At 35.8% G+C, this 72,089-nt stretch overlaps 3 protein-coding genes across 3 annotated transcripts; 1 reads left to right on the top strand and 2 right to left on the bottom strand.

Moving 5' to 3' along the window:
* The first annotated feature begins 34,388 nt into the window (after positions 1 to 34,388).
* On the top strand, positions 34,389 to 36,367 carry LOC123543289 (uncharacterized). Its single transcript, XM_053532313.1, has 2 exons — positions 34,389 to 34,569; positions 34,760 to 36,367. Exons 1-2 carry the CDS (start codon positions 34,474 to 34,476, stop codon positions 36,119 to 36,121), a joined length of 1,458 nt encoding a protein of 485 aa, XP_053388288.1. The 5' UTR covers positions 34,389 to 34,473; the 3' UTR covers positions 36,122 to 36,367.
* LOC123543288 (uncharacterized) lies at positions 36,131 to 37,716 on the bottom strand. The gene is made up of 2 exons (XM_045329365.2): positions 37,596 to 37,716; positions 36,131 to 37,418 (listed from the first exon to the last, which is right to left on the bottom strand). The coding sequence occupies exon 2, from the start codon at positions 37,349 to 37,351 to the stop codon at positions 36,131 to 36,133; it is 1,221 nt and encodes a 406-aa protein (XP_045185300.2). The 5' UTR covers positions 37,352 to 37,418; positions 37,596 to 37,716.
* Positions 37,717 to 38,283: 567 nt separating this feature from the next.
* LOC128551455 (tRNA pseudouridine synthase Pus10-like) lies at positions 38,284 to 67,986 on the bottom strand. Its single transcript, XM_053532314.1, has 13 exons — positions 67,961 to 67,986; positions 66,469 to 66,642; positions 65,759 to 65,899; positions 65,181 to 65,263; positions 63,723 to 63,848; positions 62,891 to 62,947; positions 62,158 to 62,234; positions 59,260 to 59,315; positions 54,066 to 54,183; positions 50,177 to 50,220; positions 49,511 to 49,609; positions 47,753 to 47,852; positions 38,284 to 38,449 (listed from the first exon to the last, which is right to left on the bottom strand). The coding sequence occupies exons 1-13, from the start codon at positions 67,984 to 67,986 to the stop codon at positions 38,393 to 38,395; spliced, it is 1,158 nt and encodes a 385-aa protein (XP_053388289.1). The 3' UTR covers positions 38,284 to 38,392.
* Between the last annotated feature and the right edge of the window lie 4,103 nt (positions 67,987 to 72,089).

The raw sequence follows: 72,089 nt of genomic DNA, 5'->3' as shown, positions 1-72,089 counted from the left end.
CACTTAACGAAATGTCTGGTAAGGCAACTTCAATGTCATAAGCGTTTAGGGTCTTAATGATCACTTGCAGGCTAAAATATTATTTCTTGTTGGAGTTATCACCCATTATATCAAAACTGCAAAATAGTCTGTGAACTTTCATGACTGTTGCATAAAGTCACTGTTTCTTTTTAAATAAATAGAAAACTAGTCACTCTATTTCAAAAAATAACATTTCTTTAAAACATTACAAGGATATTTTACTGATGTATTTTCAAAGTAAAATTTTCAAATTACCTCCCTTTTACATGAAATAAGCAGTGAAACTTCAGTTGATGTACATAAAAACTTGTCTGATTTTTTTTTCTTTCGACACTTAATCTGTGCTAAAAGAACTTAATTTATCTAAATAGTTCTGCATGTTTGAAACAGATATTGTTTTACAATGTAGAATGTTAAAAAGACTGTACATTTTCAGCTCAGCACATCACATGATCAGCATGAATTAGGACCAAAAATACCACATTGTTATAGTGAATTAGGTTATACCACCTTGTTATAGTGAAAAAGGACATCGTTTTAGTTTATTTACAATACATCACTTATCATGAATTAAGTCATCTCTGTGCTGTAGTGAACAAGGACTGAACATATATAACCTTAATGTTAGAGTGGATGAGTATCAGAATCACCTTATTATAGTGAAAAAGGACTGGACATAGTGAACAAGGACATATCACCTTGTTATGGTGAATAAGGACATATCACCTTGTTACTATAAATTAAAGTGAATAAGGACCAGACATATCACCTTATTACAGTGAAAAAGAACAGGACATATTACCTTGTTATAGTGAACAAGGACATATCACCTTGTTACTGTGAATTAGGGCATATCAATTTGTTATGGTGAATAAGGACAAATCACCTTGTTACTATCAATTAGAGTGAATTAGGACCAGACATATCACCTTATTACAGTGAAAAAGAACAGGACATATCACCTTGTTATAGTGAACAAGGACATATCACTTTGTTACTGTGAATTAGGACATATCACCTTGTTATGGTGAATAAGGACATATCACCTTGTTACTATTAATTAGAGTGAATAAGGACCAGACATATCACCTTATTACAGTGAAAAAGAACAGGACATATCACATTGTTATAGTGAACAAGGACATATCACCTTGTTACTGTGAATTAGGACATATCACCTTGTTATGGCGAATAAGGACATATCACCTTGTTAGTATAAATTAGAGTGAATTAGGACCAGACATATCACCTTATTACAGTGAAAAAGAACAGAACATATCACATTGTTATAGTGAACAAGGACATATAACCTTGTTACTGTGAATTAGGGCATATCAATTTGTTATGGTGAATAAGGGCATATCACCTTGTTACATATAAATTAGAGTGAATTAGGACCAGACATATCACCTATTACAGTGAAAAAGAACGGACATATCACCTTGTTATAGTGAACAAGGACATATCACCTTGTTACTGTGAATTAGGACATATCACTTGTTTTCTATAAATTAGAGTGAATTAGAACCAGACATATCACCTTATTACAGTGAAAAAGAACAGGACATATCACCTTGTTGTAGTGAACAAGGACATATCACCTTGTTATTGTGAATTAGGACATATCACCTTATTACAGTGAAAAAGAACAGGACATATCACCTTGTTATAGTGAACAAGGACATATCACCTTGTTACTGTGAATTAGGGCATATCAATTTGTTATGGTGAATAAGGACATATCACCTTGTTACTATAAATTAGAGTGAATTAGGACCAGACATATCACCTTATTACAGTGAAAAAGAACTGGACATATCACCTTGCAATAGTGAACAATGACATATCACCTTGTTACTGTGAATTAGGGCATAGCAATTTGTTATGGGGAATAAGGACAAATCACCTTGTTACTATAAATTAGAGTGAATTAGGACCAGACATATCACCTTATTACAGTGAAAAAGAACAGGACATATCACCTTGTTATAGTGAACAAGGACATATCACTTTGTTACTGTGAATTAGGACATATCACCTTGTTATGGTGAATAAGGACATATCACCTTGTTAGTATAAATTAGAGTGAATAAGGACCAGACATATCACCTTATTACAGTGAAAAAGAACAGGACATATCACATTGTTATAGTGAACAAGGACATATCACCTTGTTACTGTGAATTAGGACATATCACCTTGTTATGGCGAATAAGGACATATCACCTTGTTAGTATAAATTAGAGTGAATTAGGACCAGACATATAACCTTATTACAGTGAAAAAGAACAGAACGTATCACCTTGTTATAGTGAACAAGGACATATCACCTTGTTATTGTGAGTTAGGACATATCAATTTGTTACTATAAATTAGAATGATTTAGGACCAGACATATCACCTTATTACAGCGAAAAAGAACTGGACATATCACCTTGTTATAGTGAATAAAGACACATCACCTTGTTATTGTGAGTTAGGACATATCACCTTGTTATGGTGAATAAGGACATATCACCTTGTTACTATAAATTAGAGTGAATAAGGACCAGACATATCACCTTATTACAGTGAAAAAGAACAGGACATATCACATTGTTATAGTGAACAAGGACATATCACCTTGTTACTGTGAATTAGGACATATCACCTTGTTATGGCGAATAAGGACATATCACCTTGTTAGTATAAATTAGAGTGAATTAGGACCAGACATATCACCTTATTACAGTGAAAAAGAACAGAACGTATCACCTTGTTATAGTGAACAAGGACATATAACCTTGTTACTGTGAATTAGGGCATATCAATTTGTTATGGTGAATAAGGACATATCACCTTGTTACTAAAAATTAGAGTGAATTAGGACCAGACATATCACCTTATTACATGAAAAAGAACAGGACATATCACCTTGTTATAGTGAACAAGGACATATCACCTTATTACAGTGAAAAAGAACAGGACATATTACCTTGTTATAGTGGACAAGGACATATCACCTTGTTACTGTGAATTAGGGCATATCAATTTGTTATGGTGAATAAGGACAAATCACCTTGTTACTATCAATTAGAGTGAATTAGGACCAGACATATCACCTTATTACAGTGAAAAAGAACAGGACATATCACCTTGTTATAGTGAACAAGGACATATCACTTTGTTACTGTGAATTAGGACATATCACCTTGTTATGGTGAATAAGGACATATCACCTTGTTACTATAAATTAGAGTGAATAAGGACCAGACATATCACCTTATTACAGTGAAAAAGAACAGGACATATCACATAGTTATAGTGAACAAGGACATATCACCTTGTTACTGTGAATTAGGACATATCACCTTGTTATGGCGAATAAGGACATATCACCTTGTTAGTATAAATTAGAGTGAATTAGGACCAGACATATCACCTTATTACAGTGAAAAAGAACAGAACGTATCACCTTGTTATAGTGAACAAGGACATATAACCTTGTTACTGTGAATTAGGGCATATCAATTTGTTATGGCGAATAAGGACATATCACCTTGTTACTATAAATTAGAGTGAATTAGGACCAGACATATCACCTTATTACAGTGAAAAAGAACAGGACATATCACCTTGTTATAGTGAACAAGGACATATCACCTTGTTACTGTGAATTAGGACATATCACCTTGTTACTATAAATTAGAGTGAATTAGGACCAGACATATCACCTTATTACAGTGAAAAAGAACAGGACATATCACCTTGTTGTAGTGAACAAGGACATACCACCTTGTTACTGTGAATTAGGACATATCACCTTATTACAGTGAAAAAGAACAGGACATATCACCTTGTTATAGCGAACAAGGACATATCACATTGTTACTGTGAATTAGGGCATATCAATTTGTTATGGTGAATAAGGACGTATCACCTTGTTACTATAAATTAGAGTGAATTAGGACCAGACATATCACCTTATTACAGTGAAAAAGAACTGGACATATCACCTTGCTATAGTGAACAATGACATATCACCTTGTTACTGTGAATTAGGGCATAGCAATTTGTTATGGGGAATAAGGACAATCAAACCTTTTACTATAAATTAGAGTGAATTAGGACCAGACATATCACCTTATTACAGTGAAAAAGAACAGGACATATCACCTTGTTATAGTGAACAAGGACATATCACTTTGTTACTGTGAATTAGGACATATCACCTTGTTATGGTGAATAAGGACATATCACCTTGTTACTATAAATTAGAGTGAATAAGGACCAGACATATCACCTTATTACAGTGAAAAAGAACAGGACATATCACATTGTTATAGTGAACAAGGACATATCACCTTGTTACTGTGAATTAGGACATATCACCTTGTTATGGCGAATAAGGACATATCACCTTGTTAGTATAAATTAGAGTGAATTAGGACCAGACATATCACCTTATTACAGTGAAAAAGAACAGAACGTATCACCTTGTTATAGTGAACAAGGACATATAACCTTGTTACTGTGAATTAGGGCATAGCAATTTGTTATGGTGAATAAGGACATATCACCTTGTTACTATAAATTAGAGTGAATTAGGACCAGACATATCACCTTATTACAGTGAAAAAGAACAGGACATATCACCTTGTTATAGTGAACAAGGACATATCACCTTGTTACTGTGAATTAGGACATATCACCTTGTTACTATAAATTAGAGTGAATTAGGACCAGACATATCACCTTATTACAGTGAAAAAGAACAGGACATATCACCTTGTTGTAGTGAACAAGGACATATCACCTTGTTACTGTGAATAAGGACATATCACCTTATTACAGTGAAAAAGAACAGGACATATCACCTTGTTATAGTGAACAAGGACATATCACTTTGTTACTGTGAATTAGGGCATATCAATTTGTTATGGTGAATAAGGACGTATCACCTTGTAACTATAAATTAGAGTGAATTAGGACCAGACATATCACCTTATTACAGTGAAAAAGAACTGGACATATCACCTTGCTATAGTGAACAATGACATATCACCTTGTTACTGTGAATTAGGGCATAGCAATTTGTTATGGTGAATAAGGACATATCACCTTGTTACTATAAATTAGAGTGAATTAGGACCAGATATATCACCTTATTACAGTGAAAAAGAACTGAATGTATCACCTTGTTATAGTGAACAAGGATATATCACCTTGTTACTCTGAATTAGGACATATCAATTTGTTATGGTGAATAAGGACATATCACCTTTTTATAGTGAACAAGGACATATCACCTTGTTACTGCGAATAAGGGCATAGCAATTTGTTATGGTGAATAAGGGCATATCACCTTGTTACTATAAATTAGAGTGAATAAGGACTAGACATATCACCTTATTACAGTGAAAAAGAACTGGACGTATCACCTTGTTATAGTGAACAAGGACATATCACCTTGTTACTGCGAATTCGGGCATAGCAATTTGTTATGGCGAATAAGGACATATCACCTTGTTACTATAAATTAGAGTGAATAAGGACCAGACATATCACCTTATTACAGCGAATAAGAACTGGACATATCACCTTGTTATAGTGAACAAGGACGTATCACCTTGTTATTATGAGTAAGGACATATCAATTTGTTACTATAAATTAGAGTGAATTAGGACCAGACACATCACCTTATTACAGCAAATAAGAACTGGACATATCACCTTATTATAGTGAATAAGGACATATCACCTTGTTACTATAAATTAGTGTGAATTAGGACTAGACATATCACCGTATTACAGTGAAAAAGAACTGGACATATCACCTTGTCATATAAAACAAGGATATATCACCTTGTTACTGTGAAATAGGGCATATCAATTTGTTATAGTGAATAAGGATATATCACCTTGTTACTATAATTTAGAGTGAATTAGAACCAGACATACACCTTATTACAGTGAAAAAGAACTGGACATATCACCTTGTTATAGTGAACAAGGTCATATCACCTTGTTATTGTGAGTTAGGACATATCAATTTGTTACTATAAATTAGAGTGAATTAGGATCAGACATATCACCTTATTACAGCGAATAAGAACTGGACATATCACCTTGTTATAGTGAATAAGGACATATCACCTTGTTACTATAAATTAGAGTGAATTAGGACCAGATATATCACCTTATTACAGCAAATAAGAACTGGACATATCACCTTATTATAGTGAATAAGGACATATCACCTTGTTACTATAAATTAGTGTGAATTAGGACTAGACATATCACCGTATTACAGTGAAAAAGAACTGGACATATCACCTTGTCATATAAAACAAGGATATATCACCTTGTTACTGTGAATTAGGGCATATCAATTTGTTATAGTGAATAAGGACATATCACCTTGTTACTATAATTTAGAGTGAATTAGAACCAGACATACACCTTATTACAGTGAAAAAGAACTGGACATATCACCTTGTTATAGTGAACAAGGTCATATCACCTTGTTATTGTGAGTTAGGACATATCAATTTGTTACTATAAATTAGAGTGAATTAGGATCAGACATATCACCTTATTACAGCGAATAAGAACTGAACATATCACCTTGTTATAGTGAACAAGGTCACATCACCTTGTTATTGTGAGTTAGGACATATCAATTTGTTACTATAATTTGGAGTGAATTAGGACCAGACATATCACCTTATAAAGTTATTACAGCGAATAAGAACTGGACATATCACCTTGTTATAGTGAACAAGGACATATTACCTTGTTATTGTGAGTTAGGACATATCAATTTGTTACTATAAATTAGAGTGAATTAGGACCAGACATATCACCTTATTACAGCAAATAAGAACTGGACATATAACCTTGTTATAGTGAATAAGGACATATCGCCTTGTTACTATAAATTAGAGTGAATTAGGACTAGACATATCACCTTATTACAGTGAAAAAAACTGGACATATCACCTTGTTATAGTGAACAAGGACATATCACCTTGTTACTGTGAATTAGGGCATATCAATTTGTTATAGTGAATAAGGACATATCACCTTGCTACTATAAATTAGAGTGAACTAGGACTAGACATATCACCTTATTACAGTAAAAAGAACTGGACATATCACCTTGTTATAGTGAACAAGGACATATCACCTTGTTACTGGGAATTAGGGCATATCAATTTGTTATAGTGAATAAGGACATATCACCTTGTTACTATAAATTAGAGTGAATTAGGACCAGACATATCACCTTATTACAGTGAAAAAGAACTGAACATATCACTTTCTTATAGTGAACAAGGACATATCACCTTGTTACTGTGAATTAGGGCATATCAATTTGTTATGGTGAATAAGGACATATCACCTTGTTACTACAAATTAGAGTGAATTAGAACCAGACATATCACCTTATTACAGCAAATAAGAACTGGACATATCACCTTGTTATAGTGAACAAGGACATATCACCTTGTTACAATATTATGAGTTAGGACATACCAATTTGTTACTATAAATTAGAGTAAATTAGGACCAGACATATCACCTTTTTACAGCAAATAAGAACTGGGCATTAAATTATCACCTTGTTATAGTGAACAAGGACATATCACCTTGTTACAATATTGTGAGTTAGGACATACCAATTTGTTACTATAAATTAGAGTGAATTAGGACCAGACATATCACCTTATTACAGCGAATAAGAACTGGACATATCACCTTGTTATAGTGAATAAGGACATATCACCTTGTTATTGTGAGTTAGGACATATCACCTTGTTACTATAAATTAGAATGAATTAGGACCGGACATATCACCTTATTACAGCAAATAAGAACTGGACATATCACCTTGTTATAGTGAACAAGGACATATCACCTTGTTACAATATTGTGAGTTAGGACATACCAATTTGTTACTATAAATTAGAGTGAATTAGGACTAGACATATTACCTTATTACAGCAAATAATAATTATTAGGATCAGCCATATTACCTTATTATAGCAAATAAGAACTGGACATTGTTGTAGTGAATAAGGACATATCACCTTGCTACTATAAATTAGAGTGAATAAGGACTAGACATATCACCTTATTACAGTGAAAAAGAACTGGACATATCACCTTGTTATAGTGAACAAGGACATATCACCTTGTTACTGTGAATTAGGGCATATCAATTTGTTATGGTGAATAAGGACATATCACCTTGTTACTATAAATTAGACTGAATTAGAACCAGACATATCACCTTATTACAGCAAATAAGAACTGGACATATCACCTTGTTATAGTGAACAAGGACATATCACCATGTTACAATATTGTGAGTTAGGACATACCAATTTGTTACTATAAATCAGAGTGAATTAGGACCAGACATATCACCTTTTTACAGCAAATAAGAACTGGACATATCACCTTATTATAGTGAACAAGGACATATCACCTTGTTACAATATTCTGAGTTAGGACATACCAATTTGTTACTATAAATTGGAGTGAATTAGGACCAGACATATCACCTTATTACAGCAGATAAGAACTGGACATATCACCTTGTTATAGTGAATAAGGACATATCACCTTGTTATTGTGAGTTAGGACATATTACTTGTTACTATAAATTAGAATGAATTAGGACCAGACATATCACCTTATTACAGTGAAAAAGGACTAGACATAGTGAACAAGGGCATATCACCTTGTTATAATGAATAAGGACATATCACCTTGTTACTATAAATTAGAGTGAATTAGGACCAGACATATCACCTTATTACAGTGAAAAAGAACTGGACATATCTTGCTATAGTGAACAAGGATATATCACCTTGTTATGGTAAATTAGGACATATTACCCTATTATAGCGAATTAGGACATATCATCTTATTTTAGTGAATCAAGGAATATCACCTTTTGATAGTGAATTATACAGGCAGTAGTTTAGAAGATAAAGTGAAATTGAACTAATCATTAAACTTTACCGACACTATTACAGCATTACATCTGACTCCAGTGACCTTGACCTTTGGAGAACCTGACCAATAACCACAAAAAGTCTGCCCTATACCAAGACCATTCCATATATAAAGTTCGAAGACAACCCGGGCAGTAGTTAAGAAGATATAATGATATTGATAGAGTTGTACTGCATCACTTAATTGTAATTTTAAATTATCGTTTTTCTGTATTAAATGCAGGCCAAGTGTAAGTTGTATTGAAACATTAAGGGTGGGTGTCTGGGTACAAAAATAAGTTAGCACACCTACACTGAGAAAAATAACATAGTATCAATATCTCCGAGAGAAGTTTCAAAATGCCACTGGTGGATTTACTGTTTTAACAGCCCTCTTGTTAATTCTTTATACATGATTTTACCTTTGTTTCACAACTTTAACAGATAAAACATTAATGAGATATATCAAACTCTTTTAAGGAGACACTTAAATTGTTAATATTTAATAACTGCCTTGTTTGAACACTTGTCTTTGCTACTTAGTCTGCCTATTACCTAGATAATGTTTTCTTTTTTCTAAAAAATAATTTCTGTTATATATTCTGACCAATCTGACTTGGCTCTGATTATTGTTTTGAGAAGAAAAGGGACATAATTATACAAAATTTGAACAGCCTGAGGTGTTACCTTTTGTGAACAAAACACAGGGTCTGAACACAGACTATTTACTACTGTACATCTCTGTTGCTAACAGTATGTCATATATGAAGTAATAAATTTAAGCCAATAATATAGTTGTAATGGAAATCGGGGGAATATTTCCTGTCCCACAGTAGTACTACACCAATCATCTTAAAAAATTGTGCATGCGTTTACTAAAGAAACAAAGCAATATAAACAAGAGGACCATGATGGTCCTGAATCGCTCACCTCTTCCCACATGACCCAGTTTTGAGTATGAAGTCGTTTTTTCTATTATTTGACATAGTGACCTAGTTTTTGAGCTCATGTGACCCAGTTTTGAACTTGACCTAGATATTATCAAGATAAAAATTCTGACCAATTTTCAAGAAGATCCATTGAAAAATATGGTTTCTAGAGAGGTCATAAGGTTTTTCTATTATTTGACCTATTGACCTAGTTTTCGAAGGTACGTGACCCTGTTTTGAATTTTACCTAGATATCATCAAAGTGAACATTCTCACTAATTTTCATGAAGATCTCATGAAAAATATGGCCTCTAGAGAGGTCACAAGGTTTTTCTATTTTTATACCTACTGGCCTAGTTTTTGACCGCACGTGACCCAGTTTCGAAACTGACCTACATATCATCAAGGTGAACATTCAGATCAATTTTCATGAAGATCCATTGAAAAATATGGCCTCTAGAGAGGTCAAAAGATTTTTCTAATTTTAGACCTACTGACCTAGTTTTTGACCGCAGTTGACCCAGTTTCAAAGTTGACCTAGATATCATCAAGGTGAACACTCAGACCAACTATCATACAGATCCCATGAAAAGTATGGCCTCTAGAGAGGTCACAAGGTTTTTTTATTATTTGACCTACTGACCTAGTTTTTTAAGGCATGTGACCCAGTTTCAAACCTGACCTAGATATCATCAAGGTGAACATTCTGACCAATTTTTATGGAGATCCATTCACAAGTATGGCCTCTAGAGAGGTCACAAGGTTTTTCTATTTTTAGACCTACTGACCTAGTTTTTGACCGCACGTGACCCAGTTTCGAACTAGACCTAGATATCATCAAGATGAACATTCAGACCAACTTTCATACAGATCCCATGAAAAATGTGGCCTTTAGAGAGGTCACAAGGTTTTTCTATTATTTGACCTACTGACCTAGTTTTTGATGGCACGTGACCCAGTTTCGAACTTGACCTAGATATCATCAAGATGAATGTTCTGACCAATTTTCATGAAGATCTTTGAAATATATGGCCTCTAGAGAGGTCACAAGGTTTTTCTATTTTTAGACCTACTGACCTAGTTTTTGACGGCACGTGACCCAGTTTCGAACTTGACCTAGATATCATCAAGGTGAACATTCTGACAAATTTTCATGAAGATCTTTTGAAATATATGGCCTCTAGAGAGGTCACAAGGTTTTTCTATTTTTAGACCTACTGACCTAGTTTTTGAAGGCACGTGACCCAGTTTCGAACTTGACCTAGATATCATCAAGATGAACATTCTGACCAACTTTCATAAAGATCCCATGAAAAATGTGACCTCTAGAGTGGTCACAAGCAAAAGTTTACGGACGCACGCACGCACGCACGGACGGGCGACGGACGACGGACACCGCGCGATCACAAAACCTCACCTTGTCACTTTGTGACAGGTGAGCTAAAAACTGTAAACACCCATAAAAATGTAATTTTTAATTTTGGAAAACTGCGTGTTTCTTTTTCTGTCCATTCAAATTCCTCCTTTTACTAAAGTAAATGCAGAAATCAGTGAGTTTTTATTGAACATCCCTCTTTGTAAACTTTTTTCCCCATCAGTAAGAACAGTACACATTTTCCTTACAGTTGGTGGTAGGTAGAAATACCTAACGGCAATATATACCAAAGTGATTTCATTTATTGAACATGCAGGATTCTGAAAATAACATTTGCTTGAACATGTCTATTTTGTTAAAGATACGAAACTAACTTCAGTGTTTTTGTTTTTTTTCATTTGCAAGGAAACTTATCTTAAGAAGAAAAATACATATGAAATGAAAAATGTGGATAATTCACTCTCTTAATTAAACAGAAACTTTACAAGTATGCTGATGTTATCACTGTATGTGACAGAAAACATGAGAATGCATGTGCATGTCTACCGGTATTTGTTGTTTTGTGCAGTTTTATTTGCAAGTCAGTTAGAAGGTAAGATTTAAATGCATCCATTTTTGGTTCATTTTTCAGAAACACTAGATGCTATTTTTTTTAAACCCTTATGCAGTGTGACGGGCAAATTTCTCAAAGTTTAAGAAGTTGCAGAATAACAATGTGAAGTCTATGTATTAATTAATATCAGGGGTCAAATTTACCAATATTTTCTCCATTTGTGCTAAAATTAGCTAGTGCCTTTTTGTTCACTAGCAAAAAGGAAAAGGTACTAGCTAAAATAAGACAGCAACATTTAATCATTTTATTACTGGTAATATTCTACTGGCCAAATCTTACTAAATGTTTTATATCTTAAGCAACTAGTCATGAAAAGAAAATTTTCTACTAGCTAAAAATAGCTAGCACCATTTTTATCCACTTACCAGCTAAAGTGAAAGCTTACTTTTTTAAAATTATACTTGTTTTCATTCATGATTTTTGTTAATGTGGAATGCATTATCTTTGTATACGTATTTGTTTGTATTTTTGCAATATATTCTGTAAAGCACTTTTGAACGTGTACAAGTGCATGAAAAGAGTGCTAAATAAATGTGGTATAATAATAATAATAATTACCAAGTTTACCTTGAGTTGTTGCATTAATGCAAGCTGTTCTAATTCTGCATTATTGTTACTTGAAATCATTTATATTTCTACATCATGCATGAGTTTGGTTGAACAATAGTCATTTATAGACATAAACAGTAACGTTCTTTTCATGGTGAAAAATGTGCATTTGTAGAACAAACTTTATTAACAAATTTTGAAGACATTTCCTTAGTATATTATTGACCATCTAAAGTTAACCAGTACATTCCGAGACAACTAGCTGTTCTAAAATTCCATTAGCATTTAGCTTGTACACGTGGCTAAATTTTAAAGCTGTAATATGTTATAAATACCACTGTATATTACTTTAGTAAGCAAGTTTTAAATAAGTAAAAGGAATGTATGAAATCATTAAAAAAATCAAGTTTTGTTATAACAGCTTTTTTTTTCAAGGATATCACTAAATCTATGTGGATTTAAATTTCATTGATTGATCCACCATACTGTATCTGTCACCAATATGTTATCAAATTACTGAGAAGTTATCAATATTCGCGGGGGACTTATTTTCATGGATTTCATGGATGCTTCTCATCAAATAAAATCCCAACAAACTGATAACATTTCGATTCATTTTATCCCCGTAAGATAAAATCAATGAATTTTTATCCCCACGTAATGACTACCAGTAATCAGAACACCTACAAATTAAACGATTTTACAGTAATCTGAAAATGCTTTTCCTTGACTTGCAGTTCTTTTTCAACCAAACATGTTAGTAATGGTATGAGTTTTTATATGCCTGTGAAACAGGAAGAATTTTGTGATCACCTGCTGTGGCAGGCATTGTGATCACCTGCAGCGTCAGGCCTTGTGATCACCTGCAGTGGCAGGCCTTGTGATCACCTGCAGCATCAGGCCTAGTGATCACCTGCAGCATCAGGCCTTGTGATCACCTGCAGCGTCAGGCCTTGTGATCACCTGCAGCATCAGGCATTGCCATCACCTGTAGCGGCAGGCATTGCGATCACCTGCAGCAGCAGGCAGTGGGTGGGTGTTGTCCATTAAAGTTGTCAGCCTTCTGACTTAAGCAGTTCTTATCTTGCGTTCATCAAACTTAGTCATAAGGTTTATGGACATAATATTTCAGACAAGTTGGACAAGCAGTTGGGCTGGCCCAGTAGATATGGAGTTTGATAACTAGCTGGATTCTCCAAGTGTTTCTGGAATTACTGCCCTTGAATTAATCAAATTTATGATAGTGTCCTCCATCTAACTTGAGCAGTATTGATCAAATCAATAACTAGCCAGACTATCCCAGTGGATGTATCGTTGAATTACCAAACATTGCAAAAATGGAGTATTCACTCTCTAACTTGAGCAGTTCTTGCCCAATGTTCACTAAACTTGGTCACTTCGTTTATGGACATACTATCTTGGGCAAGTCTGATAATCAGTCAGATACTCCCAGTCACTCTTGAGCTATGAACCTTGAATTTCTTAAGAACTGCAAAAAACTGAGTGTCCACTTTCTCACATTTTTAAAGAGTTTCTTTCCAATGTTCAACAAATTTTGCCAAAATGTTTATGCGCATATAATCTTGGCCAAGTCCAATAACCATACAGATAGTCCTAACCACTCTGGAGTTACGGCCCTTGAATTAATCGAAACTGAGAAAACTGACAACTCTATAAGTGGAATATTTTAAACACAAGTTGCTGTGATGGGTGTCATTTGTGACAGTTTGGGACTCTTGTTAAAGATTTACAATGGAAATATTAAGATACTTTTTGCAAAGCAATCTGGCAGCAACTTTTGATACCGTTAAAGTTTTAGTAAGTAAGTACTAATTAAGTAACGACTTTAATTAGGGAAGCTACACATTTGAGTAGGCTCAGTCTACCATATAGGCCTCACTATACATCATATGCATTATATACAAGGTAACAATATATAAAATATATACATGAAAATGTTAACAAATCAAAATTAGTGAGGGCCTCCGTGGCCGAGTGGTTAAGGTCGCTGACTTCAAATCACTTGCCCCTCATCGATGTTGGTTTGAGCCTCACTCGGGGCGTTGAATTCTTCATGTCAGGAAGCCATCCAGCTGGCTTACGGAAGGTCGGTGGTTCTACCCAGGTGCCCACTCGTGATGAAATAATGCACGGAGGGGCACCTGGGGTCTTCCTCCACCATTAAAGCTGGAAAGTCGCCATATGACCTATCATGTGTCGGTGCGATGTTAAATCCAACAAACAAAATTAGTGATAGAACATTGTTTTTCAGCAAAGAAAGAAAATGTAACACAGAGCTGATTCAATTATAGCTGAGAAGTCAAAATATGAAATTGTAGACAAAAGTTGTGAGATATCGAAGACATATTATAACAGAACTATTTCAACAATACAAGTCTAAGCATTTTACTGTGTAATTTCAAGACCAATCTGAGAACTTCCAAGATAGATATAAATTTTTGAATCAGTTTGTTCTAAATTTGTGGTCCTGATTAGGAAAGACTTTTCCTGAAGTATTCCAGGTTTGGTTCTGGTACTTGCAAGTGTTTGTCAAATGACCTTAGTGATCATGAGAAAGTTGGAATTTATCTCAAAGATATACAGGACTCAGAAAAAAATTAGTGATATATGAGAATTGCTTTTTTATAAATACTCCATTCTATAATGAATTTCATACAGTTTAGTTGCTGAAAGAGTTCCTCAGATGGTGCACCATACAGTTGGTCCAGTATAGTATGTGCAGCATGCGTTTTTAAATCTAAGCACATTGTCTAGTAAATTTTGTCTGCATGAAACCCATATTATGCAACAGTAATCAATATGATACAGTACATAAGCTTTAAAAAATAACGTTCTTGAGACTAAATTATGGAATTGTTTTTTTACGGCAGTTTGAAACGACACGTCTCAATATGAATACCAAGACTTCACTTTCTTAAAATTAGCTGACAACTGATTTTGAACAAAGACTAGATGCCCATGGGCAACATGTCGAGCCCGCAAGCTGTCAAAAGGACTAGGAGTTGACCATGACACCCTGTCTCATTGAGGCAAACATTTATGCTAAATAAAAATGATTGCAAAAAGTTACAATATAAATTATTTATAGTAACAACAAAGGGAAGTAAATCTTAAAAAAAATCTAAGTCCACACAAAAATCCTTACCAGCAGAGATAGGTCAAAATACACCTCAAAATTGGATGCAACATGCCTATTGTACTACAGAAAAGTGGTCTTGATTTTTCCCTACGACCAGTAATAAAAAAGTTACAATATAAACTATATATAGTAACAACAAAGGGAAGTAGTTCTAGGTTCTTGCACATGACACTCCGTCTCATGATGGTGAACAATTGTGCCAAGTTACATCAAAATCCCTCCATGCATGAAAAAGAAATGCTCCGGACAGTCATTCTTGTATCTGACCTTTGACCTCTAAGTGTGACCTTGACCTTAGATCTAGGGTCCTGGTTCTTGCGCATGACACTCCGTCACATGGTTGTGAACATTTGTGCCAAGTTACATCAAAATCCCTCCATGCATGAAGAAGAAATGCTCCGGACAGTCATTATTGAATTTAACCTTTGACCTCCAAGTGTGACCTTGACCTTTGAGATAGTAACCTGAGGTTTGTGCAGGACACTCCGTCTCACTGAGGTTAACATTCATGCCAAATATAAACGAGATTGCTCCATGCATGTCAAAGTTATGGTCCGGACAAAGAAATCCGGACTGGCGCACGGATGCACAAACACCAAACAGCCATTTCGACAACTATGTCTTTGCTTCGCAAGCGGGCCCGACAATAAACCAATATTGTTAAATGTGTAGGATAAAAAATACAGCTATATTCCTTCTGTTTTAAACTGAATTTCAATATGGTGACTTTGAGAATTCTTTACATGTTTTAATGACTGTAAGGGTGTTTTTATAGATAAAATTTTATTAAAAAGTACAGAATCCCTTCAGAATTTCTTTCTGTTGTTTCAACATTTTAAAGAATTCAAATAAATCTAGAGGCAAGCAGCTGTGTGTGATTCATATAAAGCAAATGTTTCACTTCCAAATGATGTGCATTGTTTCTGATGGCAAAGATATTATAATGCACTGATTCACGATTTATCTAAGAAATAATATACCGGGTATCCCAAACAGAGATTTGTCATTGAATACCATCATTGTTTGGATTTCAGTTGCAAAACATTTAGTTAGTCACAAGGGCCTAAGCGGCGTTAATGATAAAACACCTATGAATGACAATGATTTTATTCAAAAGTAAATCACTGTTTGAGATATATCATTTTGATTCTAACATGTTATCTAGTAATATCTTCTACACTTTGAAGACTTTCACCCAATATTTTCCAGTTCTGTTTGGTTTTCCTTTCCATTGCAACCACTATGATGTCTGACATAATAATTGTAATGTATAAACAGAGCATACCTCACATAATAACACAGTTTTAACAATAATTTATGATTTGCTTGAGTGATTTTGTTTTAGTCTTAAATTAAGGTTAAAGAACCCATTTTGGCAACCAGCAACTTCCCTTCTATTACCTATTCTCGTAATGTTATTTCAGTATGCTTCAGTCATTAATGAAGCTCATACCAGTACATGGCTTTTCATAACAATGTTGGAATGCTGGAATTTCACACAGAATACTGAATCAAACAGAAATCTGCAGCAGTCATTAGGGGTTCTCTACCTTATATACAGGACTATTGAATAACAAAGGAGAATGCATAACAAAGATATTTACAAAGAATTTACATCATTATTATTATCATTACTGTTTCAACATTTTAGTATTTAATAATTTGTTTATCCGATCTTTTTTTAAGGCATATTCCTATTATTTATTTCATAAAAAATCATTACATTCAGCACTCTATGAGGTTCAGGTTAACAAACTAAATTAGGGCTTTTCCACTAGAAAAAAAAACTGGAATTTTTTTTAAAGAACTTCATCCTCGTGTTGCATTAAAGATTATACTGCCTTTTGACTTACTGGTATATTGTAATGATGTGCTCATTAATCATGGAACTAACCAGTCAACTAAATCATGAATATATAATCCATATACCACACCAATTTTCATTGTTGATACATTCTCAAGTCCGAAAGAAGTCAAATCTAGTTGTGCAACTGTCTGATCCACAAAATTGCCACTTATTACTTTTAATAAGTATATAATATGATTAATTTCATATAACAAAATTTAATTAATGTATATAGAACTATAAAAACAGACCAGTCCTAGGCATTTTGTTCAAAATCAGCCCCTTGTATGTTTCACCTGCCAAAATGTTGTTGCAGTTGCATTCCTCCATGATATTAAATCTTGATGGAAGAATAATTATTCATCTTTTAATCATTAAAATGTTGAATACACAAATTTGTGTCTCTGAAACTACGGAACTTTTTTCAATTTCTCAAAAATTGTATTTCAGGATTAGCTGATACTTCAACTACACTGAACAACAACAAAGATGGAAATGAAATAGAAGACGGCAATCCACATGTCACAAAGAAATCAGACACTGTAAAATTTGAGGGACATCAGGAGAACAAAGTAGAAAAGCAAAATAGGTGAGGACATTTTACACATGTGTGCATACTTACTGCACAATATACACATATGTAAACTGTTTGGATTTTGAATCCATTAATTACTCTGTATACTGTGAAATCATTAATTTTCCTTGGGAATTAATTTACACGAGTTTGAACCTGAATCAATTCATTAAAATTAATTACCAACTTCACTTTCTCATAAAATCTATCTCTTTTGAAAGTTGAAATCCACCAGTAATAAACATTTTGTCCCATTTAACCACAAAAATTCATTCTAAGAAAATCGATTGACTTTACAGTGTTTAATAAACCTACTATAAATCGAAGGACGGACGTTCTGGCCTAGGATCTTTTGGCCTAGGATGTTTTGGCCAAGAAATTTTTTGAGGTAGGATGTTTTGGCCAAAAAAAATTTATTTTCATAACATGCAAAAAATGTTCTGAGTATTAATATGTTATCATATGTTACAGTATAATTGATCATTTTTTAAGAAAAATAATTGTGAATAAAATTTGTTTTCATAACTCTTCCGATTTGTTGTAAATGGCAAATATTTTCATATACACACACACATACACAGTGTGTATATATATATATATATATATATATATATATATATATATATATATATATATATATATATATATATATATATGTATACATATAAAAAGATTATAAAGAAGTAAAAATAAAATACCATGAGTATGTTTTGTTATCAGTTTAATTTATTCACTTACACTATAACAAAGAGCTATAAAAGTAAATGTTTTTTCATACTTCTTTGACTATAACATTCTTTATAATAATCTCCAGACCATATTTTGCATGATATGAAACCACAATTTATTTTTGGCCAAAACGTCCTACCCCCAAAAAATGCCTGGCCAAAACATCCTAGGCCGAAAGATCCTAGGCCGAAACGTCCGGGCCAAAACGTCAGCTGGCCAAAACGTCCTACATTCCTATAAATCAGAGTGTCTTGAAATTTTATAGCAATATTAAAACTGCAAGTTGAATTAAGTATCAGTTGACTCTGTTACAAAAACGTCATGACAAAGTTACTTTTTCTAGTTATCTGCTGAAATAAATAAAACACAAGATGTGGATATACCTCGAAAACTAAGTTCTTCAAACATTTTTAGTTTTAGTTGCACCAAAGTAGGTATGCAGCATAATTAAGTTCAGCCAACCTTGAAGTTGACCCCATATACATCCAAACTTTGGTTATTTCTCTTAGCTATCTATATGCTGTGTCAAATTTCAGATTATCAATTCAAACTAAAACAAGAGCTCGTTGAACACGAAATGCCCCCCTTGATGCATTCAGTAATTGCACAAGGAACAGAAATTATATGCTCACTGTAAACAAAAGTTCATTCTGGTTTAATCTGACCTTGACCTTTAACCTATTAACCTAACAAGAGATTACAGAGTGATCTTGGCGCCATCCACTGAGCCATTTTTTAATGTTCCAAATTTCAAGACTTGTTCAAGGTCAAAATCAAGGTCAAATTTCATTTCGGTACAAAACAATGTGTATGTGGTCCAAATTTGAAAGCTGTAGCTTGAGAAATGTGAAAGTAGGTCACAAGGTCAAAATCAAGGTCAAATTTTATTTCGGAACACAAAACTATGCAAGTGGTCCAAATTTGAAGCCTGTACCTTCAGAAATGTGAAAGTAGGTCACTAGGTCAAAATCAAGATCAAAGTTCATTTCAGTACACAAAACTATGCACGTGGTTCAAATTTGAAGGCTGTAGCTTGAGAAATGTGAAAGTAGGTCACTAGGTCAAAATCAAGGTCAAATTTTATTTTGGAACAAAAAACTATGCATGTGGTCCAAATTTGAAGCCTGTACCTTCAAAAATGTGAAAGTAGGTCACTAGGTCAATAACAAGGTCAAAGTTTTTTTCGGTACACAAACCTATGCATGTGGTCCAAATTTGAAGGCTGTAGCTACAGAAATGTGAAAGTAGGTCACTAGGTCAAGATCAAGGTCAACTCATGTCAAGGTTCATCTTGCCACTCAAAACTATACATGTGGTCCAAATTTGAATGATGTAAGTTATTGACATGAAGATTCTAAGTTTTTCCCTATATAAGTCTATATGAACTATATGACCCCTGGGGCTGGGCCATATTTGACCCTAGAGGGATAATTTGAACAAACTTGGTAGAGAACCACTAAATGATGCTACATAACAAAATATCAAAGCCATAGTCTTTGTGGTTTGGACAAGAAGATTTTCAAAGTTTTTCCCTATATAAGTCTATGTAAACCATGTGACCCCCAGGGCGGAGCCATATTTGACCCTAGGGGAATAATTTGAATAATCTTAGTAGAGGACCACTCGATGATGTCATATACAAAATATCAAAGCCCTAGGCCCTGTGGTTTTGGACAAGAGGTTTTTCAAAGTTTTTTCCTATATAAGTCTATATAAACCATGTGACCCCCAGGGTGGGGCCATATTTGACCCCAGGGAAATAATCTGAATACTCTTGGTAGAGGACCACTAGATTATGCTACATACCAAATATCAAAGCCCTAGGCCCTATGGTTTTGGACAAGAAGATCAGAAACCGTTTAACTGTTCCTGGCCAATGTGACCTTGACCTTTGACCTAATGACCTCAAAATCAATAGGGGTCATCTGCTGGTCATGGCCAACCTAACTATTAATTTTCCTGACATTAGGCCCAAGCGTTCTTGAGTTATTGCCTGGAAACCATTTTACTGTTCCTGGTCACTGTGACCTTGACCTTTGACGTACTGACCTCAAAATCAATAGGGGTCATCTGCTGGTCATGACCAACCTCCCTATTAATTTTCGTGACCCTAGGCCTAAGCGTTCTTGAGTTATCATCCGGAAACCGTTTTACTGTTAAGGGTCACTGTGACCTTGACCTTTAACATACTGACCTCAAAATCAATAGGGGTCATCTGCTGGCCATTACCAACCCCACTGTCAACTTTCATGATCCTAGGCCCAAGTGTCTTTAGTTATCATCCGGAAACCGTTTTACTATTCAGAGTCACTGTGACCTTGACCTTTGACATACAGACCTCAAAATCAATACGGGTCATCTGATGGTGATGACCAACCTCCCTATCAACTTTCATGATCCTAGGCCCAAGCGTTCTTGAGTTATCATCCGGAAACGGATTGGTCTTCATTCCGACCGACCGACAGACCTACCGACCGACATCTGCAAAACAATATACCCCTCCTTCTTCGAAGGGGGGCATAATTAATGAGCATAAACTGTCTTCTTTTTACTATTTTCAGAAACAGTTACCTTGACCTTGATTCACATATTCCAATTTAAGCCTTTGTCTTTCTTTGGGCTATCTATATGGTCAATTTCAATATCTCGACCCAAAAATAAATAATTGAATGGGAACGAAAACTCAATGCTACCCATCTATCCGCCTGTCTGCCCAACGACATTGTCAATCTACGGTAATAACCAGGTTTTTAGTAAAAGTATAAATGAGCCATGCCATGAGAAAACCAACATAGTGGGTTTGCGACCAGCATGGATCCAGACCAGCCTGCGCATCCGCGCAGTCTGGTCAGGATCCATGCTGTTCGCTTTCAAAGCATATAGTAATTAGAGAAACTGTAAGTGAACAGCATGGATCCTGACCAGACTGCGCGGATGCACAGGCTGGTCTGGATCCATGCTGGTCGCAAACCCACTATGTTGGTTTTCTCGTGGCGCAGCTCAGATAATGTATGCTCTGTTCCCTCTTCTTAACCCTAAACTTCAGTTATAAAAGACAGATATACATAATAAAACACTGCAAATACTGTAGTTTTTATTCATACAGGACTTATTTCAACTTAAGATACCCACTTGACATTATTTTTCATTTTTACAGCACCATTTGGTTCAACATGACTGGACTGATAAACATGGCTAGATCAATTTCTTTATCATCAGTGGACAACATGCAAAAAATTGCTTACAAAATTCTTCTAACCTATAACAACCTGTTTAATATTTATACAAAACGAGCTAGAGCGATTTCTGGACAAATGCAAATAAATAAACAAAGGTTAAACAAACTAGAACAGGATTTAGACAGTTTGGTGGAGGAATTGTATCAAAAATATGAGACATCAGACCCGGATATGAAACCAGTAGTGAAAATATTACTTGAAAAAGCTTTAGATGAGAGGGAAAAACTCAGTCGGAAGAAAGCTACAGAGTACAGTATTCTGGAATGTAGTGCACTGATGGGAACAAACTGTGACACTGATGACGACTGTTATGGAAAAGGCTGTTTGTTACAGTGCAAGACGTCTGGATATCTCTGGTGGCAGGAAAGTGTGTGCAGATGAAATGAAAAGCATGAAGAGTATAAGGAAATATCTGGCTGAAATATTGTTAAACTTCATCGATCTATTCAACATTGTTGACAAACACAATGTTTTTCACTAGTTGAACGAATACTCCACACTAAAGAATGTTTTTATAACTTGTTGTTAATAAATATGTCCATTTAAAAGTACTGTTATTTTAAAATAAAAAAAGAACAACATAATTTTCAAAAAAGATCTTGTTTCTACTTTATGTAAGTAGTTCTGCACGATCGGATCGAAATTTTTTCTACAATGCAGAATTTGATAAAACTCTTTATTTTTCAAAACTTCAGAATATACTTAGAAAACACAGCAGATAAAAAAATAAGGTAATGTACTCAATTTTTTGCTAGACTGATTTGGACCTCAGGCAATTTTTCATAATGGGAAAATCATAACTTTCATAACATTTTCCCAAATAGAAATTTTTTCTACAATGTAGATTGTAATGAAACTTCTCACAGTTGTAAATAAACATATGGCCTCCAATGTGGTGAAATAAAATGTATAGGTCTTTGTGCTTATTTTTGATATATTTGACCATGACTGTCAGATATTTTAATATCATATTTTAACTTTAGATAGTAGCAGTGCCATTGTATAAACAAGAGGGCCATCATGGCCCTATATCGCTCACCTGTTATCATTGCATTTGAGGACAAGAAGGTCCTCAGTAAAATATCAAAGTCCAAAGGACAGGAACAACAAAGAGAAGAAATTTAACCAAAAAGAAAAAAAATTCTTACAAGGTATAGATATGTCAAAATACACCTAAAAATTGGAGGTACCATCCATGTTTTACCACAGAAAAGTGGTCTCGGTTTTTCCCTAAGGCCAATAATAAAAAAGTTACTAAAAATAAGCTATTTATAGTAACGTAAAAGGGAAGTAATTAAAAAAATAAATATTGTAAGTGAACAAAAGAAGGATCTGCCAAATAAATCTGTTGACATAAATGAAATTTCAGATCAGTATCTTCATTAGTTATGGAGATATACCAATTTTAATTTGAAATAAAGGGAGGTAATTTGACATAAAACCAGTCCATAGTTATCTACCCTGATTGTCTCTGTCCAACTAATAACAATAATGAAATTTCAAATAAGTCCTATAAGTACTTACTGATATAAATCCATTTTGATTACAATCAGGGGAGGTAATCAGATATAAAATAACTCTGGAACCTACGATTGGATCTGATTTGTCATGGAATCCAAGATTTCTTGTTGTTGAAGATATTTTGGAAGTTTGTATCAAATAAAACCATAAATGAAGTCTCTATATGGCTGCAAAAGCCAAAATAGCCAATTTTGGACCTTTAAGGGACCATAACTCTGGAACCCATGATGGAATCTGGCCAGTTGAAGAAAGGAAGCAAGATCTCAAGGTGATACAAGTTGTGTGCAAGTTTGGTTAAAATCAAATCATAAATGAAGCTGCTATTGTGCAGACAAGGTCAAAATAGCTAATTTTGGCCCTTTAAGGGGCCATAACTCTGGAACCCATAATGGAATCTCGCCAGTTCAAAAAAGGAACCGAGATTTTATGGTGATACAAGTTGTGTGCAAGTTTGGTAAAAATCAAATCATAAATAAAGCTGCTATTGTGCAGACAAGGTCAAAATAGCTAATTTTGGCCCTTTCAGGGGCCATAACTCTGGAACCCATAATGGGATCTGGCCAGTTCAAGAAAGGAACTGTGACCTTATGGTGATACAAGTTGTGTGCAAGTTTGGTTAAAATAAAATCATAAATGAAACCACTATCGTGCAGACAAGAAATTGTTGACGCACGGACGCACGCACGGACGACGGACGAAGGGTGATCACAAAAGCTCACCTTGTCACTATGTGACAGGTGAGCTAAAAATAATTACTCACAGGTTGCCTTTAATTCATAAAATGATTTTCATTTCCGTATGCCGAATCCAGGCTTTATTCTACGTTTTCCGTATAAATGATGTTACACTAGAACTTCTGGTTTATCCAATGTGCAGAACTACCTTAAGAAACCTTTGAGCTTGCCCATGACAACCTGACTTGGAAAAGTAATTTTGCCTCCATGCCATTTTCCTATACACTGCAATATCCCTTCCTAATTGAAGTCAGTGAGCTGAAAACTCAAAGAAAGCCAAGTATGTACCAAGTTTAGTTGCAACATCAAACTAGAAGATGCTTTTGTAAAAATGTGCATGTCTCCCCCAATGCAAAGTTGTATAGGCAAGAAGTCAATAGGAGTCAGGAGCGAAAGTCAAAGAGACACTGATGGTTGGCTGCAATAGGGATCACCTACTTGGCATGTCCAGTCATCCTGCTAAGTTTCAACATTCTCGGCCTAGTGGTTCTCAAGTTACTGTTCAGGCTCCTGTGACCTTGACCTTTGATCAAGTGACCCAAAAATAAATAGGGGTCATCTACTCTGCATGTCCAATCATCCTATTAAGTTTCAACATTCTAGGTCAAGTGGTTCTCAAGTTACTGTCCGGAAATGATTTTACATGACCTGGCCCCTGTGACCTTTACCTTTAATAGACTGACCCAAAAATCAATAGGGGTCATCTACTCAGCATGTTCAATCATCCTATGAAGTTTCAACATTCTGGGTCAAGTGGTTCTCAAGTTATTGATCGTAATGGTTTTCCATGTTCAGGCCCCTGTGACCTTGACCTTTAACAGAGTGACCCCAAAAGGGATAGGGGTCATCTACTCTGTATGTTCAATCATCCTATGAAGTTTCAACATTATGGATCAAATGGTTCTAAAGTTATTGATTGGAAATGGTTTTCAATGTTCAGGCCCTTGTGACCTTGACCTTTAACAGAGTGGCCCCAAAAACAAAGGGGGTCATTTACTCCACGTGACTAATCATCCTATGAAGTTTCAACATTCTGGGTCAAGTGGTTCTCAAGTTATTGATCTGAAATGGTTTTCAATGTTCAGGCCCCCATGACCTTGACCTTTAACAGAGTGACTCCAAAATCAATAGGGATCATCTACTCTGCATGACCAATCATCCTATGAAGTTCAACATTCTGGGTCAAGTGGTACTCAAGTTATTGATCGGAAATGGTTTTCAATGTTCAGGCTCCTGTGACCTTGACCTTTAATGGAGTGACCCCAAAAACAATAAGGGTCATCTACTCTGCATGACCAATCATCCTATGAAGTTTCAACATTCTCGATCAAGTGGTTCTAAAGTTATTGATCGGAAATGGTTTTCAATGTTCAGGCCCCTGTGACCTTGACCTTTAACAGAGTGGCCCCAAAAAGAAAAGGGGTCATTTACTCCGCGTGACTAATCATGCTATGAAGTTTCAACATTCTGGGTCAAGTGGTTCTCAAGTTATTGATCTGAAATGGTTTTCAATGTTCAGGCCCCCATGACCTTGACCTTTAACAGAGTGACCCCAAAATCAATAGGGATCATCTACTCTGCATGACCAATCATCCTATGAAGTTCAACATTCTGGGTCAAGTGGTACTCAAGTTACTGATCAGAAATGGTTTTCAATGTTCGGCTCCTGTGACCTTGACCTTTAACGGAGTGACCCCAAAAACAATAGGTGTCATCTACTCTGCATGACCAATCATCCTATGAAGTTTCAACATTCTGGGTCAGGTGGTTCTGAAGTTAGTGACTGGAAATGGTTTTCAATGTTCAGACCCCTGTGACCTTGACAGGTCAGTAGGTCACATTCATGGTCACTGAAAGTCAGTTTAAAGATTGGTGTGCAAAACTGTATATGTCATCCAAATTTCAAGGCTGTATCTTAAACAAGAGGGTCATGATGACCTTGGATCGCTCACCTGAGTAATATGAGCTACATGTTTCAAATGTCAAACTGATGCTAAAATATTAAGAAAGTCAGTAGGTCACATTCACGGTCAATGAAATTCAGTTTTACAATCGGTGTGCAAAACTGTGTATGTCATCCAAATTTAAAGGCTGTATCTTAAAAAACAAGAAAGTAGGTCAGCAGGTCAAGGTCACAGTCAAGTGACATCATATTACTTGGGGTCATCAAGTAATTATAATTAAACAGTCTTGGAAATAGGATCAGATAAGTTTTTTAAGTATTTTTCCTACACAACTCACATAATAACTAAGTGACCCCGGGGCGGGGCCTCTTTTAACCCCAGGGGCATAATTTGAACAATTTTGGTAGAGGACTACTAGGCAATGCATCATACCAAATATCAAAAGCCTAGGTCGTACGGTTTTAGACAAGAAGATTTTTAAAGTTTTCCCTATACAAGTCTATATAAACCATGTGACCCCTAGAGCGGGGCCATATTTGACCCTAGGGGGATAATTTGAATTATCTTGGTAGAGGACCACTAGATGATGCTACACAACAGATATCAAAGCCCTAGGCCCTGTGGTTTTTGACAAGAAGATTTTTAAAGATTTTCCTTTCGGTTGCCATGGCAACCACAGTTCTGCTTGGAATTCAATTCTTTGAATAATTTTGGAAGGGGGCCAACCAAGGATCATTCCTGTGAAGTTTGGTGTAATTCTGCCAAGTGGTTTTCAAGAAGATTTTTTTAGAAAGTGTTGACGGACACACGACGGACACTGAGCGGTCACAAAAGCTTACCATGAGCCTTTGGCTCAGGTGAGCTAAAAACAAGAATGTAGGTGGTCAAGGTCACAATCAAGTGACCCCTAATCACTTGGGGTCATCAGGTAATTATAACAAGAGGACCATGATGGCCCTATATCGCTCACCTGAGTTAAGTTGCTTGCTTGAACAAATTTCTTTGCTAAAGCTTCAAAAACAAGAAAGTAGGTCAGTAGGTCATATTCATGGTCACTGAAAGTCAATTCTAAGATTAGTGTGCAAAACTGTACATGTCATCCAAATTTCAAGGCTGTATCTTAAACAAGAGGGTCATGATGACCCTGGGTCGCTCACCTGAGTAACAGGAGCTACATGTTTTAAATGTCAAACTGATAATAAAATATTAAGAAAGTCAGTAGGCCACATTCATGGTCAATGAAATTCAGTTTTACGATTGGTGTGCAAAACTGTGTATGTCGCTGTACCTTAAAAAACAGGAAAGTAGGTCATTGGTCAAGGTCACAGTCAAGTGACATCATATTACTTGGGATCATCAGGTAATTATAATTAAACAGTCTTGGAAATAGGATCAGATGATTTTTTAAGTATTTTTTCCTATACAACCCCAGGGCAGGGCCTCTTTTAATCCTAGGGGCATAATTTGAACAATATTGGTAGAGGACTGCTAGACAATGCATCATACCAAATATCAAAAGCCTAGGTCATATGGTTTCAGACAAGAAGATTTTTAAAGTTTTTTCCTATATGTCTATATAAAACTTGGGACCCCCCAGGGTAGGGCCTCTTTTCATCCTAGGGGTACAATTTGAACAATTTTGGTTAAGGACCATAAGACAATGCTACAAACCAAATATCAAAGTTCTAAGTGTTGTGGTTTCAGAGAAGAATATTTTTAAACTTTTTTTTCTATATTTCCTATAAAAGTCTATGTAAAGCTTGGGACCCCCGGAGCAGGGCCATATTTGAACCTAGGGGGATAATTTGAACAATCTTGGTAGAGGACCACTAGATGATGCTACATACTAAACATCAAAGCCCAAGTTGAGCAGTCGTATGGTTTTGTACAAGATTTTCAAAATTTTCCCTATATAAGTCTATATAAACCATGCGACCCCCAGGGCAGGGCCACATTTGACCCTAGGGGGATACTTTGAACAATCTTGGTAGAGGACCACTGGATGATGCTACATACCAAATATCAAAGCCCTAGGCTGTGTGGTTTCGTACAAGAAGATTTTCAAAGTTTTCCCTATATAAGTCTATATAAACGATGTGACTGCCGGTGCAGGGCCATATTTGACCCTAGGGGGATAATTTGAACAATTTTGGTAGAGACCCACTAGATGATGCTACATACCAAATATCAAAGCCCTAGGCCGTGTGGTTTTGGACAAGAAGATTTTTAAAGTTTTTCCTTTTGGTTGCCACTACAACCAGAGTTCTGCATGGAATTAAATTCTTTGAACAATTTTGAAAGAGTGAGCGAGTGAGTTGGGTTTTACGGCGAATCTACACAAAATGGTCATATATCCCCGAGAGGACCACCCAAGGATTATTCCTGTAAAGTTTGGTGTAATTCTGCCCAGTGGTTTTCTAGAAGAAGATTTTTTTGGAAAATGTTGACGGACAGACAATGGACAACCCTTATCATTTTGGGTCATCAGGTAATTAAACAGTCTAGGAAATATGATCTGATAATTTTTGAAGTATTTTTTCCTATACAGTCGACATTGTATTAAGAGACCACCCAAGGGACTACTAAGAAGTGGTCTTTTAATGGAATGGTCTCTTAATGAATTTCAGTCAGATGAAAAGGAAAGTTATTTTTTAACTGTTAATGTGACTGTACATTGTCGACTGTATAACTAATGTATCAAGTGACCCCTGTGGTGGGACCTCTTTTCACCCCAGGGGCATAATTGGAACAAAGTTGTTAGAGATCCACTAGATGATGCTACATACCAAATATCAAAGCCCTAGGTCTTGTAGTTTTGGACAAGAAGATTTTTAATTTTTTCCTTTTGGTTGCCATGGCAACCAGAGTTCTGCATGGAATTAAATTCTTTGAACACTTTTCAAAGAGGACCACCCAAGGATTATTCCTGTGAAGTTTGGTGTAATTCTGCCCAGTGGTTTTCAAGAAGATTTTTTTAGAAAATGTTGACGGACGCACAACGGACATTGAGCGGTATATAACAAGTGACCCCCAAGGTGGGGCCACTTTTTACCCAAAGAGCATAATTTGCTCAATTTTGTTAGAGATCCACTAGGCAATGCTACACACCATATATCAAAAGTCTAGGCCTTGAACTTTCAGCCAAGAAGGTTTTTCTCCCTATATAAGTCTACGTTAAACTTGGGACCTCCAGGGCAGGGCCTCTTTTCACTCAATGGGCATAATTTGAAAATTTTGGTAGAGGAACACTAGGCCAGGCAACATACCAAATATTTAAAGCCTATGTATTGCAGTTTCAGGCAAACATTTTTTTAAAGTTTTTTCCTGTATATTAAGCCTATGCAAAACTTGAGACCCCCAGTGCAGGGCCTCTTTTCACCCCAGGGTTATAATTTGAACAATTTTGGTACAGGACCACAAAGCAATGGTACATACACGATATCAAAGGCCTAGGTCTTATGGTTTTAGACAAGAAGATTTTCAAGTTTTTTCCTATACAAGTCTATGTAAAACTTGTGACCCCCGGGGTGGGCCCTCTTTTCACCCAAGGGGCACAATTTGAACAATCTTCATGGAGGACCATTAGATGATGACACATGCCAAATGTCAAGGCTCAAAACCTTACTGTTTTGGACAAGAAGACTTTTAAAGATTTTCCTTTCGGTTGCCATGGCAACCAGAGTTCTGCATGGAATTAAATTCTTTTAACAACTTTGAAAGGGGGCCAACCAAAGATCATTCCTGTGAAGTTTGGTGCTGCCATGTGGTTTTCAAGATTTAAAAAAAAAAAAAATGTTGACAGACGGACAACACAGTCATGATGCACGACTGACGGTGGACATTGAGCGGTAGCAAAAGCTCACCATGAGCCTCTGGCTCAGGTGTGGTAAAAACTGTACTTCCCTAAGGTAGTACACATTTCTACCAAATTTTACATATTTCTACCAAATTTTTTAAACTTTAAAACAGAGCTATGGAAGGACAACACCAAACCTAGTTTCCTCACCTTCTGTATAGGTTTAAAGGTTTTGAACTGATGTCATGCTATACTTTAATCTGCAGAACAACAAACTGAACAACAAGACATGTGTGACTGGTGCAAACTGAGGTCAACTCATGCAAATCAAGAATGACGGTATGCACAAACTGGATCTGATCTGCTTCTTTACAAAATACTGAGAAATCATTAATATTCGCGGGGGACTAATTTTCGTGGATTTTGTGGTTGTGTCAATCCACAAAATTTAATCCCAACAAACAAGTAAAATTCCCATTCATTTAATGTTAAAAAGTTGAAATCCACGAATTATCCCCAAGAAATTGCCGTTTTGACCAAAACCACAAAATTTCAAGTCTAAAAAGTTAAATGATTTTACAGTACTATGTGAGTAATTAACAGTGTAGATCCTGGATACATGGGGATTTCAACACAATTTCATGTTTTGAATTTTGGCATGTATTCATTTTCTCATACAACTGGACCCTAGATATTCTCTTTTTTTTTTTTGGAAATGGGATTATCAATGTTATTGATAAATACGAAAACAGACGTTTATCTGCCTTTAATCAACATGTATTTCATGTATTCAATATTGCTGCTTTTGTGATTTTAGACAAAAGACTTTCATATCTCCAATGGAACACATGTGCCAGACATTCAGTCCATAAAAGGTAACAAGAGTGCCAGAATGTCACAATATACGCCCGTCACAGCAAATTTCTTTACACTAGCACCTGTATTTGCAAATGGAATTTTAATTTTCTAGTTGTTTACAATGTTTTTTTTTTAGAAATTATTGTAATTCTTTTATTTTTCTAAGTCCACAAAAAAAATCCTTACCAGGTAGAGATACCTTAAAATACACCCAAAATTTGAAAGTAACATCAATGTTGTACCACAGAAAAGTGGTCTTGGTTTTTCAGTAGGGTCAATTATAAAAAAGTTACAATGTAAGTTATTTATAGACACAACTAAGGGAAGTTAATCTTTAAAGAGAGAGAGAGAAAAAAAAAAATAAAAAAAAAAAATAAAAAAAAATTACAAGTCCATACAAAAATCCTTACCAGGTAGAGATAGCTCAAAATACACCTCAGAATTGGATGTAACATGCATGTTGTACTACAGAAAAGTGGTCTCGATTTTTCCCTACGACTTGTAATGAAAAAGTTACAATATAAGCTATTTATAGTAACAGCAAAGGGAAGTAATTCAAAAGAAGGGACCAGTGCATGACACTCCGTCTCATGATGGTGTACAATTGTGCCAAGTTACATCAAAATCCCTCCATGCATGAAGAAGAAATGCTCCGGACAAAGTCATTCTTGTATCTGACCTTTGACCTTTAAGTGTGACCTTGACCTTAGACCGAGGGACCTGGTTCTTGCGCATGACACTCCGTCTCATGCTTGTGAACATTTGTGCCAAGTTGTATCAAAATCCCTCAATGCATGAAGAAGAAATGCTCCGGACAAAGATTTCATTCTTGTATCCTTGACCTCTAAGTGTGACCTTGACCTTACCCCTAGGGACCTGGTTCTTGTGCAAGACACTCCGTCTCATGATGGTGAACAATTTTGCCAAGCTACATCAAAGTCCTTTCATGCATGAAGAAGATATGCTCCGGACAAAGTTTTCATTCTTGTATCCTTTGACCTCTAAGTGTGACCTTGACCTTAGACCTAGGGACCTGGTTCTTGCGCATGACACTCCCTCTCATTAGGGTGAACAACTGTGCCAAGCTACATCAAAATCATTCCATGCATGAAGAAGATATGCTCCGGACAAAGTCATTCTTGAATTTTTCATTCTTGTATCCTTTGACCTCTAAGTGTGACCTTGACCTTAGACCTAGGGACCTGGTTTTTGTGCATGACACTCCGTCTCATGATGATGAACAATTGTGCCAACTTTCATCAAAATCCCTCCATGCATGAAGAAGATATGCTCCGGACAAAGTCATTCTTGAATTTGACCTTTGACCTCTAAGTGTGACCTTGACCTTAGACCTAGGGACCTGGTTCTTGCGCATGACACTCCGTCTCATGATGGTGAACAATTGTGCCAAGTTTCTTCAAAATCCCTCCATGCATGTAGAAGATATGCTCCGGACAAGGTCTGTGGATGCCGCCCGCCCGCCCATCCGCCCGCCAGGGGCGTTCCCATAATACGTCCCGTTTTTCAAACGGGCGTATAAAAAGGAAACTGTGCTTCCTAACATTGTACAATTAAAGAAGTTCATATATAAATCAAACTGCTACTTCTACCATATCATTGTTCAGTATGAAACCTTCAGATGATTAAAAGCAGCTGTTTCACAACTGTTAACATGATTTGACAGTGAGTTTCCTGGTGCCCTTAACAACAGTTGCTTACATTTCTGGTAACATTTCTGTACCATAACATTATCTGTTAATGATAACACTATCTGTTGATGACAGACTGTGCTATAACATAATCTGTTTACAACAGACTGTACTATAACACTATCTGTTGATGACAGACTGTACTATAACATTATCTGTTGATGAAAGACTGTACTATAACATTATCTGTTGATGATAGACTGTACTATAACACTATTTGTTGATGATAGACTGTACTATAACATCTGTTGATGACAGACTGTACTATAACATCTGTTGATGACAGACTGTACTATAACACTATCTGTTGATGACAGACTGTGCTATAACATTATCTGTTGATGAAAGACTGTACTATAACACTATCTGTTAATGATAGACTGTGCTATAACATTGTCTGTTGATGATAAACTGTGCTATAACACTATCTGTTGATGACAGACTGTACTATAACATTGTCTGTTGATGATAAACTGTGCTATAACATTATCTGTTGATGAAAGACTGTACTATAACACTATCTGTTGATGATAGACTGTGCTATAACACTATCTGTTGATGACAGACTGTACTATAACACTATCTGTTGATGACAGACTGTACTATAACTGTTGATGACAGACTGTACTATAACATTGTCTGTTGATGATAAACTGTGCTATAACACTATCTGTTGATGAAAGACTGTACTATAACACTATCTGTTGATGATAGACTGTGCTATAACATTGTCTGTTAATGATAAACTGTGCTATAACACTATCTGTTGATGACAGACTGTACTATAACATTGTCTGTTAATGATAAACTGTGCTATAACACTATCTGTTGATGAAAGACTGTACTATAACACTATCTGTTGATGACAGACTGTGCTATAACATTGTCTGTTAATGATAAACTGTGCTATAACACTATCTGTTGATGACAGACTGTACTATAACATTGTCTGTTAATGATAGACTGTGCTATAACATTGTCTGTTAATGATAAACTGTGCTATAACACTATCTGTTGATGACAGACTGTACTATAACACTATCTGTTGATGAAAGACTGTGCTATAACACTATCTGCTGATGACAGACTGTACTATAACATTGTCTGTTAATGATAGACTGTGCTATAACACTATCTGTTGATGACAGACTGTACTATAACACTATCTGTTGATGATAAACTGTGCTATAACACTATCTGTTGATGATAGACTGTACTATAACATTGTCTGTTGATGAAAGACTGTACTATAACACTATCTGTTGATGATAGACTGTACTATAACATTGTCTGTTGATGACAGACTGTACTATAACATTGTCTGTTGATGACAGACTGTACTATAACATTATCTGTTGATGACAGACTGTCCTATAACATTATCTGTTGATGACAGACTGTACTATAACATTGTCTGTTGATGACAGACTGTTCTATAACATTGTCTGTTGATGAAAGACTGTCCTATAACATTATCTGTTGATGACAGACTGTGCTATAACACTGTCTGTTGATGACAGACTGTACTATAACATTATCTGTTGATGACAGACTGTTCTATAACATTGTCTGTTGATGAAAGACTGTCCTTTAACATTATCTGTTGATGACAGACTGTGCTATAACATTGTCTGTTGATGATAGACTGTCCTATAACATTATCTGTTGATGAAAGACTGTGCTATAACATTATCTGTTGATGATAGACTGTACTATAACATTATCTGTTGATGATAGACTGTACTATAACATTTTGGTTGATGATAGACTGTACTATAACATTATCTGTTGATGATAGACTGTACTATACTCCGTATCGACAAATTTTATCACGTGACCTGAAACAGGTAAACAGAGAGTTTCCCAGCCAGTGTGTTTATATACATACCGCATGTACACATTGCAAAGATTATCTAGTATTATCTTGAAATCATGGTGTTTTACTGCTGTGTTCCCAATTGTAAATCTTCAGGATTTGATGAAAATGTATCAATGCATAAATTTCCAAATGATGAAAGGCAAATTAAGGTAAGAAAGCTATTTCATATTTTTTATTTATAAAAATAGTTCAGTGTTCAAAATATTAAGATAGAAATGTTGCTTGTTTAAAGAACATACAGAATTCATCAAAAAAAAAAATCCCAGCTGCTGTTACAAGGAAAAGTGAAGTATTGTTAAGAGTACCTTCTGATAAATAGTGTTTTCTTTTTAATTTTAGGTGTGGAAAGACAGGATACGTAGGTCAGGGTCATCGGCTACAAAGGATGACTTTAGAGTAACAGCCAGCACCAGAGTCTGTTCAAAACATTTCCAATCTGTAGACTATGTTTGCCCAGATGCAGCAAAGAAACGTTTAAAGTGTGATGCAGTTCCATCTGTTTTCACATGGATTCACACACCAAAGCGGAAGTCACCGAGAAAGAGAAAGTTTGAGGACAGCGATGAGACAGACACTGCATCAGAAGGCGAGGAGAGAGTGCATCAGGAAGTACAGGCTAATATAGTCATGCCGTGTACTCATAGATTCTCAATGAATAACATCGTACATTCCAATCCTAAGCTGAATTTGTTACGTTTTTATACAGGCTTTGCAACTATTGCAGTTTTCAATACCGTTTTAGAACTGATTGTGCCAAAGAAGGACCGAAGTTCAATAACATACTGGGATCGACGCAAAAGTAGTTCATACACATCTGGAGCTGAATATTTTGAAAGTGACTATGAAATGTCAGAAAGTGAAAGCAGTGATGAAGAAGATTTTGATGCATCTCAAGCATCCAGGACTTACAAACTTTCTTTGGAGGATGAATTCTTACTGACTGTAATGAAACTTAGACTGGGGTTATTTAACAAGGACTTGGCAAACCGTTTTCAAATTTCGTTATCAATGGTGTCAAGAATTTTCAATACATGGATAAATTTAATCTACATAAGACTAGGTTCTATGAAAGTTTTTCCTCATCGTGATATAATATCAAAACATATGACACATGATTTTAAAAAGCAGTATCCAAATGTAATGCTAATTATTGATTGCACTGAGTTAAAAATACAAATGCCTTCTTCGTTAGTACGAAAGTCACAAACGTATTCTGACTACAAGTCGGCAAACACATATAAAGGCCTCGTTGGAGTAGACAGTCGTGGAGGAATAATGTTTGTGTCACATTTATACACTGGTGGAATTTCAGACAAAGTAATTTGTCAACGCAGTGGTCTCTTTGATTTGTTAAAACAAAAAATAGAGACTGGCGAATTAAAACGTGGAGACGGAATCATGGCAGATAAAGGATTTACAATTGCAAACGAATTGAACGAGATAGGTCTCTGTCTAAACATTCCTCCGTTCCTTGGAAAAAGAAAACGATTGTCTGCTGCAAATGTACAGGATACACATGTAATAGCTCATCATCGGATACATGTTGAAAGGGCCATAGGAAAAGTTAGAAACTTCCATATATTTGACAGAAGATTACCTATTAAATCTGCTGGTGTTGTAAACCAAATATGGACTGATTGTTGCCTTTTGTCAAATTTCCAGGACCCTCTTATTGCAAAAACTTCAACTGACGATGACTAAAGTACTCACTTAAACGTCCGTCTGCTTGTTTTTAAGATAAGGCACTGCTGAGTTGATGTAAAATTGAGCAAGCTTTGGGAAAATTCTTGCCCACACGTTTTTGTCATAAAATATACGTTCTACAAATAGTCCTTTGTTCGTGAAAACAACAAAGTCGCACCAATTTACACCGGCTATTGCCATCTGTCCAGTCACTTGGTAGAAGTAACTATGTGACCTTTTTAAATGCAGCTCCTCGTCCCTTATTTCAAGACAGAAGTCTGTATTTCTTCCTGCTTCCGCGGGTGTAGTATTTCTATATTTATATGGGCACTTAATTTCCAACAGCCCGAAGTGATCATAAGATGACCTGTCTAAAACTTTGCCGTCTGGGGAAGCTCCAAGATAAGGACAGCTTGGATTTATTACGAGTCCTGTGCGAAATACTGACACATTATGTTTACAGTTGTTTTTCATTTTTTTAGTGTACAATTTTCGTGCAGTATCTTCTTTATCTCTGCCATGTGAAATTGATTTTACACTTGATAAATCTTTGCATGTAAATAAATTTTTGACAAAAGCTTCACTTGGTTCACTTTTTCTATTTATAACGTCGCCAAACTTTGATGCTGTAAGTCTATTTTTACGCATCTCATGCCATAGTTTATTCTGAGACTGATCGATAGTGATTTGTTCAATCTCCTCAGACCTGGCTTTAGTTACGTCCAGTGATTGCAAGAATGTTTTGCTTGTTTCATCAAGTTGAGTTAAGTCTATGTTAAGACTTGAATTTGGTACAGGTATATCAGGGAAGCGAAGGTTGTCTTGCAAAACAATATCAACTTTGCTGGGAATGTACGCTGAAAATTCAGACTTAGAGCTGTGATAGTCTTGGAGTTGATAGCTGAGTGGGGAACCAGTAGGAACTTCTCCAAATAATGTGTCAGTTGAGTGTGTTGTTGAGTGGTCTTTAGTTAAATACACTATAGGAATGTTACTGTTGCGTGCTCCAACTATTTCTTGTATAGTAGCTACCTCCTCTTTTGATGGTGCCAAAGTTCCTTTACTTTTTTTTGCACGCCCGTCATACAAATAACATTTCACAGGTTCCCTTTTACGTAGCTGTCTGTCAGTTGCTGCTTTGGCAAAGGTGAGCTTCATTACTGGTTCTGGTTCAATTTTGTCCCCACGTGGCTTATGCCATATTTGGCTCACTTCTGTACATGACATATCTGCTGGGATCTCTGTCATTCTCTTGCTACTCCAGTGATTTACATTGTATAACAATGCAATTATATGGTTGCAAACTCCTCCGGTTCTGAAAGCATAAATGAAATCATATAATTAGAATTTATTTGATAATATTCATTATTCTTTTAGTGACATTTGTTTGAAAACTTCAGTATAGTTTTAATGGAATACAAGACAAAATAATTCACACACAAAAATCAAATTAAGTTTCAATCATTTAAAAAAGTACATAATTTTCACTCACCCAGCAATACAGCTGCATTGTCCATCAAGAACGTTTGATTCTTTTAAACATATCTCTGCCGATAATATATGTGGCAATTCATTTTTCTTCTGACTTCGCCAACATTTTGCTTTGACAAGAAATTTACTGTCTGTTTTACAAACAAAAGCATCATGTACATAACTTTCAATAAAAAAATTGTATCCTTTTTCAAATGCCCTGTTTTTTCCTCTTACTTTTATATAATCAGCAATTTGTAAAATAGTAAATTTTGGAATTTCATTTAATTTTTTACTCCAATTCAAAGAACTACTAGAGGCCATTTCTGTAATTTTCTGTAGAATATTGTAAAGACTGAGATTAATTAGGATTCTGTGTAGGTTGAGGGTCTAATTGTTTATTTATTAGCAAGTGATAAGAAATAGATTAACTGTTGTTATTAATCTGACATGGTTGTAAACTCATTGTAGAGGCATTCTCTCTGCTGTGTAGTGAGAATGTTTACCTGTTTCAGATCACGTGATAGGGCTGTCGATACGGAGTATAACATTATCTGTTGATGACAGACTGTACTATAACATTATCGGTTGATGAAAGACTGTCCTATAACATTATCTGTTGATGATAGACTGTACTATAACAGTATCTGTTGATGACAGACTGTACTATAACATTATCTGTTGATGACAAACTGTCCTATAACATTATCTATTGATGACTGGCTGTGCAATTATATCATCTTCTTACTGCCTCTTCTCGGTCAAATATTTTTTATGATGGATTAATCAGATGTTTAAATTGATTTAATTTCATCATTTTTAGGTCACACATTCTTCGGCTTTGTCAATCTTCTTCGGCCAGTCCAATTCAACTGCCTGAAAGTAAAATAATTTTTTGTTATCATGGTACCTTGGCTGGACAGTAAATATTTAAAGGAGTATTTAGCTTTGGACACAGTTTGTTTGTCAAGTACTCTACTAACTTCTTTTTTGATTTTCTGACTGATACTCGTGGCAACAGGTTTTCACATCATGCAATACATCTGTACATACAGAACAAAATAAAAAAGGCTATTTTTGTCTATGTTGTATATATAGATAATATAATAATTACCGAAGAAGAAAATTGTGTTTTATACAGTTTGATTACATTATGCTGGCCATCTGTGACAAGAGCAATGTCCAAATCGTGTAACATTCCCAGACGATAAAGGATACTTGTTTGCTTCAGTGAAAGATCACAGTATCTTGCAACAAGTGAATACAAGATGCAATATGTTCACGATAATTGGGCAAAGTGTAAGTCACCACTGAAAATGTACAATCTGCAGTTCAACAAGTAAATGATATTTTGGTCTTGCGCAAAAAACAAATTTTCCCTTTATTTTGTATCTTTTTTAAAGAAATTCATTCAAATAAAATCCCTCTCAAACATACATAAAATACAGGTGGATGTGACCAATGATATAAACCTACTGACATGACTTTTGCAAAGTATCCTAATAAATAACTAAAAAATAGCATTCAAAAGTGAGTAAACCATTGCAACACTTCTGAAATAATGAAGAAAATCAACAGTCTTCTTCCATTTGACCAATATTTGATACTTGAGCATTTTTCAGTGTCATATACACAACACAAATATATACACTTTATGCCAAACTTGCTGGAAATAAACATGATGAAATTTTCAACCAAACATTGGGCAAGTAGTTTGAATGGTTTCAACCAATGATAAAAATTTTGATTATACAGCACCATAAAGTCACAATATTTATTCTGGAACACTTTACTTAGAGACACACAGATTTGTTATGTATCCTTATATGAAGTGGTGTACATTTTCGTGTTTTTGACAGAAATCCTTTTCCTTTTTGTATATCCAAAGGGATGCATTATGTTATACCCCCAGTGTACGTGAATCTGTCTGTCCGTCCATTAGCAATTTCGTGTCCGCTCTGTAACTCTTAAAGGATAAAGAAACTTGACACAAATGTTCATCACACCAGGATGATGTGCAGAGCACATGCTCTGGATGGCTGGCTTCAAGGTCACACTTAGGGATCAAAGGTCATTTGAGTGTGTTTCGTGTCCGTTCTGTAACTCTTGACCCCTTAAAGGATTTCAAAGAAACTTAACAGAAATGTTCACCACATTGAGATGACATGCAGAGCACATGTTTTTTGATGGCTAGCTTCAAGGTCAAGGTCACACTTTGGGGTCAATAGTCATATGAGTGTGTTTCGTGTCTGCTCTGTAACTCTTGAACTGCTTGAAGGATTGTAAAGAAATTTGACATAAATGTTTATCACATCCGGACGACGTGCAGAGCCATGTTCTGGGTGTCTCGCTTCAAGGTCAAGTTCACACTCAAGAGGTCAAAGGTCAGCGTTCTGTAACTCTTGAATCCCTTGAAGGATTTTAAAGAAACTTGACATAAATGTTCTCCAAATCAACAAGTGTGCAGTGTGCATGTTCTGGATGGCTAGCTACATGGTCAAGGTCACACATATGGGTCAAACCTTCGGGCGTATATGTCAGAATAATTTGTATGTTTGATATATTGATAATGTAACACATTAAGCACAGATAGTGCTTGACTCCGTTTCCATGCTATCATTGCTATAATTATTGTTGAATTGTGATTATTAATAGAATTTGGATCATTTGTGGCTGATTTGGCTTCATTATGTGGATGGCTGGGTCCCAGCTTCACACATTATGTCATATACAAAAGTTAATTGAATGCTATGGACGATAGCAAATATAGGCTGAGCATCGGGAAGCTGAGACAGAGACCCAGAGTTTGGTAATCTGCTGAGATAGTAGGAGAGTTCCAGCTTATAGACGGTTCAGCTGTATTGGCTAAGTACAGCCAAGGCATCAGGGATATACCTGATGGTAGTTGAATGCTACATGTGATAGCATATAGGCGCTAAGCATCCAGGAGTCAAGCATCTATGCGATAGGACTCGTATGTTGTTGATTCAAAGACATTGTCTGATGGGAACTTCAACAAAAAGACTAGTCAAGTATAGAGTCTCCAGTTTATAGGAGTTTGAGCTGATCATTTTTAACTGAAGATTGTTAGTTTGAAACATTTAGTGATTTGCCTGATCCCTGAAATTGTCTAGCTCATAATAAGAAATCATTTAAGAATCACTGGTACATAAATCATCTAGGCAAGGTAGCCAGAAGAAAATTCTATGTATGAGATATCTGGTCTCACCAGCAAGGACATTCTACATCGTTTCTCATGACAAGAGCTATTTGTTAAAAACGTATGCCTCCAATGACAGGTTGTCCTATTTTCAGTTCCATGGTTATTATGACCTTGACCTTTGACCTACTAACCCCCAAAACCATAGGGGTTACACTTCAGAATATGCTACCAAATTTGAAGATATTGGGTCAAGCGTTTCTCAAATTATTAAATGGAAACTGTTTTCAAGCTTCAGGACCCTGTGACCTTGATCTTTGACCTATTAACCCCCAAAACAAAAGGGACTGATCATCTACTTCATATGCCCAATCACGCTACCAAGTTTGAATGTTCTGGGTCAAGTGGTTCTCAAAGTTTTTGCTTGGGGGACATAAAAATAGTTTGATTGCTTTTAACATTACAGTGCTTAAATCAACTTTGACAACCGTCACAGCAAGTGGAATTTGACAAAATTTATCTGATATATATAATTTCTATAACCATAGGACAACCTTTTGGTTTATTTCCTGTAGATAAGTTTGTTTTAAACCCAAGTAAAGTAATAAGAGCTTGAGGAAACATGGGCAACAGCTCGACTTTCCAGTTACCATACTCGACCTGTATTTTATACTGAAACATGTTAAATTATTATGTGGACACTTAGATACGTCTTTCAATTTTTGCAATTTTGATCAATTTCAAGGGCAATAACTCTGAAGGTACAACTCCAATCTGGCTCAGAAACTGACATATATTTGATACCGACACATCTTTTGTACAAATATGAAAACTGTAGTTATTAAACTTTCACAACTTTGATTAATTCACAAGGGCATTTACTCTGTCCAAACTGGCTGGTTATCAAATCTGATCTAGATGTTCAAAGAGGTAAACATAATATATAAATCTGGTTCAGTTTAAAGTTGATTACATTTGCACACCCACTCATCAACCCTCTTACAATATCACAATAATCACGCTAGGTCTATCCCTATTCCAACTCACTGTATAATACATTCCATTTTTAGAAAACATGTGTATAAAATTGAACAAATCTTGAAGCATGCTGCTTCCACATATTTTCAAAATATATATCCATCTTAAACTTACGACATGTTACCATAAGGGAATTTTTTTTTAAATACTGGCCTACAGTAAGTATCTATTTTTCAAGAAACAAAGCTGAAATTGCCTAATCACAGTCATACCAAAACAGTAACAAAACAAGAGCTGTCCGTAAGACAGCGCGCTCGACTTTTCTCAGTGCTTGACCCTGAATTAGAGCTTTGCCAGTAAAAAAAATTTTAAGTTAAAAAGGGGCATAATTCTGTCAAAATTCAAATGAGAGTTATGGGAATTGTATCTCTTGGTGCAGACTTTGATTGTATATAACTATTTTGAGTTTCAAGTCAATAGCTTTGATAGTAACAGAGATATTTGACTTTAATCCAGATTTTTAAAAAAGTTAAAAAGGGGCATAATTCTGTCAAAATTCAAATCAGAGTTAAGGGGATTGTTTCTTGTGGTGTAGACTTCGATGGTAAATAAGTATTTTAAGTTTCAAGTCAATAGCTTTGATAGTAACAGAGATATCTGACTTTATCAAAAACTTTAACCAAAAATTCTAAGTTAAAAAGGGGCATAATTCTTTCAAAATTCAAACCAGAGTTATGGAGATTGTTTCAAGTCAATAGCTTTGATAGTAACAGAGTTATTTGACTTTATCAAAAACTTTAACCAACGGTGACGCCGATGTCGGGGCGAGTGCAATAGCTCTACTTTCTTCGAAAAGTCGAGCTAAAAATGAATTTTTTTAAACATAAATTTAAAATGCTCTGTAAACTCTAATGATGCCTTCAAAATACCTAATGAATTTATTATCTAGAAAAAGAAAATCAATGAGTAACACAAAACCCTTGGGGGATTAGTTGTACCTTTTTTAACCTACAGATCTGGGCTTTTCATATAATCAGCTAAATTCTTCAGTCAGACATTGCTAAATACAATGTCAAACCTTCCAGTGAATTCATAGCTACACATTAATTATAGTATGATCATCAATTAAAAAAAACCACATGACTTACACATGTATATAGTAAGATCAAGGCCAATGTACATTAAGTAACAGATGTGTTCATTCTATACGCATAAAATACAGAGTAATAATTTTGGAAGCAAAATAAAATATAGCAGGAGCTGTCACTAATGGTGACAAATGCCCCCGCAGTGCCTTGACCTTTGACCTGGTGACCTTGACTTTTGACCTGGTGACCCCAAAGTCAATAGGGTTCGTGTACTCAATAAGTACTATTAGCATGTGAAGTTTGAAAGTCCTGGGTGCAGTGGTTCGCGAGTAAAGTGCCTTCATGCGAAAAGTTAACACTGGCCCCTGTGACCCTGACCTTTGACCTGGTGACCCCAAAGTCAGTAGGGGTCGTGTACTCAGTAAGTACTATCAGCCTGTGAAGTTTGAAGGTCCTGGGTGCAGTGGTTCGTGAATAAAGTGCCTTCATGCAAAAAGTTAACATTGGCCACTGTGACCTTGACCTTTGACCTGGTGAGCCCAAAGTCAGTAGGGGTTGTGTACTCAATATGTACTATCAGCATCTTAAGTTTGAACGTTTTGGGTGCAGTGGTTCGCAAGTAAAGTGTCTTCATGCAAAAAGTAAACATTGGCCCCTTTGACCTTGACCTTTGACTTGGTGACCCCGAAGTCAGTAGGGGTCGTGTACTCAATAAGTACTATCAGCGTGTGAAGTTTGAAGGTCCTGGGTGCAGTGGTTCGCGAGTAAAGTGCCTTCATGCAAAAAGTTAACGCTGTGACGAACGAACTAACGAACAAACTAACGAATGGACAGACAGTTGAAAACTAATATGCCTCCCTTCTGGGGCATAGAAATAAAATAATATCAGAGATCAACTGAAAGCAAAGAATGCAGCAAAAAAATAATACTCTGTCTGATTTAGTCTGTTTCTGAGAAGTGTTGAAATGTGTACCAGTAACTTGGCCATCCTCGCTTAAACTGACATAAATGGAAAACTATTTACTCAATGAATACAAAGGACATAAACTCATAGTAAGTCCTACTGGCTTCATCTGCCGTAACATTGCAGTTACTACTGTAATACTGATATCACTTGTGTTATATTGACAGTACTGGTATAACATTACTAGTCTAACACGGACCTACTGGTTTAATACTGGTATAACTTGTATAATATTGAAGCTGCTGAAAGTAATGGTGTAACACTAAAAGTTACTGGGGTAACACTGAAGTTACTGGTATAACACTGAAGTTACTGGTGTAACAATGAAGTTACTGGGGTAACACTGAACTTACTGGTGAAACACTGAAGTTACTGGTGTAACACTGAAGTTACTGGGGTAACAATGAAGTTATAGGTGTAACACTGAAGTTCCTGGTGTAACACTGAAGTTACTGGTGTAACACTGAGCTTACTGGTGTAACACTGAACTTACTGGTGTAACACTGAAGTTACTGGGGTAACAATGAAGATACCGGTGTAACACTGAAGTTCCTGGTATAACACTGAAGTTACTGGTGTAATACTGAAGTTACTGGTGTAACACTGAACGAACTGGTGTAATACTGCAGTTACTGGTGTAACACTGAAGTTACTGGTGTAACACTGAAGTTACTGATGTAACACTGAAGTTACTGGGGTAACACTGAAGTTACTGGTGTAACACTGAACTTACTGGTGTAACACTGAAGTTACTGGGGTAACACTGAAGTCACTGGGGGTAACAATGAAGTTACTGGTGTAACACTGAAGTTCCTTGTATAACACTGAAGTTACTGCTGTAACACTGAAGTAACTGGCGTAACACTGAAGTTACTGGTGTAACACTGTAAGTACGGGTGTAACACTGAAAGAACTGGTGTAATACTGCAGTTACTGGTGTAACACTGAAAGAACTGGTATAACACTGAAGTTACTGCTGTAACACTGAAGTAACTGGCATAACACTGAAGTTACTGGTGTAACACTGAAAATACTGGTGTAACACTGAAAGAACTGGTGTAATACTGCAGTTACTGGTGTAACACTGAAAGAACTGGGGTAACAATGAAGTTATTGGGGTAACACTGAAGTCACTGGGGGTAACAATGAAGTTACTGGTGTAACACTGAAGTTCCTTGTATAACACTGAAGTTACTGCTGTAACACTGAAGTAACTGGCGTAACACTGAAGTTACTGGTGTAACACTGAAAGTACTGGTGTAACACTGAAAGAACTGGTGTAATACTGCAGTTACTGGTGTAACACTGAAAGAACTGGTGTAACACTGAAGTTACTGGTGTAACACTGAAAGAACTGGTGTAACACTGAAGTTACTGGGGTAACACTGAAATTACTAGTATAACTCTTTAGTTACTCTTGTAACACTGAAGTTACTGGTGTAACACTAAAAGTACTGGTGTAACACTGAAAAAACTGGTGTAATACTGCAGTTACTGGTGAAACACTGAAGTTACTAGTATAACTCTGAAGTTACTCTTGTAACACTGAAGTTACTGGTGTAACACTGAAGGTACTGGTATAACACTAAAGTTACTGGTATGACACTGAAGTTATTGGTGTAAAACTAAAATTACCAGTGTAACACTGAAGTTACTTGGTGTAACACTGAAGTTACTGGTGTAACACTGAAGTTATGGGTATAACACTGAAGTTACTGGTGTAACACTGAAAGTACTGGTGTAACACTGAATTTACTAGTGTAACACTGAAAGTACTGGTGTAATACTGAAGTTACTAGTGTAACACTGAAAGTACTGGTGTAATACTGAAGTTACTGGTGTAACACTAATGTTACTAGTATAAATCTGAAGTTACTGCTGTAACACGGAAGTTACTGGTGTAACACTGAAGTTACTGGTGTAACACCGAAGTTACTGGTGTAACACTGGTTACTAGTAGGTATACTGTGAAATCATTCGATTTCATGGGCATGAAAATTCTTAAAAACAGCATTTTTGTGAGGATATGAACTCAAAGATTTAAACTACCAGTAAAGAAAAGAACACAAATGGTAATTTTACTTGTTTAATGGGATTCAATTATGTAGACTGACACACTATAATTTTTATTTTAAAAGTCCCCTGCGAATATTAATGATTTCATAGTAACAGGAAAGAGAATACTGTATCAGAAGATGCATTTAGTTTGTCTATTCGTACTTTAAGACCACAAAATATTAATGTTAAGGTAGTTCTGCACAATAATCATTGAGATCAATTTTTTTCTACAATGTTGAATTTGCTTAAACCCTGATTTATCAAAACTTCAGAATGTACTTCAGGGCTGTGTGCCTGACCATCTGCTAGATAAATTTGAAAATTTTTGATTTAACACAAGTTTTAGAGTTTACAGGAAAATCACAATTTTGATAACATTTTTGCAAACAATGTAGATTTTAATGGAACCTCTAAAAATTATGAATGATTTACAATTTTGAACAGCGCTGATACTGACATTCACTGCTGGAAGTTTGTAGAATTGGAAAGGAAATATCTGCCTATAGAAAGGGTGTACTGACACATGATGTACTGCATATTTGGGAATTTAGAATATAACTAACAAGGAGCTGAGTATCATGCCCCCAGATGCATGTCCAAAGATGTGGCTTACATATTTGTTTTTATATAATGCAGTTGTAGTAGGCTATAAATAGGCAGTTTTTGAAGAAAATACACCCAAAACAGTGAAAATGTGATATTTTTTGGTTTTATCCTCATTTTCAACAAAACTGCAATAATTTGTCATTTTCTATCAAATTCTAATCAAAGTAGCCCATTATTACCATCATCTGGCCAGATTTCAATTTTTACCAATGTCATCTTATAGGTTATAACACACCAAATAGTTGTTGTTCTTTATTCTATATAAAACTGACCTATTTCCAACGGCCGCAGCCCACATCAGGACCCATTTTAAATGTCTGTAACCTATATTTTCTTGAAGAGTATTGTCAATGCTAAATAAAAATCTAAAGAAAAGTGGGGGTCATGTTTGATGCAAGAAAAATAATTTCAGTCAAACACACAAACTGCAAAATCAGCTAAAAAATGAGACCCCAAATTACGCTGGTGGTGTATGATCTAAGTTTCCATGAAAAAATTTGTCATGTTGTTATTTCATTATGAAAATGCTACCTACATATCAAGCATAGATCTGTCATGTGATTTTAGCAAACAAATTGCAAAGGAAATAAGGAAAATAGCTCTACAGAGCAAAAAAACTGAGAACTATTTGTATCCGCCATTATGCGACTAATTTTTTTTTCGCGCCATTTTTCTATTTAGTGTCTGTATGCCATAACATACAAACAGTTGTAATCTCAATCATCACAGCCAAAGTTTTGCTTGAATGTTTTTCTTTTTCATCCCTAGCTGCCTATCCCACAAACAATTTTTGTCTCGAATGACACTCAAAATCTACTGAAGGAACTAAAAAAAGAGATAGGAAAAGCACACAAGCAGGAAAAGCACACAAGCATGAAGACTGCAATAATTAATTATCTTCAGAGACTGATTTTCATAGATTCTGCGGTTAAATCAATTTTAGAAATTCAACCCCAATAAACAAGTAACATTCCCATTTATTTCCTGTTCAAAAGACAAAGCCATGAATTTATATCCTCATGAAATATTTGTTTTAACTCTAACCATGAAATTTAAAGATTCCATAGTATTTTCCTTGTTTTTTTTTTATAGTTTTTTTTCTCAAGTTTTGTTCACATAATCACATGTTCTGAACTTTAAGGACATATAGATCTTGGTCTAAATCTACACCTGGAAGTCTCAAAACATCAATTTGTTCCCAACAACACTTCAACTCAGTATAACAAATGACCTAAGCTGTAACATCTAAAGTCAACCAATCTTCCAAATAATAAACTTGTTAATAAATAAGTTGGTAACATGATTTCTCTTCATTATATACTTACGTTTACATCAAGTTCCAGTATATCACATTCCTGAGACAACAAAGATGACACATTTGGCTTGGTCCTTCCAAAATCACTATGCACAAATTCCTTAACATATCTGTTCTATCGGTGAAGGATCTGTATACTCGATATAATATCACATGATTAATTTTATCTTTACACTTTTCTTCAATGACTTGATATATTTTTTGTTTGTTTTGTAGCTGAAAAAGTTTTTCTTTCAGAACATGAGTTATCCATAAGACATGCTTGATTAACTGACAATTTCTAAGTTGTACAAGTGTACTAACTTTGCTGAGTTATTCTATGAAACATTCTTAAAGTTTTAACTTTACTTCAGCAATGACAACTTGCATGCCATATTATCTTTGGGGCAGCAGGGATTAAAAACCTCTGACCTCTCTAGCACTTGGTTTCTCATTCCCCACTACCCCTAGGGAAAACCCTGTCCCACACAGATAAACATATAATACCTTAACACTTAACAACTTGTGTTTTTTTTTTTTAAAATTCTGGCTTTTTCAATATTAATTTATAGCTTGCATCTGAAATACCTGTTTGACCTAATGTTAGTCTTAGTGTTTGGTTAGTAAACAAGAACATTTCACAATGTTAAATTGTGATTCTGGTGCCTAGATGATGACATATATTCTACAGAAATAGTATACCTGGGTTTGATGTCTAAATGCTGTATAAAATATCTGCTTAATTATTCAGTGCAGGTTAACCCTTACCCTGCTAGATTTCTATGATGAGCTTGTCTATCTTCCAATCTGGACAGTACCAATAACTCATCAACTAGAAATGTGTCCATGGGACACAGATGCTCCCACTACATGACAAAGGACATGCTGATGCTGTCAAAAAAACTCATTTCTCTTCTTAATGACTGTAAGTAAAATATTTTCAGAGCTATGCGTGACGAAACATTAAAATGACAATTTTTCCCTAGGTCAGGGGCCATAACTCCTATAATACTGTAAATGAATTGTGATTAATAAAATATTGTTTAAACCAATACTGAATGAATCTGGACGCGAAACCCCAGGTGCACAACTGCACACGCTGACCAACATTCCTGTAAACTTTGGTGACTCTAGGTCAAATACTTTTGGGGCTACATGCGATACAACATTAAAATGACCAATTTTTAACTAAGACGACTGAATGAATCCGGACGCTAAACCCCAGGTGCACAACTACAACTACACATACTGACCAACATTCCTGTAAAGTCCTGTGACTCTACTTTAAATACTTTTGGAGCTAGGAGCGACACAACATTCTCGTAAGGACGGACGGAAGGACGGACAAGGGCAAATCTATATGCCCCCCGCTAAGTGGGGCCATAAAAAGATACTAGCTGAATAGCGAACAGTGCAGATCATGATCAGACTGCACGAATGTGCAGGCTGATCATGATTTACACTGATCGCAAAGGCAAAATCAATCGTGTCCAGCATGGTAAGGGTTAAAGTCATAAACCGAGACCCAAGATTATATAGGTAATAGTTTGGACAAAAAACTCCGGCATCTGACTGGTTGTATCTGAGCATGAATTTTGAAACTGACCAATGGCAATGCTGTATTTTGAGACTGCTTTTTTTAAACTCCGTTTTATATCCTTAGACCCTTGAAATCTGAAACGCAATAGGCAAAAATCAACAAAAAAGGTTTTCTTTTTCTTGTCTAAATTTTTCTTTGTTTTATCTTTTTAGATTCAATAGTCACAAAATAAATAATGTTAAAGGATACGTTCCAGCTTGTGTAGACATCTCAAGTTGGAAATGATGCTCGTCTCTCCTTGTTGCTATCATCTGATGAATCATCCTGGCACGAGTTGACAAGGGACGCCTGCAAGTAAATGACAAGGGATGATCCAGATGTTTACACAATTAATTAATTTTGATATAATTTATTCAGTATGGTGATAGGTGAACAGTCTTAAAGAACAAATTATGTTTGCCAATATGTCCCTTACATGCCTTGGCTTGTGTTTAAAACAGTTAAATTAGGGAAGATAAAAAAAATCCAGGAAAAGTGCTCTGCAGGCTAACTGGATGTTACTGAAAAATCATTAACCCTCATGGGGGACTAATTTTCCCTGAACTCATGGTTGCACCAATCCATGACATTAAATCCGACTGAACAAATTTTCCTTTCATATTATCTTCAAAAATTAAAATTCATGAATTCATATCCCTATGAAATAACCATTTTATACATAATCACAAAGTTCATGCCCATGAAACAGAATTATCCACATTAGAACACAAAAGTCCAAATGTCACATCCCAAACATTGATGAAAATGGCTCCAGTTAAGCTTTCAAAACCTATCTACGTAGCACTCTAATTAGACTAACCAATGTAGCATTCTAATTGGACCTTAGTACCTATGTAGCACACTAATTGGACCTACCTATGAAGCACTCTAATTGGTGTTTTCTGAAGTATGGTTAAGTCCTGAAAGTATAGAAAGTACCACATGATAAAAAACATTCACAACTTTTAATATTATTATACCCCTTTAGCAAAACTTTTTAGTGTCAAAAACTGTAGTTAAATGGAAAACATCTGTCATGATAAATTTCAAATCTAAACAGATATTTTGAACAAGAGCACCACCTATGGGTGCCATCGCTCATCTGCAAGTGCTGGACAATAAGTGAGAAAAGAGATATAGTTGAGATTTTCTAAGTACAAAAAGGGCCATAATTCTAACAAAATGCAGGTTAGAGTTATGCTTCTTGACCTACACTGTCCCCAAATGATGATAAACATGTGTGCAATGTTTCAACGCTGTAACTCTAATAGTTTTTTGAGAAAAGGTGACCTAAACAAAAAGTTTAACCAATACTCAAATTTTCTAAAAACATTAACAAATAAACTCAAATTTTCTAAGTACAAAAAAGCCCATAATTCTGACAAAATGTATATCAGAGTTATGGCTCTTTGTCTACATAGTCCCCTAATGATGGTAAACAAGTGTGCAAAGTTTCAAAGCTGTAGCTCTTACAGTGTTTGAGAAAAGGTGGACCTAAACAAGAATTTTAACCAACGTGAACGATTGTGTGACGACAATACCTCGTAGACTTTTTTCAAAAATCAGATGAGCCAAAAATTATCTAGGCCTAAAATCACAATTTTCCAGAATGATGTAATAAATGTCATAATTTTCAATGGAACTGGTAAGGAGACTGTAAATATTGTTAGTTGTAGAACTTGATCCACAAATGAGATAAAAAATCAGTATAAACTAACAAGAGGGTCATGATGACCCTGGATCGCTCACCTGAGTAATATGAGCTACACGTTTCAAATGTAAAACTGATGCTAAAATATTAATAAAGTAGGTCAGTAGGTCACATTCATGGTCACTGAAAGTCAGTTTTAAGGTCTGTGTGCAAAACTGTATATGTCATTCAAATTTCAAGGCTGTATCTTAAGAAACAAGAAAGTAGGTCAGTAGGTCAAGGTTACAGTCAAATGACCCCTAATTACTTGGGTTCATTAGGTAATTATAATTAAACAGTCTAGGAAATATGATCAGATAAGTTTTGAAGTATTTTTTTCCTATATAACTCATATAAAAACTAAGTGACCCTCGGGAGGGGCCTCTTTTCACCCCAGGGGCAGAATTTGAATAATCTTGTTAGACAGCTACTAGGCAATGCTACATGCCAAATATCAAAAGCCTAGACCTTGAACTTTCAGTCAAGAAAATTATTAAAAGTTTTGTAAGTCTATGTAAAAAACTTGGGACCCCCAGGGCAGGGCCTCTTTTTACCCCAGGGGCATAATTTGAACAATGTTGGTAGAGGACCACAAGGCAATGCAACATACCAAATATCAAAAGCCTAGGCCTTGTGGTTTCAGAAAAGAAGATTTTTAAAGCTTTTTCCTATATAAGTCTATGTAAAACTTGGGACCCCTGTGGCGGGGCCTTTTTTCACCCCAGGGGCATAATTTGTATAATCTTGGTACAAGACCACAAGGCAATGCTACATACCAAACATCAAAGGCCTAGGTCTTGTGGTTTCAGACAAGAAGATTTTTAAACTTTTTTCCTATACAAGTCTATGTAAAACTTGGGACCCCCCGTGGAGGGGCCGCTTTTTATCCCAGGGGCATAATCTGGTTTTCAAGAAGATTTTTTAATAAAATGTTGACGGCTGACGACAGACGATGGACATTGAGCAGTCACAAAAGCTCACCATGAGCCTTTGGCTCAGGTGAGCTAAAAAGACATGATTCAGGAAAGAGGGGCAGCAACGAACAGTAGGTCAGTGAAGTATGTCAAATTGATATCTGACAAGGTTAGACTACTGTAATAGTGAAGTATGACACATTGCTACTTGACAATGTAGACTACTGTAACAGTAAAGTATGACACACTGCTACTTGACAATGTAAACAACTGTAACACTAAAGTTTGACATGCTGCTACCTGACAATGTGGTCAGACTACTGTAACAGTAAAGTATGACATATTGCTACTTGACAATGTAGACTACTGTAACAGTAAAGTATGACACATTAATTGCTACCTGACAATGTAGACTACTGTAACAGTAAAGTATGACACATTAATTGCTACTTGACAATGTAGACTACTGTAACAGTAAAGTATGACACATTAATTGCTACCTGACAATGTGGTCAGGCTACTGAAACAGTAAAATATGACAAGTTGTTACCTGACAATGTGGATAGACTACTGTAACAGTAAAGTATGACACATTGCTACTTGACAATGTAGACTACTGTAACAGTAAAGTATGACATATTGCTACTTGACAATGTAGACTACTGTAACAGTAAAGTATGACACATTAATTGCTACCTGACAATGTAGACTACTGTAACAGTAAAGTATGACACATTGCTACTTGACAATGTAGACTACTGTAACAGTAAAGTATGACACATTAATTGCTACCTGACAATGTAGACTACTGTAACAGTAAAGTATGACATATTGCTACTTGACAATGTGGTCAGGCTACTGAAACAGTAAAATATGACAAGTTGTTACCTGACAATGTGGATAGACTACTGTAACAGTAAAGTATGACACATTGCTACTTGACAATGTAGACTACTGTAACAGTAAAGTATGACACATTGCTACTTGACAATGTAGACTACTGTAACAGTAAAGTATGACACATTAATTGCTACCTGACAATGTAGACTACTGTAACAGTAAAGTATGACACATTGCTACTTGACAATGTAGACTACTGTAACAGTAAAGTATGACACATTAATTGCTACCTGACAATGTGGTCAGGCTACTGAAACAGTAAAATATGACAAGTTGTTACCTGACAATGTGGATAGACTACTGTAACAGTAAAGTATGACACATTGCTACTTGACAATGTAGACTACTGTAACAGTAAAGCTTGACACGTTGCTACCTGACAATGTGGTCAGACTACTGTAACAGTAAAGTTTGACATATTGCAAACCTGACAATGTGGTCAGACTACTGTAACAGTAAAGTTTGACATATTGCAAATCTGACAATGTGGTCAGACTACTGTAACAGTCAAGTTTGACATGTTGCAACCTGACAATGTGGTCACACTACTATAACAGTAAAGTTTGACACGTTGCAACCTGACAATATGGTCAGACTACTATAACAGTAAAGTCTGACACATTGCTACCTGACAATGTGGCCAGGCTACTGTAACAGTAAAGTTTGCACGTTGCTACCCAACAATGTGGTCAGACTACTGTAACAGTAAAGTTTGACATATTGCAACCTGACAATGTGGTCAGACTACTGTAACAGTAAAGTTTGCATGTTGCTACCTGACAATGTGGTCAGGCTACTGTAACAGTAAAGTTTGCATGTTGCTACCTGACAATGTGGTCAGACTACTGTAACAGTAAAGTTTGACATATTGCAACCTGACAATGTGGTCAGACTACTGTAACAGTAAAGTTTGCATGTTGCTACCTGACAATGTGGTCAGGCTACTGTAACAGTAAAGTCTGCACGTTGCTACCTGACAATGTGGTCAGGCTACTGTAACAGTAAAGTTTGCATGTTGCTACCTGACAATGTGGTCAGACTACTATAACAGTAAAGTTTGACATATTGCAAACCTGACAATGTGGTCAGGCTACTGTAACAGTAAAGTTTGCATGTTGCTACCTGACAATGTGGTCAGGCTACTGTAACAGTAAAGTCTGCACGTTGCTACCTGATAATGTGGTCACACTACTATAACAGTAAAGTATGACACATTGCTACCTGACAATGTGGTCAGACTAAAGTAAAGAATGTCACTTACCTTAATACTTGACAATGTGTTCAGGTGTTCATCTGTAACAGGAAGTTTGGACCAACATAGAGCACTGTATTTCTTCACTTTGTCAATCTCTCCTTCCTTCAAAATATCTGTGTCCTCCCTGGAAAAGAACACACAATTACAAGTAGAGCGCCGTCGGGTAATCTCGGATATAGTTTTAACTCGGATAGTTTTAACCAATCGGCGTTTCCGTTAATTTTAATCATACTCGAAACCTGCAGCGCGCATGAGCAGAGAATATAGCTTTCCTTTTCTGGTTTAAAAGTTTTACGAGTGGGAGTTTTTAAAAACAAGGAACGGAAAGGTCAAGTGTTACAGGTACAGTAATATTTTACATCGAATTTAAACCGTCCGCTAAGCGTACTGCATGTATTGATTTTTTCAGTTTGATTCAACTTCTACGATTACAGTGTATCAGAGTTTAACGTGTGTATTGATTATTTGTAAACACGTGATTCCACCAGATTCTGGAATGTTTGAAGGTCATTTAAGCACAATAGTGTAGGTATCCGGAGACCCGACACAATGTAATATGTTTCGGGTTTTGCCGGATACCTGTTTTTCAAAACTGAAAATGATATTAAATCTTCATCTTGACTGTTGCAAAACAAATAATAATAATAAAAAGTGATTTTTTGCACACATTAGATACGTACTATAATTTTGATCTAGTAGATATAGACATGTTTAATTTAAAGTAAGATACGGCTAGATTCTCTAGCTAACATTTATCTTTTTTATTTCGACAGGATGAGTAGGCAATTGAAAGGGAAACAATACGACAAAGTAGCTCTGCAAAATGCAGTGCATGCTGTTAAGTCAAAATCGATGGGCTATTTAAAGGCATCAAAATTGTACGGTGTCCCAAGAACAACTATCTATGATAAGGTTGTTGGTAAATCATCCGTTGAGAGCTTTCAGGGATCTCCAACTCTTTTATCTTCGGAAGAGGAATCCCGAATCGTTAAGTGGTTGACAGACATGTCGAAAATAGGGTATGGACGTAGTAAACAAGAGCTACTGGACGTTGTGCAAAAAATAATCCGGGCAGATGGTAGACCAAATCGTTGTAAAGATGACAGACCAGGTAAAGATTGGTACTACAGTTTTATGAACAGGCATCCTGAAATTTCGTTAAGATCGCCGAGACAGTTAGGTAAAGAAAGGGCAGTCATTAAACCTGAACATGTTGAAAAGTGGTTCACAGATTTCGAGTCTTTCATTAAGGATACTGTCCCTGATCCAGTCATACTTCTAGACCCAACGCGGCTGTACAACGCCGATGAGACAGGGTTCAGTATGTGTCCAAAAACGGGGCATGTTCTGGGTCTAAGAGGTGCAAAATCGGTTTATAATATAACTGCGTCAGATAGATCACAGATAACAGTTATGGCTGGAATGAGCGCCGCTGCTCATTATCTGCGCCCGATGATAGTGTTTGCTGGGCAGAGATTTACCAGAAATATGTTAGAGGGGTTTGATGATGCAGTATTGGGGAGGTCAGAAAACGGATGGATGGATAGTGAATTGTTTGTCATGTGGCTGAAAACCGTTTTCATCCCAGATATAGAAGAAAGGCAGGTGAAAAAGCCAGTAATTTTGTTTGTTGATGGACATAAAACACATATGACTATTGAAGCATCTGATGTATGTAAAGATAATGGGATCATATTATATTGCCTGCTGGAACATGCTAGTCATCTAATGCAGCCATGTGATCTAAGACTGTTTTCGTCCCTAAAGGAAACATGGAAATCTTCTTTACGTGAATGGCAGATAGATCATGTAGGTCAGTATGTGACAAAGTTTGAATTTGCTGCGATATTCAAAAAGGCATGGGTAAATGCATCAAAGGTTGAGAATGCTGTGAATGGATTCAGAGACGCAGGCCTTTTTCCATTAGATAAAGACAAAGTATTAAAGACTGACAAGTTTCAAACAAGCATTCTGTTCAGACAAAAAGAAAGTAAATCAAATGAACAGAAGATAATAGAACAACTGAACAGACAGAAACAGCCCAAGATGAAGAAAGCAGACCAGACACTCAGATGAGACAAGTAGAACAAACAGTTGCAAAACAGAATGAAACCCGTCAGATGGTTAATAAAGAGAAACAGACTGAGAATGAAAAGCAAGATGAAGCATCGAAGGAGAAGGAGAATATTGACCCAAAGTCGATAATTACAGTAAACGTAAAAGTCACCACTGATAATAGTTTAAGTCCGCAACCTTCAACATCGGGGGCTGCATCGCCAATGAGCAAGATCCTGAATATTCCGAAGCCTAAAACAACAAAGAAGAGAAGTTTCAAAAGAGAAATATTGCCAAAAGCAATTACAGGGGAAGAATTTCGTAAAATACTGAGTGAAAAAAAGAGAAAGAAGGAGGAAGAGGAGGCTGAAAAGCAAAGGCGCAAAGTGCAAAGGGAACAAAAACGTCTTGAAAGGGAAAAAGAGAAACAAATTAAGGCCGAGCAGCGACTTCTGAAGAAAAAACAGAAGGAGGAGGAAAAGGAAAAATTGGCCAAAATGAAAAGTATCATTAAAAAAATAAAAAAGACCGAGGTCGTATATTCTGATGACGAAGGTAGTGATTTCTCCGTGCAGGACGACTCCGATGATAACATGCCGATTGACCCAAACAAGTGTTACAGATGCGATGGTACTGATGATGATTCTGGGTGGATTGGTTGTCAGCGTTGTTTCCGTTTCTTTCATAGAAAATGTACAGATATTGAGTTTGAAATAATGTCAGAGGAGGAGATTCAAGGGTTTCCTTTTGAATGTCTCTACTGTTAAATACTGCAGCCGTGTTATGCAATGAAACTCTGAAACTCGTTAAAAGTGTATTGTCATAAATTGGGTTTCTGTTAACATACGAAAATGAAAAAAAAAGTGTCATAAATCATGTTTCTATGAAGCAACGAAATGGAAAAATAATATTTTCATTAAAATATGTTTCTGTTAAACTACGAAATGTTGTCATAAGTCTGATTTCTGTTAACTTAGGACAATGAACAAAATATTGTCATAAATTAGGTTTCTGTTAAGCTACGAAATTGAAAGTTTATTGTCATATCATATTTCTGTTTAGCTACGAAATGTAAGAGTTCATTGTCATAAATCATGTTTCTGTTTAGCTACGAAATGTAAAAGTTTATTGTCATAAATCATGTTTCTGTTTAACTAAGAAATAGAATACTTGCACTGTTTCTAAAAGACACTTGTTACATTATTTTTTAAAAATATTTTTAGTATCCGAGATTACCCGCACTATCCGACTTTACCCGAAATTAAACTGGCGCATGGTTCCCTGTTTACAGATGCGTTCCGTTTATATAGCATATTGGAAACTAGAGTCAAAGGCCGGTAAGAAGCTCCTTTTATTTTTCGGATATATGGCGGCGCGAAATTCTACTTGTTTTCCCAAATATGTCTTTGAAGACATAAAGTATCCGGAAATACCCGACGGCGCTCTACTGTTATAATAATCATTTCATATAAATCATGTCCTAACATATAACTGTAACAAATTAATACTTTTGAATAAAACATTAGTTTAGTTCATACTTATTTGTTTTAGCTCGATTGTGATGAAAGCTTCAAGCTTACTGTAACCACTCTCGAGTCTGCTTCCTGGAAAAACCAGTACTGGTATCATATGAGGTCATGGTCATGACCCCAGTGGGGCTCGAACATACGACCCCTGGATTGAGCGGCTGACACCTATCCACTTGACCACTGCTCCCTTTAAAACATTACAGAAAACACCTTCCACAGAAAATGTTTAATTTGTAAAATGTATGTATCTCATATGGCCTTATGAAGTATGTTAACAAGGTCAAGTAACTGAGTGAGAAGATCTCTGGAATATTCCACATTCGATGTAAATACATTTCATGCAAAGAATGTCAAAAAATGCAGTCAACTGGGTGTTGGGACCTCTAGAATATTCCACATTTAAGGTCAATATATTTCATGGGAATTGTAATGCAACAGCTGAACAGCCAATCCGGTGTTAAACAGTTTGTCAAGAGAAAAGGCCAAACTTGCTATTTATCATAGGTGAACACTTAATACAGGTAGTGATTTTTTAAGGAGAATAAATTTTACCAGTGGAAACTGTAATACATGTTTATAAAATGTGGTCAAAGTATGCATAATGTATGTGGTTACTATTCACTGAAAGTTACTACTATTTTAAGATCAACTCAAACACAAAAAGGACATAGAATGCAGTCTGCCAATCTAAAAAATCACACTTCAAACCTTCTCTTATAGTGAATGACAACATCTACACATTTCAACACATTACTATTTCAAGCAAAGCAGCTGTTGGGTATTTAATCCCTTTATACATAATGGATGCAGTAGATTTTATTCAAATATTATCATCAAAACACAGAGACATAAAGAATTTAAATAAACCTAAAATAAATATTAGTTTTGAACCATTTACAAACATTAAGTCAGTTCTATCTTGTAATGTTTTATATTCTTAATACTAACCTGTGCTTTTGCAGCTGAACTTCAGTGCCTAAAACTATCATTTAAATAAGTCAATATTTCTTGTTTGTGTTATTCCAGTTTCAATTCTATAACCTTTAAAATATCCGCAGCACTAACAAGCATATCTAACATCTTCTGTTGATTTATTGCCAGAGCCAACGTGGTGTTAGTTAATATTAAACGGGATCAGAAGATACAACTGGAAATGAAAAACAGCGGCCACTGACTGCATGAAGAAGGTGGTTGTTAATGCAGTAATTAAAAGGAGGAAAACTGTCAAGTAGAATTCAAAGTGACAGTTAATGACAGGTGACCACTTACGAAAAGTGACTGTTTATATTTAGTTTTACTGAAGGAAATCATGTTACAGAGTAAATATGGAACCATTGCCGCATTGGTATAAATTCAAACAGAAGTATGCAACAGTCTTTGCTGTTTTAGTCTGGAGGCCTCTGTACCATCAAGCAGAATAATGAACCAGAGATAGGTCTATGAAAGCATGCCTCAGATCCGTTTGGTGAACATCAATCAAGCAATTCCAGGGCACCAGCTGTTAAAAGGAAACTGTTAGCACCAATATATCATACACCTATTATAACAGCTCACAGCAACTGTGTGTACATGTGAGCTACAAATGGAGTGTTCGAGTAATCTGACTATAAACTTACTTGCTAACTATCTGTAGATCTCTGCATTTAATGTCTTTTGTACTTGCATTTAGCACCTGAAAAAATAAATGCTCTTTAATGCAGAACTTAAAATGATGCTGTATACAAAGTTTGATGAAGATCCACCAACGGCTCACGCAAAGTTGTTTACTGTATTTCTATTTTCATCTCTAGTGGCCTTAGTCAACCATTTATTTAAACTGGGGAGAGGACCTTACAATGATGCTGCAGACAAAGTTTGATGAAGATCCAGCACATAAGTTTAAGAGGAAAAGTTGTTTAAAGGTATTTCTAGTTTGACTCTAGTGGCCCTAAAAAGGACCAAACTCCCCTATTTGAATAAATTCAAGAGAGGACCTTACAATTATGTTACAGATAAAGTCTGATGAAGACCATCAAGCAGTTCATGAGAAGAAGTTGTTGAAAGGTATTTCTATTTATAGCATTAGTGCCCCCATTCTAAACAATTTGGGAGAGGACTTTATAATGATACTATAGGTCAAGTTTGATGAAGATCCATCAAGCAGTTTATAAGAAGTCATCTAAAGGTATTACTAGTCTTAGCTCTAGTGGACTCTAAAAGGGGCCAAGCTCTTCTATTTGAACAAAAAAGGGAGAGGGCTTTACAACGATGTTAAAAATCATGTCCGATGAAGATCCATCAAGCGGTTCATGAGGAGAAAACATTTAAAGCTATTTCTAGTTTTAGCTCTAGTGACCTCTAAAAGAGGCCAAGTGCCTCCATTTGAACAAACATGAAAGAGGACTTTATTATGATGCAACAGATCAAGTCCAAGATCAATCCAGCAGTCCATGAGAAAAAACTGTCTAAAGGTATTTCTATTTATAGTTCTAGCAATCCCCTAGAAGGGGCCAAGCACCCCTTTTGAACAAATTTGAGAAAGGATCTTACAATGATGCTACAAGTCAACTTTGATGAAGATCTACCAAACGGTTCATGAGAAGAAGTTGTTTAAAGGTATTTCTAATTTTAGCTCTAGGGGCTCTATTAAAGGACCAAGATGCCCCCTATGAGTAAATTTGGAAGAGGACCTTACAATGATGCTACAGAAATGTAAGATGAAGATCCATCAAGTGTTTCATGAGGAAAAATTGTTAAAAGGTATTCCTATTTTAAGCTCAATCATTTCAACAAACTTGATAAAGGACCATGCCAGGATGCTACTGTTCAAGTTTGGTGTAATTCTTTCTGACAGTTTAAGAGAAGATGTCATCTGAAGGAAAGTGCGGATGGATGGATGGATGGATGGATGGATGGATGATGGACGGATGGATGGACACCAGATGTACGATAGACAGTGAGTGACCAAAATAGCTCATCCCAAGTATTTCGTGCTCAGGAGAGCTAAAATTGCAAAGTAGAATCATAAAACCTGTGTAATGCTTGTCAGACCAGCACAGTGAACAAGTTTGTGAAGTTTCAATCTATTCCTGCCAACAGTTAGAAATATCAGTGTACATAAAAACCTTACCCCAAAATGCTAAGTCAACACAAGAGGGTCATGATGACCCTGCACTGCTCACCTGAGTGATATGAGCTACATGTTTCAAATGTCAAACTAATGCTAAAATGTTAAGAAAGTAGGTCAGTAGGTCACATTCATGGTCAATGAAAGTCAGTTTTAAGATTGGTGTGCAAAACAGTGTATGTCATCCAAATTTCAAGGATGTATCTTAAAAAACAAGAAAGTAGGTCAGCAGGTCAAGGTCACAGTCATGTGACCCCCATATTACATTAGTCTAGGAAACAGGATCAGATAATTTTTTAAGTATTTTTTCCTATATAACTCATATAATAACTAAGTAACCCCGGGGCGGGGCCTCTTTTCACCTCAGGGGCATAATTTGAACAATTTAGATTGAGAACTACTAAATAATGCAGCATACCAAACATTTTAAGCCTAGGCCTTGCAGTTTCAGACAAGAAGATTTTTAAAAAAATTCTATAATAGGTCTATGTAAAACATGGGACCCCTTGGGCGGGGCCTCTTTTCACCTCAGGGTAATAATTTCAATAATATTGGTAGAGGACCACTAGGCAATACAACATACCAAATACCAAAAGGCCTTTCAGTTTCAGAAAAGAAGATTTTTCCTGTATAAGTATGTGTAAAACTTGGGACCCCCAGGGGGTGGCTTCTTTTAACCCAAGGGGTATAATCTGAACAATTTACGTAGAGGACCATAAGACAATGCTACATACCAAATATCAAGGGCATAGGTCTTGTGGTTTCAGAAAAGAAGATTTTTAAACGTTTTTCCTTTACAAGTCTATTCAAAACTTGGGACCCCCAAGGCGGGGCCATATTTGACCCTAGGGGGATAATTTGAACAATCTTGGTAGCGGACCAATAGATGATGCTACATACCAGATATCAAAGCCCTAGGCCCTGTGATTTTGGCCAAGAAGGTTTTTAAAGTTTTTCCTTTCGGGTGCACAGTTCTGCATGGATTACAATTCTCTGGGCAATTTTGAAAGGGGGCCCACTCAAGGATCATTTCTGTGAGTTTGGTGTAAATATGCCAAGTGGTTTTGAAGAAGATTTTTTTTATAAATGTTGACACACAATGCACGACAGACCATGGACAACGAGCGGTCAAAAAAGCTCACCTTGAACCTTTGGTTCAGGTGAGCTTAAAAGGGGCATAACCTCGTAACAAAGCAAATAGAGTTATGAAAGCTGTGCACTTCATGCAAGATTCTAACAGTGAAGTGTCAATCCATTCTGAAATTCCATCTTACCTACAAAAGTTAGCTGAATTGGGACACTGATGCCCGAGTAGAAGCTGACAAATGGGTGAGTGCAATAGCTCCATCTATTCTTAAAACAGCTGAGCTGAAAATGCAGTCAAGATTTGTTTTAAGGCAAAACGTACCTCCTGCATAACTGCCATCTGTTCCTGTGTAAATTCCCTCCTTCTTGGGTTAACTAACTCTAATACAAATGGCCGTCCTAAAATTAATGAAACTCATTTTTATCTGTCAATGTTTTTTTTTTTTTGTTTTTTTTTTAATAGAAAGTGAGTTTTTAACCTTACGCCTCTGGCGGCAAGTGATTCTACCATTATCATGGTCTGCTCTGCTCGCTATTCAGTCAGTAAATTTTCAGTGAATACCCCTTCGAATAATGAATGGTACTGCCCAAACTGAATTCTGGACCAGTTAATTTTAGAAATTTAGCAGGCTAAAGATGAAATAGATGGCGGCTACACTTAATAATCTTTTAGGTGAATTTCTCTGAATGTCCGTATAATTTTCAATCAATACATGTTTTAGTGAATTATTGAAATATTAATGCTGATATACACTGTGAACTTTCAAATATATTTCTCACTAGAACAAAAATACATAAAGGTAAACCTTGGCTATAAGCATTTAAAAAGACACACACAAAAAAAATATTTTTTTTGTTTTACATAAGTTCAAAACATCTTCACCTGTGAACACCAAATCTTAGCCACTCAAGAAAATACGTAATCTTTTATTCACTCAGCAAGAAAAATATATTTTGATATTACACTGAAACAAACAAATATTCTCAATATATTTTTAAGTTTTAAAGGTCTTGATGCTTTTCTGTGTATGTGTGACAACAAAATATATATTCACCATTTCCAAGCATTAGAACATCAACATCCTCTCTGCCCGATGATGAAAACTTGATCTCTGAAATTACACAATATGTCTTCTATAATAATTCAGTATTGCACACAAATAAACAGTTAGCTCTACAGTACTATTAACCTTTAACTTTGCAACATGTTACTAGCCTCAGAATTTTTTCCACAATTCTGAAATTTATAGTAACTTTTGGAAATGCATTTTTGTATGTTTTTACATAAACTTTTATTATACAACAGAAATTCAATGCACAAAACTGCATTTCATGCACTGAAGAGGCAATCACAAAAAGTATGAAGTCTATTCTTCAGAAGTTTTCAAAATATCTAATGTAAAGATTGTCACGGGTCGACTCTGAATTAGGTACTTACGGAAGGACTGATTACTGGCATATACATAATCAGCAGTTACCTAAATATCTACTATGCTTGTTTTTCATATGAGCCGTGCCATGAGAAAACCAACATAGTGGCTTTGCAACCAGCATGGATCCAGACCAGCCTGCGCATCCGCGCAGTCTGGTCAGGATCCATGCTGTTCACTTTCAAAGCCTATTGGAATTAGAGAAACCGTTAGCGAACAGCATGGATCCTGACCAGACTGCGCGGATGCGCAGGCTGGTCTGGATCCATGCTGGTCGCAAAGCCACTATGTTGGTTTTCCCATGGCACAGCTCATACAGTTAATGAGCAGCCATTGTTTTACTGGAATATAACATAACAGGAGAAAACCAAATAACTGTGTTACAGTAATTGTTCGTATCTTCAAATATGAAATTTGGACATGATATATCCTTTACCAAAACTTCAAAAATATTTACCTGAAGGTCTGAAGTTTTTGTGTATCTCCATCTCCAGTAGTTCCTCTACAGAAGATTCTGTTTTACTTATACCATCAATCAACCAGGGTGTCTGACTCAATGTTCTACTGTATTTGTTATAACGACCTGTAAAATAACCCAACAATACATACATAAATCTTCTGTTAATGACATCATCTAAAATGCAAACACCTTACTGCAACACTAGATACAAATTTAATAATTAGTAACTTAATTTCTCAAGAACAATACTCTATACAACAAACAGATTTTAGTCCTTTAAGTGGTTTTTCATATGGAGAGGCTGCACTGAACATCCAGCCTAAAGGCACTGACCTTCACTAATCAAAGTTTTCACTACTGATATCAGTGTGTTCACTGTCAAAATAAGAGAGTTCAATGTTAATATCAAGGTGTTCACTGTTGAGATCATTGTTTGTTGTTAAGAACAAAGTGTTCACTGCTTAGATCAGTGTTTGTTGTTAAGAACAAAGTGTTCACTGCTTAGATCAGTACTTGCTGTTAAGAACAAAGTGTTCACTGCTTAGATCAGTGTTTGCTGTTAAGAACAAAGTGTTCACTGCTTAGATCAGTGTTTGCTGTTAAGAACAAAGTGTTCACTGCTTAGATCAGTGTTTGCTGTTAAGAACAAAGTGTCCACTGCTTAGATCAGTACTTGCTGTTAAGAACAAAATGTCCACTGCTTAGATCAGTGTTTGCTGTTAAGAACAAAGTGTCCACTGCTTAGATCAGTGTTTGCTGTTAAGAACAAATTGTCCACTGCTTAGGTCAGTGTTTGCTGTTAAGAATGAAGTGTCCATTGCTTAGATCAGTGTTTGTTGTTAAGAACAAAGTGTTCACTGCTTAGATCAGTACTTGCTGTTAAGAACAAAGTGTTCACTGCTTAGATCAGTGTTTGCTGTTAAGAACAAAGTGTTCACTGCTTAGATCAGTGTTTGCTGTTAAGAACAAAGTGTTCACTGCTTAGATCAGTGTTTGCTGTTAAGAACAAAGTGTCCACTGCTTAGATCAGTACTTGCTGTTAAGAACAAAATGTCCACTGCTTAGATCAGTGTTTGCTGTTAAGAACAAAGTGTCCACTGCTTAGATCAGTGTTTGCTGTTAAGAACAAATTGTCCACTGCTTAGGTCAGTGTTTGCTGTTAAGAATGAAGTGTCCATTGCTTAGATCTGTGCTTGCTGTTAAGAACAAAGTGTCCCTGCTTAGATCAGTGTTTGCTGTTAAGAACAAAGTGTTCACTGCTTAGATCTGTGTTTGCTGTTAAGAACAAAGTATCCACTGCTTAGATCAGTGTTTGCTGTTAAGAACAAAGTGTCCACTGCTTAGATCAGTCTTTGCTGTTAACCACAATGTGTCAACTACTTAGATCAGTCTTTGCTGTTAAGAACAAAGTGTCCACTGCTAAGTATATACACAAAATAATGAACTCTTTTTTACCTGCAACAAATACATTTTCACTTTGGCACTTGACATCACACTTTGTATATGATCTTGGTTCTGATGGGGGACACTGGTAACTCCTTTGAAAAATAACATATTTTCTGTTTATCTTTTCACCTTAACACTATATGCATCAAGTGACAAATAATCGAATACTTTTATTTTAAGACGGTTTCTTCGTGCTGACATATTTAAGGTCATTCTAAACATATAGCAACTTTCTTGCTCAAGTGGCTGAGGAAGACCCCTGAACTTCTTCCCAGAGAGAAAGGTGAACCTTTTGGTAGCCAGCTGAATTTCCAACACGAAAGAATAATCCGCAAAAAAAACAGAGATACAGTTTACTTGGTATAAGAGATTGGAATTCCAATATGGTAGCTATAGTATACCTATGACACAAAAAAATAGAACCAATACTTCTTGTATTCAGTACTGTCAAATCTTGTATTAAAAAGTATTTCCAAAGAGTAAAGCCAAAAGTTTAGCAGACTGACCATTCAGAACATACTGTCTTAGGAGTTAGATTTGGAGTACAGTAGAAATGAGAGATGGCAGACAAAAATGTATAATCAAACCTTCTAAATTCCTCTTCAGGCATTTGCTCAGCAGCTTTGGCTACATTAGCTCTAGTATAGACAGCAAATGTTGTCTTCTTTCTATTGTACCTTCTATCCTGTTTACGTTTACGAAATGTGTCATTGTCTTCAGCATCTAACCTACATTTGCATTGAATAAATTTATGTAATTCTGCATCACAGAAAAATGAACTTTAACATATTATTGTTTCCTGTATCCAACTTACATTGACAGTATAAATATAAGTTACATCTGACTGTTTTCTGCATGCAACTTGCACCGACAATACAAATACATGATAACTGATAAATCATCGAGATCATATTAACAAGGATATTTAAGTCTTATGCACAAAACTGTTTTTTGTCCTTACCTCTTAACTCTGCATCATAACAGATCTAAGTTAACTGAAAAAAATTGCCCATTTATCATTTACATAGACATCTTACCATATTATGTTACATTTTTACTTTCAGGCAAATAGAATGCTTTTTATGGATGACTTGTTCACTGATTTTGCCTAATATGATAGAATATCTTCAGTCTAAGTTTGGCTACTCTTATTCAAACATTACGACTAAAAGGATGAAATACAATGTATTGAACATTTCAATGCTCATAAATTGAAAAAAAAACAACATCAAGTACCATACTTTTACATATTCAAATATTTTTTGTATAGATATATATAAAAAAAAAAAAAACATACAAAAAGCTACACTCCTTGTTTGAATGTTCATATTGGAATGTCAATGTTATTTCAAATTTGCTTTTGGCATCAAATGAAGCTCCAAGAATCTCTGTCAGCAGCGGACCACATCTCCACTTCCACACATCTTTTATCTGGGCCACATCTGTATATTTCTTGTTTTCATACACCGAGCTGAAAGTGAAAAATAAAACATACCCCTTCCTGTCAAAATAATACAGAGTTCTCAAAACTGAGTCTACCAGTTTTGCTATTTTTGAAATCCGAAATCTCTACCAACATTATGGTCTTAGCTTACATGAAAACTGACCAATATTCTTCAGGAATGACATTTGCCAAATGTTCAAAGATAAACTTAAACAAGAACTGTCACTAATGGTGACAAATGCCCCCGCTTCACCTTGACCTTTGACCTGGTGACCTTTACCTTTGACCTGGTGACCCCAAAGTCAGTAGGGGTGGTGTACTTAGTAAGTACTATCAGCAAGTGAAGTTTGAAGGTCCTGGGTACAGTGGTTCGCGAGTAAAGTGCCTTCATGCAAAAAGTTAACATTGGACCCTGCGACCTTGACCTTTGATCTGGTGACCCCAAAGTCAGTAGGGGTGGTGTACTCATTAAGTACTATCAGCATGTGAAGCTTGAAGGTCGTGGGTGAAGTGGTTCGCAAGTAAAGTGCCTTCATGCAAAAAGTTAACGTTGGCCCCTGTGACCTTGACCTCAGAGCTGGTGACCCCGAAGTCAGTAGGGGTGGTGTACTCAATAAGTACTATCAGCAGGTGAAGTTTGAAGGTCCTGGGTGCAGTGGTTTGCAAGAAAAGTGCCTTCATGCAAAAAGTTAACGTTGTGATGAACGAACAAACGGACGGACAGACAGTTGAAAACTAATATGCCTCCCTTTGGGGGCATAAAAATTTTATAAATAAAATAATTACAGCTTCACTCTCAAATTTCTTTTAACGCTTAGCTGTACATTTGAGAACTTAATTTTAAACAATACCAAATCACAGAAAGAAAAGGTTGTTTCACGCAAAAATTAAACAGCATATAAAACATGTACATTACTCTACAAAAAAATTGTCAGAACACAGTGATTTATACACTGAATTCCCAAAAAGTACTGCATAAGGGTGCCACACTTTCAGTTCAACGCCTTTAAAAACACACCATTTTCAAAGCACTGTCTTCATTTTGATGCATCTGGAATAATGTCCGAGTGCTGAAATTTCACATAACTAGGTGGAACACAGTTTTTGGCAGTTTTTTTATTTTATTTCTTTACAAATGCCATTCATTTTTTAAGGGGCGGGGGGCAACATTCAGAATATTTTAAGTTTCAAGTAAAAAGTATTGTATGGGACAGTACAGCAGAACATGTAATGATCAGGTAGATTGTTGTTGTTTAAACATTTAAGTTTTGATGATATACTCCTAAACCTTAAAGCATTTTACAATAGCATAAATTTTCTTGATGGGCAGAAATATATTACATACCTAAACTTTTCTTTCAAGTGTAACATCAGAGCATACTGAAAGGCAAATTACAATGTAAAATTGAAACTGTCATTTCAATGAAAACATACAACAAGAGGGCCATGATGGCCCTATATCGCTCACCTGTTATCATTGCACTTGAGGACAAGAAGGTCCTCAGAAAAAATATCTAAGTCCAAAGGACAGTAACAACAAAGGGAAGAAATTTAACCAAAAAGAAAAAAAAATTCTTACAAGGTACAGATATATCAAAATACAACTAAAAATTGGAGGTACCATCCATGTTGTACCACAGAAAAGTGGTCTCGGTTTTTCCCTATGGCCAATAATAAAAAAGTTACTAAAAATAAGCTATTTATAGTAACGTAAAATGGAAGTAATTAAACAAAAATTATTGTAAGTGCACAAAAGAAGGACCTGCCAAATAAATCTGTTGACATAAATGAAATTTCAGATCAGTATCTTCATTAGTTACGGAGATATACCAATTTTAATTTGAAATAAAGGGAGGTAATTTGACATAAAATCAGTCCATAGTTATCTACCCTGATTGGCTCAGTCCAACTAATGACAATAATGAAATTTCAGATAAGTCCTATAAGTACTTACAGATATAAATCCATTTTGATTACAATCAGGGGAGGTAATCAGATATAAAATAACTCTGAACCTACGCTTAGAACTGATTTGTCATGGAATCCAAGAATTATTGAAGTTGAAGTTATTTTGGAAGTTTGTATCAAATAAAACCATAAATGAAGTCTCTATATGATGGCCGCAAAAGCCAAAATAGCCAATTTTGGACCTTTAAGGGGCCATAACTCTGGAACCCATGAAGAAATCTGGCCAGTTCAAGAAAGGAACCAAGATCTTGTGGTGATACAAGTTGTGTGCAAGTTTGGTTAAAATCGAATCATAAATGAAGCTGCTATTGTGCAGACAAGGTCAAAATAGCTAATTTTGGCCCTTTCAGGGGCCATAACTCTGGAACCCATTATGGGATCTGGCCGGTTCAACTACGGAATCAAGATCTTATGGTGACACAAGTTTTGTGCAAGTTTGATTAAATTCAAATCATAAATGAAGCTGCTATTGTGCAGACAAGGTCAAAATAGCTAATTCTGGCCCTTTCCAGGGCCTTAACTCTGGAACCCATAAAGGAATCTCGCCAGTTCAAGAAAGGAACCAAGATCTTATGGTGATACAAGTTGTGTGCAAGTTTGGTTAAAATAAAATCATAAATGAAGCTGCTATTGTGCAGACAAGGTCAAAATAGCTTATTCTGGCCCTTTCAGGGGCCATAACTCTGGAACCCATAATGGAATCTGGCCAGTTCAAGAAAGGAATCAAGATCTTATGGTGATACAAATTGTCTGCCAGTTTGGTAAAAATCAAACCATAAATAAAGCTGCTATTGTGCAGACAAGGTCGAAATAGCTAATTTTGGCCCTTTCAGGGGCCATAACTCTGGAACCCATAACAGGATCTGGCCAGTTCAAGAAAGGAACCAAGATCTTATGGTGATACAAGTTGTGTGCAAGTTTGGTTAAAATAAAATCATAAATGAAACCACTATCGTGCAGACAAGAAATTGTTGACGGACGCACGGACAACGGACGAAGGGTGATCACAAAAGCTCACCTTGTCACTCTGTGACAGGTGAGCTAAAAAGCAATGTAATGGAAACGAACAGGTACAGAAGAGTAAGTTTTGCATCAAAGATCTTAACTGTTCTCCCAATATCTTTTTACTATGTTAACAATTTTATTATAAGTAAACGATAATGTGCAGCATTAGAGAGGAGATTTTACTCAAGTACATGATTATAAAGCTGAATGTGGAAACTAATCTAAGAATGCATCTAGAGTACTGAAAAGGTTTTTCAAATAATTTTACTTTCTGACTTTATCCTAACTTAATGCAGACAAACATTCTAACAATATCTCATGAATATCAAGTAGACTAGAAATGTGTCACAGATGCCTCCGCAACATGAGAAAGGTCACAGGCATGGTACTGCTCACAAACTAAAAGAAGGACCCTTGGCCCTATTTATTTACAAAAAAAAAAATATATTGTAGGAAAACTAGAAAATTTAGTAATCTGTAAATGTAGTGAAAATTGACTAAGTTCAACCAAGGACTGTGACCTTGACCTTTGACCTACTGAAATGGTTTTTGTGCATGACACATCGTCTATCCATTCTTATCATTTGTGTCAAATTATTTTGAAATCAGATCATGCATGTCAAAGATATGGCCCAGACACAAAGACCAGTTATTTAGTGAAAATTAGCTAAGTTCAACAAAGAACTGTGACCTTGACCTTTGACCTAGTGAAATGGTTATTGCGCAAGACACATTGTCTATCCATGCTTATCATTTGTGTGAAATTATTCTGAAATTAGACCATGCACGTCAAAGTTATGGCCCGGACACGAACACCACCCTTTCCCGAACACACACACAGACAAGGGTAACACTACATGTATATCCCCCCCCATTTTATCGCGGGTGCATAAAATGTGGCTTCTTGAATGTTAAACAGAGTTTTCCATTATTCGGATAGGTAACTTAGTATTTGACCTCACCTAAGCCTGTTTCAAACCTTAACTTCAGAAAGACGAACATTCTAACAAACTTTTATGAAGTATGACTGTTTTAATCTTAGATAGCGCAGTTTCAAGTTTGACCTATATTTCATAAAGACAATCTAACCATGTTTTAAGAAAGATGGTTAAACAAGAGCTGTCACAGGAGACAGCGTGCTCGACTATTTCGATGCTGGATAGTGAAACTGGGCACATCTGTGGAAACTGGAGCTGTCACTGGAGTGTTTATTAACTCCAATGGTGAATGAAGATATTGCACAATTGCCTGAGTCTGTGTCAAAAATATTAAGTAATAAGGGAGGTACAGATAAAGTGTATCAAAACACTATGTAAGTATAGCCTAAGCAAAAAGGGGGCATAATTAATAAAATATTGGAGCAAGAGTTATGCATCTTGTGTCATATGATGTGGGTGATAATGTGGAACAAGTACTTCAAGTTTGAACGCATTTCATAATAACTGAGAGATAGTGTAAATGCATCAAAATTAACCTTTAATTCTAAGTAAAAGGTGGCATAATTCATGAAAAATTGGTGCCAGAGTTATGCACCTTGTTTTAAATGGTGTGGGTGGTGATGTTGAACAACTATTTTAAGTTTGAATCAAATCCATTCTGTAATATTAGTGATAGAGTGAAAGTGCATCAAAACTTTAACCTGAAATTCTAAGTAAAAAGGGGGAATAATTCATAAAAAATTGGTGCCAGAGTTACGCATCTTGTGTCAAATGATGTGGGCGATGATGTTGAACAACTATTTTAAGTCTGAATCAAATCCATTCAGTAATAACAGTGATAGAGTGAAAGTGCATCAAAACTTTAACCTGAAATTCTAAGTAAAAAGGGGGAATAATTCATGTAAAATTGGTGCCAGAGTTATGCACCTTGTGTCATATGGCATCGGTGATGATGCTGAACAACTATTTTAGTTTGAATCAAATCCATTCAGTAAAAACAGAGATAGAGTGAAAGTGCATCAAAACTTTAACCTGAAATTCTAAGTAAAAAGGGGGAATAATTCATAAAAAATTTGTGCCAGAGTTATGCATCTTGTGTCATATGATGTGGGTGATGATGTTGAACTATTATTTTAAGTCTGAATCAAATCCATTCAGTAATAACAGAGATAGAGTGAAAGTGCATCAAAACTTTAACCTTAAAAACTAAGTGGAAAGGGGAGATAAATCATATAACATTGGTGCCAGAGTTATGGCCCTTAGGCCAGATGATGTGGGTGATGATGAAGAATAACTATTTCAAGTTTGAATCAAATCCATCAAGTCATTACAGAGATAGGTTGAAAAAAGCAAAGTGTAAAAAAACTTTAACCAAGGTGGGGACGCGGAAAGACGCCGACGCTGGGACGAGTAGGATAGCTCTCCTTATACTTCGTATAGTCGAGCTAAAAATGTGGCCTCCACATGGTTAACATGGTTTTAATCTCTAGTAACTATCTTAAAATTTAAACTAGATTTCCTAAAGACAAACAATCTAACATGTTTTATGAATAATATTAAAAC

This window comes from Mercenaria mercenaria, unplaced genomic scaffold (genome assembly GCF_021730395.1).
Source record: "Mercenaria mercenaria strain notata unplaced genomic scaffold, MADL_Memer_1 contig_1101, whole genome shotgun sequence".
NCBI classification, from domain to species: domain Eukaryota; kingdom Metazoa; phylum Mollusca; class Bivalvia; order Venerida; family Veneridae; genus Mercenaria; species Mercenaria mercenaria.
The sequence above is the reverse complement of the archived record's forward strand: the minus strand, read 5'-3'. Positions and strand labels throughout refer to the sequence as shown.

Coding starts and splice junctions, on each gene's coding strand:
- LOC123543288 (XM_045329365.2), bottom strand. CDS start 37,351: ATGACAGAGATCCCAGCAGATATGTCATGTACAGAAGTGAGCCAAATA.
- LOC128551455 (XM_053532314.1), bottom strand. CDS start 67,986: ATGTTACACTTGAAAGAAAAGTTTAG. Junction 66,643..67,960: donor CACTTGAAAGAAAAGTTTAG/GTATGTAATATA, acceptor TTTCACTTTCAG/CTCGGTGTATGAAAACAAGA. Junction 63,849..65,180: donor TGAAAATGTATTTGTTGCAG/GTAAAAAAGAGT, acceptor GTTATTTTACAG/GTCGTTATAACAAATACAGT.
- LOC123543289 (XM_053532313.1), top strand. CDS start 34,474: ATGGTGTTTTACTGCTGTGTTCCCAATTGTAAATCTTCAGGATTTGAT. Junction 34,570..34,759: donor ATGATGAAAGGCAAATTAAG/GTAAGAAAGCTA, acceptor TTTTAATTTTAG/GTGTGGAAAGACAGGATACG.